The sequence below is a fragment of the Equus quagga genome, chromosome 14 (genome assembly GCF_021613505.1).
Source record: "Equus quagga isolate Etosha38 chromosome 14, UCLA_HA_Equagga_1.0, whole genome shotgun sequence".
In the NCBI taxonomy this organism is placed as follows: Eukaryota; Metazoa; Chordata; class Mammalia; order Perissodactyla; family Equidae; genus Equus; species Equus quagga.
The window spans coordinates 86,298,239-86,370,327 of NC_060280.1; the positions used below are offsets into that span (position 1 = coordinate 86,298,239).

Genomic DNA, 72,089 nt, shown 5'->3' on the forward strand with positions numbered 1-72,089 from the left:
ATCTGCAGCTCTTAACCTACCCCTCAAGGGGAGCAAAGCTCAGGGTACACTGTTAGCATTTGACCAGAACGAGCTCTTATGGCACATTATCTCACACTGTGTTCTAAATTTGGTGAGAAGTAGCTTTGAGGCCCATACGTATAGTGATCTTATGGTCTAAGTTTTCATGGCTTCTTCCTTGTGCCTGAGCTCTCAGTTCATAATAATTCCAGCCCCATCAAATCTTCCAGAGTGAGAAAGGTAGAACTGAGTCTATGATAGATATTACACAAGTTAAAAGCACTCTTTCACCACAAGAATATTTACATTCAGCCAGCTGCATCTGATTACCTGTAATGGCCTGGAGTAGTTTAGGACAATGTGGGCAGCTGGGCTTGGTCAAAGTGTGATTTCACAGGCCTCATGGACTCTAAGTTTGGTGATGGGACCAGAACAAAAAGCTTCCAGTTATTCACTATGTTTTGTTTTGTTTTGCTTTGTTTTGTTTTTTTGAAGATTAGCCCTGAGCTAACTACTGCCAGTCCTCCTCTTTTTGCTGAGGAAGCCTGGCCCTGAGCTAACATCCATGCCCATCTTCCTCTACTTTATATGTGGGACGCCTACCACAGCATGGCATGCCAAGCAGTGCCATGTCTGCACCCGGGATCCGAACCAGCGAACACCAGGCCGCCGAGAAGCAGAACATGCAAACTTAACCGCTGCGCCACTAGGCCAGCCCCATTCACTATGTTTTTATTCACTGAAACGTCCCATAGATTTCACCCTCTGCGTCAGGGAGTGCTGTAACCAGTGGGTAATGTGGAAGAAGATGAAAGAACTTTTCTTACGAAGAATCATGGGTCCACAATTGATGTTTGTTTCGTTTGTATAGCATTTCTGTCATTTCCCAACATGTTCTGGAACTTGTTCTTAGAGAGAAATTGGATGGAATGTGATCACAGTAAAAATGTGTATTTCCATGTGTTCACAATATTGTTAAATTGATGAGCATTGTGTACAGAAAAAAGGGAGTTTGTGATGATCACACATAGAATGAATGTTTGGAGATAACAGAATCCCATGTAACCTTCCTAGAATTGGAGTCTAGATCCCCAGTGCTGTCAGGCTCACGTATCCTACTCTACACACTTTTGTGGTGTTTTAGGACTCGGTGGCCATTGAGGACGTGAGTGTGAACTTCACCCCAGAGGAGTGGGCTTTACTGGATCCTTCACAAAAGAAACTCTACAGAGATGTTATGTGGGAAACCTTGAGGCACCTGGCCTCAGTAGGTAAGAACGAGGACATTCCTCACGTCATCAATGAAAGAACAAGTGGTTCTTGCCCATCATCAGTGTTCTAAGATGTAGAATGTGGAAAGGGGAGGTTGTTAGTAAATAAAGTAGAAATGGCCATAGATTATCGTATACTTAGAATCTAGAAATTTTTGTCTAATTTCTAATATTTGGAATAAACTTTGTGGGTCTGCATCTCAGGAATAACATGGGAAGATTGTGACGTTGAAGATCAGTACAAAGGCCAGGGGAGAAAAGTAAGGTGAGTCACACAATAGAAAGCTCTGTCTCATGTGAGAATCCTTGTAGGTTAAGAAATTGTTTTAAAAAAGAACAAACAAAACAAATAAGCCTTGCTTCAAATTTAGCTATTCTTAGAAAATTTTCACCAAATATACTTTCTGAAATGTGATGTAGAGGTTCACTTTTTGCAGAATATTTCACTTAGAAATAATATTAGTGAACCTTATCTGTGAATATCACTGTTTGGATAATAACAAGGGTGAAGTCCTCTTTCAGAAAATTCAGTATATTTCAGAGAATTCACAGAAGGGAGAAAACATAAACATTTCCTATCAATCATAATAAACATAAGAAATATTGGGGCCGGCTCCGTGGCCGAGTGGTTAAATTCGTTTGTTCCACTGTGGTGGCCCAGGGTTCGGGTCCTGGGTGCAGACATGGCACCGCTTGTCAGGCCACGTTGAGGTGGCGTCGCACATCCCACAACTAGAAGCACATGCAACTAGGATGTGCAACTGTGTACAGGGGGGGTTTGGGGAGATAAAGCAGAAAAAAAAGGGGGGATTGGCAACAGTTGTTAGCCCAGGTGCCAATCTTAAAAAAAAAAAAAAGAAATATAAAATCATTAATAGAGAAATCATTAACAATATGCTTCTCATTTTTACAGAAAGCGTAGGGTAGGGAGAGTCTGTGAAAGTGAAGAAGATAGTCAGTTTGGAGAAAACTTCAGCCTTCTTCCAAATCTCAGTCTGAACAAGAAAACTACAGGAGCTAAACCATGGGGATGCAGTGCATGTGGAAGAGTCTTCACGCATCATTCATCCCTTAAAATGCACATTAGATGTCACACTGAACATAAAACATATGACTATCAAAAATATGGAGAGAAGCCATATAAATGTAAGGAATGTGGGAAAGCCTTCACTTATCTCACTTTACTTCGAGCACATGAAAGAACTCATACTGGGGAGAAGCCCTATGAATGTGAAAAATGCAGTAAAGCATTCACTTGTTCCAGTCATCTTCTAAAACATGAAAGAATTCATACTGGAGAGAAACTCTATGAATGTAAAACATGCAGTAAAGCATTCACTTGTTCCAGTTCTCTTCAACTTCATGAAAGAATTCATACTGGAGAGAAACCATATGAATGTAAAAAATGCAGTAAAGCATTCACTTGTTCCAGTCATCTTCTAAAACATGAAAGAATTCATACTGGAGAGAAACCCTATGAATGTAAAACATGCAGTAAAGCATTCACTTCTTCCAGTAATCTTCAACTTCATGAAAGAATTCATACTGGAGAGAAACCCTATGAATGTAAAACATGCAGTAAAGCATTCACTTGTTCCAGTCATCTTCTAAAACATGAAAGAATCCATACTGGAGAGAAACCATATGAATGTAAGAAATGCAGTAAAGCATTCACTTGTTCCAGTCATCTTCGAAATCATGAAAGAATTCATACTGGAGAGAAACCCTATGAATGTGAAAAATGCAGTAAAGCATTCGCATGTTCCAGTTATCTTCAAGTTCATGAAAGAACTCATACTGGAGAGAAACCCTATGAATGTAAAAAATGCAGTAAAGCATTCACTTGTTCCAGTCATCTTCGAAATCATGAAAGAATTCATACTGGAGAGAAACTCTATGAATGTAAAACATGCAGTAAAGCATTCACTTCTTCCAGTAATCTTCAAAGACATGAAAGAATTCATACTGGAGAAAAACCCTATGAATGTAAAACATGCAGTAAAGCATTCACTTGTTCCAGTTCTCTTCAACTTCATGAAAGGATTCATACTGGAGGGAAACCCTATGAATGTAAAAAATGCAGTAAAGCATTCAAACCTTCCAGTTCTCTTTGTGTTGATCAAAGAAGTCACACTGGACAAAATCCCTTTGAATGTAAAATATGTGTTAAAGCCATCAGTTCTACCAAGTCTCTTTCAAGACATGAAACAATGCACACAGGAGGAAAACCTTACAAATGTGAAAAATGCAGTAAAGCATTTGCTTCCTCCAGATCTCTTGAAATACATGGAAGAATTCATACTGGAGAGAAACCCTTTGAATGTAAAACATGCAGTAAAGCATTCACTTCTTTCCGTTATCTTCGAGTCCATGAAAAAAGTCACACTAGAGAAAAACCCTTTGAATGTAAGATATGTGGTAGAGCCTTCTGTACTACTACTTATCTTTCAAAACATGAAACAACGCACACAGGAGGGAAGCCCTATGAATGTAAAAACTGCAGTAAAGCATTCGCTTCTTCCCATTCTCTTCAAATACATGGAAGAATTCACACTGCAGAGAAACCCTTTGAATGTAAAATATGTGGTAAAGCCTTCAGTTATACCAGTTCTCTTTCAACACATAAAAGAACTCATACAGGAGAGAAACCCTATGAATGTGAGAACTGCAGTAAAGCATTCACTTGTAACAGTTCTCTTCGAAGACATGAAAGAACTCACAGTGCAGAGAAATCCTATGAATGTAAAGAATGCAATAAAGCCTTCACTGCTTCCAAATTTCTTCGAGTCCATTTAAGAAGTCACACTGGAGAGAAAGCCTATGAATGTGAGGAAAGTCAGAAAGGCTTTAGTTCTCATGCAAACTTTTGAGGATATGCATGAATGCACACTAGAGGTAAAAGCAGGTAGATAGAAACAATTTGGGATTGTGGTGATTGCACTTCTTTCTTGAAGGCATGAAAGGACTCACTGGATAAAAACGTCTTGAATGTTCAGAGCAAGAGAAAGAGTTCAGTTGGCCTACACCCTTCTATGTGAAACTCCCACCAAAAAGAAATGTAAATGTAAGTCATATGAGAAAGCTTCATGGAAATTAATTTGTACATGAGGTTCTAGAAAACTTTCAACAGGAAAGAGTCGTTATAAAAGTGGTAAATATATTGTATTTATCAAGCCTTTCTTAAAGTGCAACATTAGACTGTGGATTTCTATAAATTACTTCAGAAACGAATATTGAGGTGAGATGATTCTGCTGGTCCTTCAGAAGTAGTAAATAAGACTCAGGTAGTGCATTTCCCCTAAATCAGTTTTTTTTTTTAAATAATGTTTTAATTGTTCTGTGTTAAAGGGCTATTGAAAAATGACAGTTTGTATTTGTTGTGATTTTCTTACTGGCCTTGTATTTACAGTTCCTGGATATGCCTCATCCATTGTACATATTGTACATGTTTTAGAGAAAGCGCCTTTTTGGGGGTGGTGGGTGGAGGAGCCTGTTTTTATTTTCTGTACTATTAAACAGTTGGAAAAAATTATGTATGGCAAGTTTATCCAAGAGTGTACTTCCTGTGAATTCTTATTTTCCCATTTGGGCCTTTGCTGTTTGTCCTTCCTTCTGACTGGTATTTGGTGAATAGACTGAATTAAGTAGAGGCCTGTGGCAGGCAACAAAATCTAGAGCTGGACACATCACCCCTGTACTGCGTTATGTCAGTGAGAGTAATCTGAACAGCGAGATCTTTAAGAATCCGTCCCCTTTATGGTGCCGTGTTTGGAATTCCCCAGTGGCCTCACTTGCATGAGATTTGGAAGGCAGAAGCACACAAGGCCTTAGGCCGATTTTCGAGCCACCACACAGGGATGGAGACAGTTCCATAGGGGCTTCAAGGACACCATCTTCCATCCCTTTTTCTGGATTCTTTGCCCTTCTTGTCAAGAGTATCTTGAAAACCACCAAGAATTAGTTGATTTCCGTATTGTTAGAGATGCACTTTCCACTAGTTTCACATCAAAGATCCATTCGAGTTAGGGTCTTTCTGTAAGGCCTTTTGTGTCCACGAGGAATCTAATTCAGACCTTCGTGGTTGGGAGTATTCTCTGATTCCCCTTTTCTCTAGATGATAATTGACTAAAGTCTAAGCTGTATAGGAAACACTTTTGCTGTTCATAGTACTCATGAGCACATTTTCCTGATTCACCATGGCATCTACAATGGGACATGAAAAGAACCTGCAAGTTTGTTTCTCTGCTGCCTTGTGCAGCAGCTGCCTCGACCCAGTTGTTCCATGTGAGAACAATCACCTTTCTCATGTTGGGAAGACTGTGTGTGTTTCTTGTTACGTGTAGCTTGAATGTATTCCCTCGATGTGTTTTCAGTGACCTTTGAGTGTATGTCAATAAATGTCCATCTGTTTGGGAAATGAACACTTCTCTAGTTGTTTCACTGATACATTTTATCAACTGTTCCAGTCCATCATATGTTAATAAATATTATAGTGGATTTCATTTTTACAGACTATTAATATCCATTTTTGCTTATGGATTTTCAGATATACTTTGCAATGTTCTTCATTTAGTCATTATACATTTGGAGTCAATTTTATCATGTGCGGTCCAATTCAGGTGTTTCTTCATCAGGCAAACTAGTTCTTATTCTTTTACAGTGTAACTTTTGTCATGAAAATAATTTCTCATTCATTTTTAACCCCAAAATTAACCACCATGTTTTTCCTCAGTGCCCTCTTCCAGTGACCTGCAGGATTGCACCTGCAGTCAGAGAGGGGTGTAAGGAATTCTAGTAAGAATGACCACAGACCTAAAGGACGTTGAGGTGTAGCGGTAACAGTGCTCAAAGGACTTCTTACAAGATTTTAGCCTGTGTTTGTGGACTTGACTGCTATTCAAGGAGGCAGGTTATTTTCTGTATTCAATGATGTGAGGAGGTAAACTTAATCCTAACTTTTGTAAACTTTTTTTTTTTGTGAACCAAGTCATTGTTTTCTAGAAGGCAAAAGAATGTAATGAGTGTAAGTTAATTTTTAAGAAGTTCCAGTCGTTTTAGCAAGAAGAAGGGAAACAGCCATTTTTATGATGTGGACTTTTATCCTTCATCATTTTTACCTCATAGGGTCACAAAATACTGTTAGTTTTGTCTTGGAAACTGTGTACTTTTAATGAACAAGCTGTCGGACACTTTTCTCTTCAGCAGGGTAAGACTTGGCCTTGCAGTTGATGCAGCCAGCTCCTGGTCCTCTGGAACAGCTTTGCCTTTCCTACAGTCAAAACACCGATGTATTTCCTGTGGTGAATTAGACACTGTTTACTGTGAAGTACCTCATTGAAATACATAACTTCTCTTCTTAGCATCCTACATAACATTTTCAATATCTGCTTTAGACTCAGCTGAGGCCTTTGAGTTTAGGTAAATTGTGAGACAGTGCAAACCCAGGCAAGGAAATAGGACCCCTGTGCCAATCTGACACCTTTCCTTCTCCGGGACTGTGCTCTTGCTGGTACCGTTTCAGCGTCCCTCACAAGCCATGCAGTGTGGAGTCAGTGTACTCACTGTAGCAGAGCTGAGACGCAGTAAGATCTGGATACAGAGCATGAAACAGACAAGTCCTGGCAGTCCTGGTGCTTCCATGTTTGTGGAAAAGCAGAAGTGATGGACACAGTGAAGCTTTGTTTTATAGAATAGAAGGAAGGCCTTTGAAGAAAAGTAAAAAATAGCATTGAGCTAATAGGCTGAGGTGTGTTTATATGTTTTCTTTTAGGGTAGAAGAGTGAGGATGTCATTATTATCTGGGACTTGAGACTTCCTATTGATCTAAGCCACAGATATTTGTATTGTCTTTTGTTTTTAATGTCATTTGAGAGGATTTTTATATTACCATCAAATATTTAAAATGTTATTTTTGGCATTTTCATTTTGCTGCTCTGCAGACTGGAGTGTGCAACATACACCCCAGTAAACCATGGAGTTCCTCCCACTTAGAGAGACAGTTGCCTTCACCTGCACTGTTCTAGCTCATCCTGAGTGAGTTCTATGAGTAGAGTGACATCTATGTGAGTCCGCTGTGATCTCCCCATGGAAACACCACAAAGAGTTCTGGGTCGTTAGAGGCAGTCTTCAAAGGAGCATTTGAGGTGAGCTGAAGAGAGAGGGTGTAATTTTTAGTAACATCCTAATTGAGTGTAAGAGGAGAAATGGGAAATTTTCACCATCTTTTCATCACGGGTGGCGGGAAGTCTTTAATTTCAATGATCCAGAAAGCCCCGGAGCCCAGGTAGCTGATCACAGGTTTCATTTCCGTATGCTTAGACGTCCAGCACATGGTGTGGAAAACTGGGGAAGAGCAATAACAGCTTCAAGGTTTAAAACAGCAAAGGGAAGGGAATGTTTTCCTTTCTTTTTTTTTTTTTTTTTTTTTTAGTGTGAACTTATGAATTGGAGGGGTTTCATTCAAATGGACAGCACAGTATTGTTCTTTTCAGGTGATGGGATGTTTTTTACCTCTTGATGGCAGTATTCCTAACATTTCTGAAAACTCATGAAAGCACTTAAGCATTTTATATACGTGTTATATATGTACTTATTAGCAAGTGAATAGTATAATTCCTTTCATATGCTAGAAGAATGTCAAGGTCTCCTGAACCTGGATTTTTATGTGGTCAAATCTTTCCACCACTGTGGGATCCTTCTTAGGCCCGTTGAAGACTGAGTCCTCAGTCTTCAACGGGCCTTTCTTGCAACCCTGGCTTATTTGAGAAAACACCCCCTAGGGTTGCACCTGCCCTCAGCTCGTGCTCATAACAGGAGTGAAGTGAGAGGGCTCCCAGACTCTGTCTTTGAGTTTAAATCAGGTTCGTGGACAGGTCTTTGGAAATTCTGTGGTTAGAAACATAAAAGTGTATCCCAAGCAGAATCTGCCTGGGGGCATCCTCATCCATGGATCCTCATCCATGTGGGGACATTTTAAATATTTGATGGTAATATAAAAATCCTCTCAAATGACATTAAAAATAAAAGACAATACAAATATATGTCCTTTTCAGTGCCGTCCATAGACCATTTGCAGCTCTTCACTTCCCAACTCAAGCCTACTCTATGCTTACTTGGGAAAACCTTTGAAATCCACATGTCTCAGTCTATATTTTTTCTGAGGCAACAGGAGGGGGCTGTGAACTGAGACGGTGACAAAAGCAGTGGTAGAAACCATGTCCTGGGCATATTCTGTCAGCCACAGTGACACAGCCATCTCAAATTTATCAGATCTGCTTGCTTACTTCACACAACACTTAGAAATTGACTTACATTGAATTGGGAACAGAAGGCTCTGGAATGTTTGAAATAACATTCCATTCGTGTCCCCCTCCCCGCAGTCCTTCTCAAAGATGCCTTAGCCGCCTCTCATTGAGCATCCAAGCGTCTCTAAACCCCCATGCTGGACATAAATTACCTAAGGCATTCTTGTTCCAGAACTATTCTCTTCATTGGGTGCTGCAGACAATTAGTGAAGCCACTGTGGCAACTGACAGAGTCTTTACGTAAATGGAGTGCCTTCCAGCGCCTGAATGGATGATCCTCCAAGCCAGCTTCCCATTTTGCCTTGGGTCCTGAATGCAGGCCCTCCCAGGCTTTCTAATCAAAAGCCTCCTCATTGAAGAGATGGGTATTTACAGCATGGAGCCAACATTGCTCCTCTGGAGTATCCCATGAACAGTCGAAAGTGCTTTGTTCTTCTCTGATGTTATCCATTCTGAGGAGATCATTTCCATTTTAGACACACTGGCCACTTGGAGAGTCACTTAGGAGCACATGGGTAACCCGGGTGTTCGTAAACTTTATGGACAGTGTGAACCATCACAGCCAACGGAGTCCACTGCAGAGATGGTGCCTTCTGTCGCTACATCAGACAGGCCATCCTTGATCAGAGAATGGACTGAAGCATCAGACTGATCAAACAACAGTTATGTTAGGAATAGAAACTTTCTTAGCCCAGAATCCAACCCGTCTGTACATTTTTACAGATCCTGGGCCATTACCCATCATCCAGCTGTGCAGTCCCACGAATAACACCAACCCATTATCCAAGGTTGCCCACTATGTCTTAAAGAATTGTGGGACTATCTTGCCTGTCAAATACCCAACTACAAATCTGGCCTCTCCTTACCCTGCCCATATGAAACGTCAAACTGCAGAGGGTGATTTTTATTGCTCAGGGTGATCAATTGACTTGAATTTCTGAGGCACATGTCAACACCTCAGACCTGATGGTGTTAACCTTGGCCTTACAGTCCCACATAATGTGAAACCACTTACAGACCTCTAACTTAAGACTCTAGGCAAAATTCAAGTGATTTCCCTCCTCTGCCGTGGTTAACCCAGTGATGGACCAGTGAACCTGATGTGAAAAAGCAAGTCACTGGTAATATCATCAATGGACACAACTTCCACGATGAGGAAGTTGTCCCTACAGCTGATGGCAAGTAGATTTGGTAGGCCCATCACCACCTCCCCTGGGCTCCTTGCTGTGCTCAGACCATGGTAGAACTTGAAATGACAAATTACTCATGCCATCATACATTACCCTGCTGAAGCCAAAATGCAAGGACTCGCCAAGATGCTCTAAATTTATTGATATTATCAGCTCAATTCTGAAAAGGGGAAACACTGGGCTCTCAAATCAGTTGTTCAGTGGACATTTTCCCTCTTTTACCACCGCAGGCTACCCACCTCCTAGGATGGTCTAATGGCCTCCTCAGGCCAGTTTGCTTTTTTCTCGATAGGTCTTCCTGCTCGTGGAGGCATGGATTAGACTCACTCCCAGTCTTTGGGGCTCATTGCTTTGTTGTCATTGTCAGGCTCACTGGCACCTGATAGATAGAAGCCTTTCCCTGCTGGACATTCATGCCAGAACGGTCACACCTACAGGTCTCTGGTTTATTGTAACAGTGCACCCTGGCCACCACTGTCATATCCCACTGCCAAGTCTTCCCCTCACATCGCCTGTAGTTTGTGTGCCCTGCATGTCGATACTTCATTTGAGGCACCTTCAAAACCCCTCTGGCTCATCACATACAGATGTGCTGTTTTCCTACCATTTGCCCTCACATGCTCATACTCATGGGAGTCACTGGTACTGACCCGGTAACACATGAAATCATTCAACAAACATCATTCCTGCCAATCAAGAAATGCCCTAAACACTCAAAATTCGTGTAGCAGACAGCTAGTGTTTGAGATGTTTTCCCTGAAGGAAAACCCCCTGGCAGCCGTGGTAGCTGCAGAGCAGTTGGCTTTAAAGTATTTATTACCCATCCGGGGAGAGCTCTCATCCTCTAAGAGGGCTGCCTGTGGTATGTAGGTAGGAAGGTGCCACCAATAACACAACAAATGAGACAACAGATTAAAATAATATCACTTAAATATTTGAACAATTGTGGAATCATACTTACACTTTTCTGGATCCCTCCACACATTTGGATGATGATTCAAATTTTTTTGAGCCTTTGTCATCTTAAATATATGTTGTTTGCACTTTGCACATGAATGTCTAATTAATATTCAAATCAAATGTATTTGAATTAATAGTGGTATCATTTAGTCAACCAACCTCAGGACTGAACACTAATAAGACACTGACCCCAGGTTTGATATTTGACTCTCATTCAGCTGTAGACACCTGCTCACCCTGTCAGGCCCAGAATGTTAAACAAGTTATGAAGGTTGACACGTGGCCCTGTGCTTTTTATGTCCGAAGATAGGAAGCTGAGACCTTTAAAATGTGAAGCCTCTAAACCTACACACCTTAAATGGCCAGCCTATGGTCCTTTGCACAAGCCACATGAAGAAGCTTTCTCTCACCCTACTCTCTTTAGAAAGCATTTTGGAGTAATAAACTTTTGTATTAACTTAATGCATGTGGTGACATAGTCCTGATGTCTGGTCTCACAAAGGTAGAGTATTAATCCTGTCCCCAAAAGGGCAATGATAAAACAGAAGGCAACTCATCGAAAATGTCTCTCATAAAGCACAGGAGCCCAGTGTTGGGAATTCTTAGAAGATGAGAATAAGAAATCCAAGAGCAGATTTACTATGAAGGAGTGATGTCAGCGACATGGCGGGGTGAGCTCACCCGGGACTCTCTCCCCTCCAAATTACAACAAAAAGGAGCAACTGCTTTCCAACCAAAACATCCTAATAACACAGAGATCGTCAGAGACCCACAGCAGCCAAATGATGGAGGGTGGAGAGGCATGAGCGCCCCTTGGAGGAGCTTGAGCAGGGTAAAAATGAACTTTGCTCCCTCCCCTAGAGACTGGGATCGCTTCCACAGGTGAGGGAAGGATGGGGGAGGGGTCGTGCATCCAGGGCATCGTCCAGGACTCCCACAGACCTGTCTAGTGGAAACCCTCTAATGGGGGAAAGCTTTAGTGGGGCGGGGGGGCCATAAAGCCAGGGCCCCATGAAAGCAGAGAGTGAGAACTGATCAGAATCCAGGTCTGCAGGCAAGAGAAGGTGCCCCTCCTCCCTGAACCCGTGCTGTGTGCTGCCATCATGGCTGAAGGCGGAGGGCTCAGAACGCACTGCTCTTGACCCCTGTCTAGTGATGACATGCTCTAACTGCAACCGAATAATAGCATTATGTGCAAAAACTGCTGCTCTTCCATGCAGCAATTTATAAAAGCTCCAGACCAAAAGGAAAACAATAAACACACAGAATTATGTCCGGAGGACTTGGAAATGTGTAAACTAAGTGAAAATGCATTCAGAATAGGTATCGTCAAAAAAACTCAATGAGGTAAAGGGAAATATAGAGAAACAAGTCAATGAGTTCTGGAGTTACTTCACAAAAGAGATTGGAACTATAAAGAAGAATCAATCAGAAATACTAGAGATTAAAAATGCAATGGATCACATAAAGCAGAATACCGATTCCCTGAATGCCCGTGTAGACACCATAGAGGAGCAAATTAGCATAATCGAAGATAGACAAGTTCAATGGCTGCAGACAGAGGAAGACAGAGAACTAAGAATTAAAATAACTGAAGAAAATCTCCCAGAAATAGCAGACTCAATCAGAAAATGCAACTTAAGAATCATTGGAATTCCTGAGGGCATGGGAAAGGAAAATTCAGCCAAAAGTGTGCTCAACGACATAATAGCAGAGAACTTCACAATCTAGAGATTGAGAGAAATGTGTGTGGAGGAAGCTTTCAGATCTCCTAGATTTGTCAATGTAAAAAGACCTACTGCAAGGCATATAGTAGTAAAAACGGCAAAAATGAATGACAAAGTAAGAATAATCAGGGCAGCAAGGCAGAAGAAAATAACCTACAAAGGAACCCCTCACAGACTTTCAGTGGATTTCTCTACAGAAACCTTACAAGTTAGGAGAGATTGGAATGACATACTCAAAACCTTAAAGGATAAAAATCTTCATCCAAGAATACGCTATCCAGCAAAAATATCCTTCAGATATGAGGGAGAAATTAAGTCTTTTCCAGACAAACAAAAGCTAAGGGAATTCGCAGCCACAAGACCTCCACCAGCAGAGATCCTCAAGAAGGTCCTCATACCTGAATGAAGAACAAAAGGGAGAAAGGGGTCACAAAACACAGAGTAGGGAGACAAATAGATGGAATCAGAATAGGATAGCAAATATTCAAGTATAGCATACAATAAAGGGAAGGAAACCACCAGATCAAAGACAATCCTATCACTCTTACCACAAACTCACAACACAAGTTGGAATAAGAGATGAAAATAATAATTTAGGAGGGGAGGAGGAAATGGACTGAAATAGTCTAGGCTAAGGAAGTAAGAGACCTCCAGAAAGTGGACTATGTTATGCACGACATTCTGAATACAAACTTCAGGGTAGCCACTAAACTAAAAAACAGAACAGAGACACAAAACATAAATAAGGAAAAATCTAAGAAACCCAGCATAAGAAATTGCAGAAGTCAATGGGTAGGCTAAAACACACAGGACGAGAAACAAAGGAAAGGCGGGAAAACCAGAAAACAAGCGACAGAATGACAGCATTAAGCCCTCATGCATCAATACTCACCCTCATTGTAAACGGATTGAACTCTCCAATAAAAAGACACAGAGTGGCAAAATGTATTAAAGAACAAGATCCAACAATTTGTTGCCTCCAGGAAACACACCTCACCTCCAAGGACAAACACAGGCTCAGAGTGAAGGGGTGGAAGACAACATTCCAAGCTAATAGGAAACAAAAGAAAGCAGGTGTCGCAATACTTAACATCAGACAAAACAGATTTCAAGTTAAGGCAGGTAAAGAGAGACATAGAGGGCCAATATATATTGATCAAAGGGACACTTCATCAAGAAGAAATAACGCTTATAAATATCTACGCCCTCAACACAGGAGCACCGAAGTTCATAAAGCAATTATTAAGAAACCTAAAAGAAGGTATCAAAAATAACACAATAATAGTAGGGTACCTCAACACTCCACTCACATCAATGGACAGATCATCCAGACAGAAAGTCAACAAGGAAACAGTGGAGCTAAACGAAAAGCTAAAACAGTTGGACTTAATAGACATATGTAGAACACTCCCTCCAAAAACAGCAGAATACACATTCTTCTCAAGTGCACATGGAACATTCTCAAGGATAGACCATATGTTGGGAAACAAGGCAAGCCTCTACAAATTTAAAAAAACTTGAAATAATAACAAGCATCTTCAATCATAATGCTATGAAGGTAGAAATTAATTACAAGAAAAAAGCTGAAAAAGGCATAAAGATGTGGAGACGAAACAATATGCTATTGAACAAGCCAAGGATCACTGAAGAAATTAAAGAAGAAATCAAAAAATACCTGGAGACAGATGAAAATGATAATATGCCATACCAACTCGTATGGGATACAGCAAAAGCTGTATTAAGAGGAAAATTCATCACAATACAGGCACATCTTAACAAACAAGAAAAATCCCAAATAAGCAATCTTAAACTACACCTAACTGAATTACAGAAAGAAGAAGAAACAAAGCCCAAAGTCAGCAGAAGGAGAGAAATTATAAAAATCCGAGCAGAAATAAATGCTATTGAAACAAAAAAGGCAGTAGGAAGGACCAATGAAACAAAGAGCTGGTTTTTTGAGAAGATAAATAAAATTGACAAACCCCTAGCCAGACTTACAAAGAATAAAAGAGGGAAAGTTCAAATAAAGAAAATCAGAAATGAAAGAGGAGAAATAACAACAGACTCTGCAGAAATACAAGGGATTATAAGGGAATAGTATGAAAAACTATATATACGACAAAAAAAATGGATAACCTAGAGAAAATGGATAAATTCTTGGACTCCTACAATCTCCCAAAGCTTAGTCAACAAGAAGCCGACAATTTGAACAGACTAATCACAAGGAAAGAGGTCGAAGCAGCAAACAAAAGCATCCCAAAGAATAAAACCTCAGGACCAGATGGCTTTCCTCGGGAATTCTACCAAACTTTTCAGCGAGGATTTAATACCTATCCTTTTCAAGCTATTCCAAAAAATTAGGGAGGATGGAACACTTCCTAACGCATTCTATGAGGCCAACATGACACTGATACCAAAGCCTGACAAGGACAACACAACAAAGGAGAACTACAGGCCAATATCGCTGATGAACATAGATGCAAAAATTCTCAACAAAATTTTGGCAACCCGAATTCAGCAATACATCAAAATGATCCTACATCATGTCAAGTGGTATTCATACACAGGGATGGTTCAACATCCGCAAATCAATAATGTGATACACCACGTTAACAAAATGAGGAATAAAAACCACCCAATCATCTCAATAGATGCAGAGAAAGCATCCAACAGCCATTTGTGATAAAAACTCTGAACAAAATGGGGATGGAAGGGAACTACCTCAACATAATAAAGGCCATATATGACAAACTCACAGCTGACATCATACTCAATGGGCAAAAACTGAGGGCCATCCCTCTGCAAACAGGAAGGAGACAAGGATGCCCTCTATCACCACTCTTATTTAACATAGTACTGGAGGTTTTGGCCAGAGCAATTAGGCAAGAAAAAGGAATAAAAGGAATCCAAATAGGGAGGGAAGAAGTGAAACTCTCGCTGTTTGCAGACGACATGATCTTAGATAGAGAAAACCCGAAAGAATCCATTAGAAAACTTTTAGAAGTAATCAACAACTACAGCAAAGTTGCAGGGTATAAAATCAATTTACATAAATCAGTTGCATTTCTTTGCTCTAATAACAAACTAACAGAAAAAGAACTCAAGAACACAATACCATATATAATCGCAACAAAAAGAATAAAATACCTCGGGGTGAATTTAACTAAGGAAGTGAAAGATCTATACAATGAAAATTACAAGGCTTTTCTGAAAGAAATGGATGATGACAGAAAGAGATGGAAAGACATTCCATGTACATGGATTGGAAGAATACACATAGTTAAAACGTCCGTTCTACCTAAAGCAATCTACAGATTCAACACCATCCCAACCAGAATCCCAATGACATTCTTTACAGAAATAGAACAAAGAATCCTAAAATTCATATGGGGCAACAAAAGACCCCGAATTGCTAAAGCAATCCTGAGAAAAAAGAACAAAGCTGGAGGCATCACCATCCATGACCTCAAAACATACTACAAAGCTACAGTAATCAAAACAGTATGGTACTGGTACAAAAACAGGTGCACAGATCAATGGAACAGAATTGAAAGCCCGGAAATAAAACCACACACCTATGGACACCTAATCTTCGACAAAGCAGCTGAGGGCATACAATGAAGAAAAGAAAGTCTTTTCAACAAATGGTGCTGAGAAAACTGGAAAGCCACATGTAAAAGAATGAAAATTGACCATTCTTTTTCACCATTCCCCAAAATAAACTCAAAATGGATCAAACACCTAAAGCTGAGACCTGAAACCATAAGGCTTCTAGAAGAAAATGTAGGCAGTACACTCTTTGACGTCAGTATTAAAAGGATCTTTTCGGATACCATGCCTTCTCAGAGAAGGGAAACAATAGAAAGAATAAACAAATGGGACTTCATCAGACTAAAGAGCTTCTTCAAGGCAAAGGAAAACAGGATTGAAACAAAAAAAGAACCCTCTAACTGGGAAAAAATATTTGCAAGAAATACATCCAACAAAGGCTTAATATCCATAATCTATAAAGAACTCACACAACTTAACAACAAAAAATCAAACAACCCGATCAAAAAATGGGCAGGAGACATGAACAGACATTTCTCCAAAGCAGATATACGGATGGCCAATAGGCACATGAAAAGATGTTCATCATCGCTGTGCATCAGGGAAATGCAAAATCAAAACTACACTAAGATATCACCTTACACCTATTAGAATGACAAAAATAACTAAAACAAATAGTAACAAATGTTGGAGAGGTTGTGGAGAAAAAGGATCCCTCATACACTGCTGGTGGGAATGCAAACTGGTGCAGCCACTATGGAAAACAGTATGGAGATTCCTCAAAAAATTAAAAATAGAACTACCATACGATCCAGCTATCCCACTACTGGGTATCTGTCCGAAAAGCTTGAAGTCAGCAATTCCAAAATCCCATGCACCCCAATGTTCATTGCAGCATTATTTACAATGGCCAAGATGTGGAAGCAACCTAAGTTCCCATCGACTGATGATTGGACAAAGAAGATGTGGTATATATATACAGTGGAATAGTACTCAGTTGTAAAAAAGAACAAAATCGTCCCATTTGCAACAACATGGATGGACCTTGAGGGAATTATGTTAATTGAAATAAGCCAGATAGAAAAGGACAATCTCTGTATGACTCCACTCATATGAGGAATTTAAAAATGTAGACAAGAGAACAGATTAGTGGCTACCAGGGGAAAGGTGGGGTGGGGGGTGGGCACAAAGGGTGAAGGGGTGCACCCACAACATGACTGACAGACAATAATGTACAACTGAAATTTCAAAAGATTGTAACCTATCATTAATTCAATAAAAGGTAAAAAAAAAAAAAAGGAAAGAAATCCAAGTGCAGAGACATTGTATGATAATGTTTCTAGGTGCACTAGTCAGAATAGAAAAACTTTGAAACAACCCACATGGCTTTAGCAGTAGAATCAGTAAGTGAAAGTGGTGTAGTCTCCCAAGGGAAAATACAGAGCAACAGAAGTGAGTGGATGATTTGTGTTCTGATATAAAGAGTTAGAGTGATCATTCTCATCTTCACAAGAAAAAACTGAACAACCTGAAAGCAGCACCTCTTCCTAGATCCATCAGTGACTTGAGATGACATGGCAACCAGTGCCCCCAAAATGAGAGACAGGTGAATATAGAGAATTACCATCTACTGTGAGTAGAGATGACTAGAGCCAGCCACCTCTAGGAACACTTAAACTGTTAGAGATGAATTTGCCAACGTGTGGACTAGTCTGAGAGTTAAAAACTTTCAGGATTCCAGTCTTAGGAACCTCCCCAAATTCATGATTTTTTCCTACAAGAGGCCAAGGAGGTTCTCACTGTGGAGAGTGGAAACAAAGGTCTCGTTCTCCATGCAGGAAGTCGGGGAAACATTTTGATATACACACAGAGCATCCTCTCTGTAACTTCGGCCATCCCTCAAAGAAAACTAATTTGTCAAAACCATCTCTGATTGGGGAAAGAGCAGTCCAACAGCTTCCAGACTCTTTAGTTTTCCTCTCTGACAAAAGTGCAGGAATATGGGGGCCGGCCTCATGGCACAGTGGTTAAGTGCGCACATCCCACTTCTGGCGTCCCGGGGTTCACTGGCTTGGGTCCTGGGTGTGGACATGGCACCGCTTGGCACACCATGCTGTGGTAGGTGTCCCACATATAAAGTAGAGGAAGAAGGACATGGATGTTAGCTGAGGGCCAGCCTTCCTCAGCAAAAAGAGGAGGATTGGCAGCAGTTAGCTCAGGACTAATCTTCCTCAAAAAAAGAAAAAAATGGCAGCAATACATGCTAAGAACCTGTTCCGAAGTTTACAGTCCAGGAATTCTGTCCCACCAAAACATTACACGCTGCATCATAACAGGAGATTTTCCCACCCTAATACCTTCTCACAATATCAACAGGGATCCAGTTCAGAAACAGTGGATTAAAATGGGGTTGCAAGTCACAAACTCTATGTAAGATCGAGTTTCTAGGTATCCTCAAACACACAAGGGAAGAAAATATGAGGACACTAGAAGATATTGAAGCCCTGACACCTACAGCTAAAGTGAACATTGACAGTCAAAGGTGTGTTCAAGAAATCATACCACCTCATACTAAAAGACAATTTACCTCTTATCTTATTGTGAAAGTTCACAAATATGTGGAAATTAAAAAAACACTCTTGGACAATCGCTAGGTCAAAGAGGAAATTAAGGGAATTTTTTAAAAATCTCAAGACAAAAATGAAAACAACATAGAAAAACTTGTGAGATGCAGCATAAGTAGTAAATAAAAGGGAAGTTTATACCCATCAACAACTATATTAAGAAAGAAATATATCAAAATAACCAAAAATTACACCTCAAGGAACTAAAATAAGAACAACAAACTAAACCTTAAATTAGCAGAGTTAGGAAGTAATAAACATTAGAGCAGAAATGAATAGAATATAGGAAAACAGAAAAATTTAAAAACTGTCAGATCTTTGAAGTGATAAACACAATGGACACACTCTTAACTGACTATGAAAAGAAGAGAGAAGACTCAAGTACACAAAATCAGAAGTGAAAGATGGCATATTAAAATGGATGCCTCAAGATAAAAAGAACCAAAAGCGACAATTATGAACCTTTATATGTGAACAAATTGGATAATCTAAAAGAAATGGATAAATTCCTAGCAACATACAGCCTACCAAGGAAGAATTACAAAATAGGAGCCTCAATAGACCAATAACAAATCCAAGGAATTAATACCAATCCTTAAACTCTTCCAAAAACTAGAAGGAATGCTTCCAAACTCATTTTTTGAGGCCAGCGTTTCCCTGATACCAAAATCAGACAGGGACATCCCATGAAAAGAAAACTACAAGCTAATATCTCCGTTTCAACTTGACTTGGCCATAGCGCCCAAATATTTAGTCAAACATTCTACTGGATAGTTTTGTGTGGAGTATTTCTCATGAGATCACATTTCAAGGGGTGGAGTTTAAGTAAATGAGATTACCTCCAAAATGTGAGTGCGCCTCATCCAATGAATTGTAGTTCTTTGTAAACAAATATTGACCTTCGCAGAACAAGAAGGATTATGCCACTAGAGTGTCTTTTGACATGAACTACAGTTCCTCCTTAGAGTTTCCAGCTGGCCCATCTAGATTGCAGATTTTCAATTTACCCAATCTCCATAATCACATGAGCCACTTCTTTAAAGAATAAGAGTGATGGCAGCATTATGGCAGTGTGAGATTCTCCCTTTGTCTCTCCCTTTCAACCTGTAGCTAGTCAGACATTCATAACTCAACAAAGGTCCCTCTGCATTACACACAGGGATGCCAGAGAGATGCAGACATCTGCACATTTGAAGGTGGGTCAGTTAGAACACAGAGGAAGCAGAACTGGGGTAACAGTGGAGACAATGCCCACAACCCCAGTCCCCTGGGCACAGCAGCTGAGCCCACAGCCCCAGCAAACCTGGTAGCAGTGGCAGAAGCATGGCCCGTGATCCTGGCCCGCCCAGGGCTGTGGTAGGTCCACACCCTCCCCCACCACCCCCCGAGAACCTTGTAGCAGCAGTGCAGGTGGTGCATGTGATTTCGGCCCCCTGGCTGCTGCAGCACCCATGGCCACAGAGAATTGAGTAGTGGTGGCCTTGGGCCTGCAACCTCAGCCCCCTACCTGCAGCCATGGTGCCTGCAAACCTGACAGCCCTGGATGTGGTGGAGGTGCCTTTGACCCTGGCCTCCCACTGACCTTCCCTCTCCCCACCAGCAGCAGCAGTGCCTGTGACCCAGGCATTCCTGGACACAGTGGAGGCATCTGCAATCCCAGTCACCCTGGGGGTGACCCCTGTGACCACAGTGACACAGGTAGCAACAAGGCACAAGCGAACTTGGAGGCAAAAGCAGCTACAACAAGGGCACTGGCAACACGTCTGTCAGAGGCAGTGGAAGGTTGAAAGTGCTGGCTTGTACATACAGGCAGAGGCAGCTCAGGTAATGGGACCCAAAACTTGTGCTATAGTGACACCTACTGGAAAAGAAAGAAAGGCCTCTAAATACCCTTTTGTTGAACTGTGAGTATCAAAATAAACAAGGCTTTACGTAAAGAAGAAAGGTGTTCACCTCAAATGTGCTGTCAGAGGAGCGACTCATAAAGAATCATGAAAAATCATAACATGGTATCACAAAAGGAAAATGACAATTCTCCAGAAACTAAACAAATTCTCAGAAGGTTGTGGTCTATCTGATAGAGAATTCACAATAGCTGTCATGAGGAAACTCAATGAGCTACAAGAAAACTCAGAAAGACAGTTCAATGAGTTGAGGAATATAATTAATGATCAGAAGTACTTTACGAAAGAGTTTGAAACTCTAAAAAAAGAATCAAACAGAAATTCTGGAGCTAAAGAACTCAACAAATGACATGAAGAATGCAAGAAAAACCATTGGAAATACAGTAGACCATATGGAAGAGAGAATCAGAAAGCTCAAAGGTAGAAATCTAAAAATGATTCACATGGAACAGAGAGAGAACTAAGATTTTTTAAAATGAAGAAACTCTATTTGAACTGACTCCATTAGAAAAGGCAACATAAGGGTAATGGGAATCCCAGAAGGAGAAGAGGGGGAGAAGGGAGCAGAGAGCTTATTTAAGGAAAGAATAGCCGAGAACTTCCCAAATCTGGGAAATGAAATAGATATATAAGTCCACAAAGCTAAGAGAATCCCTAATTATCTCAATGCGAAAAGACCTGCACCAAGACGCATTCTATTAAAAATGTCAAAAGTCAGTGATAAAGAATTTAAAATGCAGCCAAGGAAAAAAGCCAGTAACCTACAAAGGTATCCCAATTAGACCATCAGAAGATTTCTCAGCAGAAACTCTGCAGGCCAGGAGAGAGTGGAATGGCATATTCAAATATTGAAAGATAAAAACTTCCAGCCAAGAATACTCTGTCCAGCCAAGTTATCCTTCAGTTATGAGGGAGAAATAAAGGCTTTCCCAGATGGACAAAACATACGGGAGTCCACCACCTCTAGACCTGCCTTACAAGAAATGTTGAAGGGATCTCTTCCACCTGAAGTGAAAAAGCAAAATCACTCAAGACTTTGAGTAAGGTGATAAATAGACAGAAGCAGAAAATTGCACGGGTATTTCAGAATAGGGTGTTAAACACTTAATTATAGCATAAAGATTAAAGGATAAAAAATAATTAAAAATGACTATAGCTACTTCAATTTGGTAATGAACTCACAGCATATATTGGGATAATTTGTGACAACACAAGGTAAAAGGGGAGGAGGAAAAGCATGGAAGCAGTACAGGCAAATGAAGATAAGAAACTATCAGCAGAAAAAGGACTATTTTGTCTATGAGATGTTTTATGCAAATCTCTCGGTTACCACAAAACAAAAATTTAGAGCAGAGGAGCAAAACATAAAAAAAGAGGAAACTAAAAAAAACGGGCCAGCCCCGAGGCTGAGTGGTTAAGTTTGCGCGCTCTGCTTCGATGGCCCGGGCGCAGACATGGCACCGCTCATCAGGCCATGTTGAGACGGCATCCCACATGCCACAAGTAGAAGGACCCACAGCTAAAAAGTACACAACTATGTACCAGGGGACTTTGGGGAGGAAAAGGAAAAATAAAATCTTTAAAAAAAATACAAACAAAAAACATGCTGCTGAACAACTACTGAGTCAGTGTTGTCACAGATGAAATCTTGCCATTTGTGACACGGTGCATGGATCTTGAGGGTGTTATGCTCAGTGAAATAAGTCCGAAGGAGAAAGAAAAATGCCGTATGTTTTCCTCATGTGGAATATAAAATAAAAACAAACTCAAGCCCTGTCACCCCAGCTGCCACTCCGAGGCCTTTCTTCCTGGGAAGAAGAGGACTTCAAATTGTCAAAGTCTGCCCCCGCGGCCTGTTGCTGAGGGTGAACAAGTGCGGGGCGAGTTGCCTTGAAAAGTTGGGACACCGTTGTTTCACTCCCTCCACATGGAACCAAGGCGACATCTGTGGGGTGGTGAAGTGACAATCCTGGGGCACTGGTCACCCTGTCCCAGCTGCTGAGGTGGCTGGAACATAAGTCATCCATGAGGTGCCTGGAGACACAATGAAGACGACCTCTGGCCGCTGTCTCTCCCCTCCCCTGAGCACTCAACTCCTGAAGTGGGATTGTCACTCAGAAAGAGGCTTCCCGTTGTCCCGCAGACAACTCCAGGGTCCCGGCACAGAGATTTTTCCTGAATGTGGAGGTAAAGCAAGCCATAAAACACATAGCTCTTCATACCTTTCCAAAGAATGAAGGTGGCTGGCAAGAGATCATGAGAAGTGCAAGTCAAAGGACGCTCTCAAAGAAGTGGAGAATGAGGTGAAAGGCGATTAACAGTAGATTTGAGTATTTCATAAAGATACAGCTTAGACTGTGGGCTGACTGGTTTTCTGGAAAGAACCAGAGAATTAGACTGCTGAGAGGCTTCCAAGGGTCACAACTAGAAGAACCCACAACTAAAAATATACAAATATGTACTGGGGGGCTTTAGGAGGAAAAGGAAAAATAAAATCTTTAAAAGCTGAAAAAAAATGGAAAAGAGAAATCATTTATTTTGCTCTTTATTAAACCTCATAGCTCTTACTGTTGTTTCTGACTTTCCCACAATATAGCTTGACATCTAAACTTACGGAAATGAAACCAGTGAACAGCAAAACGGATTATAGGGCTTTGTGGATCATTGAAACTAAAGACTTCCAGCTGCTCCTGCTAAAAAAGACGGTAATTAATTCCCATTTCTCCTTTCATACTCAATTAAGATGTTACTCAAAATGATAACCTCTCTCTGCAGCTCACCTCAATCATTCCTTGGATGGTTGCCTCTCAACACCCAGAGCTCTGTGCTGTTTCCACTGGGAGATCACAGTGGACTCACAGAGATGTCACTGTACTCATAGAATTCACTCAGGATGAGCTAGAACAGGGCAGATGAAGGCAACTGTCTCTCTAAGTGGCAGGAACTCCATGGTTTAATGGGGTGTATGTTGCACACAGTCTATACAGCAGGAAAATGAAAATGCTAAAGACCATAATATTTTAAATATTTAAAGGTAAATCATCAAATGACATTAAAAACAAAATGACACCACAAATATCTGTGGCTTAAAACAGTTGGAAGTCTCAAGTCTCTGATAACAATAATAATGACACCTTCATTATTGAGGCTCCTACTCTCATAGAAAAGATACATATACACCTCAGCCTCCCTATTAGCTCAATCTTATTTTTTTTTACTTCAAAGCCCTTATTTCCCTCTTATAAGACAACAGTTTACCCCTTATTAATCATCTCTCTTTCTCCACAAACATAGAAGCACCATGACTGCAAGAACTTGTTTGTTTCATGCCAAAATATCCAAATCCTATTGGGCCCTATTTCTGCTACAGCAGGTACATTGCCTCTGAAGTGCATGGCAGGTGAGGGATGCTGAAACATTAGCGCCAAGAGCATAGTCTCTGAGGAAGACAGACTTGACTGGCACAGTGGTTCTGTCTCTCTCCCTTGCTGGGTTTGCACTGTCTCACAATTTTCCTAAACTCAAAGGCCTCAATTGAGTCATAAAGGAGACATTAAAATTATGAATGTATATATTTTAACTGAGATACTTTATGGCCAACAGTGTCTAATACAACTTAGGAAATAGACGAGTGTTTTGATAAGTAGGAAAGGCAAAGGCTGTTCCAGAGGACCAGGAGCTGGCTGCATCCACTGCCAGTCAAAGCCATCCTGCTGAAGAGAAAACTGTCACACACTTCCTTCATTAAATGAACACAGTTACCAAGAAAAAACTAAGGGTATTTTATAACCATACCAGTAAAAATGGTAAAGATAAAATTCCAAATCATAAAAATACTTAATATTCCCTTCTTCTTACTAAAATGACTAATTGGAACTTTTTCCAAATAAACTTTAACTCCACTGCATTGTTTTTGCCCTCTAGAAAACAGTGATTATGGTTACCAAAGATAAAATATTTACCAAAGATAGAATTAAGTTTGCCTCCTCACAGCATTCAGTACAGAAAATGACCTGCTTCCTTGAACAGCAATCTCATCACTTAACATATGGCAGAATCTTGTAAGCAGTCCTTTGAGCACCCTGTTACTGTTATAGCTCACCGTCCTCTATGGTCTGTGGTCCTTCTTCCCAGAATTCATTACAAGCCTCTTTTTGACCACAGGTGCAATCCTGCAGGTCACTGACCAGAAGGCACTGAAAAAGACATGATTTTTAAGTTCTGGGTGAAGAATGAATGAGAAGTTAGTTTTTTGAGAAAAACTGTAACTACAGAAGACTAAAAAATATAGTTTTCTTGAGGAAAAAATACCTGAATTTGTATGCACATGATAAAACTGACTCATAATATATAAGGATTAAAGGAAGAAAAATGCGAAGTGTATATCAAAATCTATAATAAAAATGGATTTTAATATATTCTCTGAGGAAAACCAGAAAAATATTCATTAGCATTCAGTGCCTCAGAAAACAGTTGATAAAATATATCAATGAAACAACTACAGAAGAGTTCATTTCACAAGGAAATGCACATTGTTTTCATGACATGCAGTCAACCACTATTGAAAACATATTGAGGGAATGTGTTCAGCTACCAGTAACAGGAAACACAGTCTTCCTGGCATGAGCAAGGTGACTGCTCTCACATGGAAGAACTGGGTCAAGGCAGCCGCTGCACAATGCAGCAGAGAAAGTCCCACATCCTTCTTTTTATGCCCCATTATAGAGGCCACGGTGACCAGGAAAACATCCTCAATGGCACAATTAACAGGATAAGGTGTTTCCTGTCCAAATTAAACCTCATACAGATATGATCTAGAGAAAAGGGTAATCAGAGAATACTCCCAACCACAAAGGTCTGAAGTAGCTCCCTGGTGGACACAAGGAAACTGTAGGGCATGTATTGCAAGCCTTACTGAAAAATCCCAATTCTAATGGATCTTTGACATGAATCTTGTGGAAACATCAGTGGAAAATACACCTGTAAGAAAATGGAAAATAAAGAGATGGTGGTGGTTTTCAAGATACTCCTCTCTAGAAGGGCAAAGAATCCAGAAAAAGGGATGGAAGATGCTGTCTTTGAAGCTCCCATGTAACTGTCTCCCTCCCTGTGTGGTGGCTCCAAACTCTGCCTAAGGCCTTGTTTGCTTCTGCCTTCTGTTGGTGAATTCCAACAAGGAACCATAAAGAGGATGGATTCTTAGAGATCCAGTTCTCAATATTACCTCACTGATATAATGCAATACAGGGTGATGTGTCCAGCTCTAGATTTTGTGGCCCCATCACAGGCTTCTACTTAATTCAAAATGTATTCACCAAACACCTGCCAGAAAGAAGGACACAGAGAAGGCTCTAATATGAAAATAAGGATTCACATGAAAGAATACTACTAAATTTGCCATACACAAAAATTTATTCCAACTGTTTAATAGTATGGAAAATAAAAACAGGCTCCTAAACCCACTACCTGAACAAAGGAGCTTTCTCTAAGAAAGGAACAATATATACAACAGATGAGGCATATCCAGAAACTGCAATATAAGGCCAGGAAGAAAACCCCAAAAAATACAAACTATCATTTTTCAATGGCCCCTTAACATAGAATGATTAAAACATTATTTAAAACTTAAAGTGAAAATATTATTAACATTTGAGGAAAAGCAGTAGCTAGTAATCTTATGCAGTACTGATGAAGAATGACTTACAGAATTATCTCACCTCAATATTCATTTCTGAGTCATTAATAGAAATCCAGAATACAATGTTGCACTCAAGAAAGAGGCTTGCTAAACACAATATATTTACAACTTTTATAACAACTCTTTCATGTTGAAAGTTTTATAGAACATTATACACAAGTTAATTTCCATCAAGCTTTTTCTTATTACTTAGATTTCAAATTCTTTTTGGTGGGAGTTTCACATATAATGACATAGGCCAATTGAAGTCTTTCCCACAGTTTACTTTCAAGAGGTTTTTATCAAGTGACTCCTTTTATAACTTCAGAAAGAACTCAGATGACAAAAGGCTTTCATACACTCATTACATTTGTTTTCTCCTCTACAGTGTGTTCTCGTGTATCCTCAAAAGTTTTCACGAGAAATAAAGGCCTTCCCACTTTCTTGATATTCATAGGTTTTCTCACCAGTATGAGTTCTTTCATGCTTTCGAAGAGAACTGCTATAACCGAAGGCTTTACTGCAATTTTTACATTCATATGGTTTCTCTCCAGTATGAGTTCTTTCATGCCTTTGAAGAGAACTGGCAACATGAAATGCTTTACTGCATTTTTTACATTCATAGGGTTTCTCTCCAGTATGAGTTCTTTCATGTATTCGAAGATAACTGGAAGAAGTGAATGCTTTACTGCATTCTTTACATTCATAGGGTTTCTCTCCAGTGTGACTCCTTCCATGTCTCCGAAGTGAACTGGGAGAAATGAATGCTTTCTCACATTCCTTACATTTATAAGGTCCATCTCCAGTGTGACGCATCACATGTGATTGAAGGCTTCTGAGAGCAATAAAGGCTTTCCCACACTCCTTACATTTATAGGGTTTCTCTCCAGTATGAGTCCTTTCATGGACTAGAAGAGAACTGGAAGAAGTGAATACTTTATTGCATCTTTTACATTCATAGGGTTTCTCTCCAGTGTGACTCCTTTCATGTCTTTGAAGTGAACTGGGAGAAATGAATAGTTTCTCACATTCCTTACATTTATAAGGTCCGTCTCTAGTGTGAAGCATCATGTGTGATCGAAGGCTTGAGCGAGCTCTGAAGGCTTGCCCACATTCCTTACATTCATAGGGTTTCTCTCTAGTATGAGTTCTTTCATGGGCTCCAAGAGAACTGGAACAAGCGAATACTTTATCGCATTTTTTACATTCATATGGTTTCTCTCCAGTGTGACTCCTTTCATGTGTTTGTAGTGAACTGGGATAAATGAATGCTTTCCCACATTCCTTACATTTATAAGGTCCATCTCCAGTGTGAGTAACCATGTGTACTCGAAGGCTTGTGAGAGCAATACAGGCTTTCCCACATTCCTTACATTTATAAGGTCCACGTGCAGTGTGAAGCATCATGTGCGATCGAAGGCTTGAGCAAGCTCTGAAGGCTTGCCCACATTCCTTACATTCATAGGGTTTCTCTCTAGTATGAGTTCTTTCATGGACACCAAGAGAACTGGAACAAGCGAAGACTTTATTGCATTTTTTACATTCATATGGTTTCTCTCCAGTGTGACTCCTTTCATGTATTTGAAGCGAACTGGGATAAATGAATGCTTTCCCACATTCCTTACATTTATAAGGTCCATCTCCAGTGTGAGTGACCATGTGTGCACGAAGGTTTTTGAGGGCAATAAAGGCTTTCCCACATTCCTTACATTGATAGGGTTTTTCTCCAGTATGAGTTCTTTCATGGATTTCAAGAACACTGGGAAGACTAAATGCTTTACTACAATGTTTACATTCATATGGTTTCTCTCCAGTGTGTCTTCTTCCATGTATTTGAAGTGAACTGGGAGTAATGAATGCTTTCTCACATGCCTTACATTTATAAGGTCCATCTCCAGTGTGAGAGATCATATGTGATCGAAGGCTTGATGGAGCTGTAAAGGCTTTCCCACATTCCTCACATTCATAGGGTTTCTCTCCTGTATGAGTTCTTTCATGGGCTCGAAGAGAACTGGGAAAAAGGAAGGCTTTCTCACATTCCTTACATACATACGGCTTCTCTGCATATTTTTGATAATCATCTTGTTTGTGTTCAGTGTGACATCTAACTTGCCTTTTAATGGATGAATGATGCCTGAAGACTTTTCCACAGTCACTGCATTCACATGGTTCTCCTCCTGTAGTTTTCTTGTTCACACTGAGATTTGGAATAAGGCTGACATTTTCTCCACATTGACTCCCCTCTTCACTTTCAGAAAGTCTCCCTACCAGAGGACTTCTGTAAAAAATGACAAGTACATTATTAATGATTTCTTTATTTTATGATTTTATATTTGTTATAATTGTTAAAATTTATAGGAAAAGTTTACGTTTTCTGCCTTGTCTGAATTCTCAGAAATTGAATATACTAAATGCTCTGGGAGAGGACTTCACCCTTGCTGTTATCCAAACAGTCATATTCATATATAGGGTTTATTAATACCTTTTCCAAGTGAACTATTTCGCAAAAGCTGACATTTACCTCATTTCTCAAAAAGTATATTTGGTGAAAATTTTCTAAGAATAGCTAAATTTAAAGTAAATGTTCTTTCTTTTGTTTCTTTTTAAAATTTCATAAGATACCATGATTGTCACATGAGATCCTGCTTTTATTGTTGAGTGTGACTCACCTTTGCTTTCTCCCCCAGTTTTTGTGCTGATCTTCAATGTCATGATCTTCCCATGTTTTTCCTGAAATGCAGACCCAGAAAGTTGATTCCCAAGTATCAGAAATTCTAGAAACATTTTTAGATTCTAAGACCATGAGGAGCTATGCCAATTTCTACTTTATATACCAACATCTCCCCTTTCCATATTCTCCATCTTGGAACAGTGTTGATGGGCAAGAAACACATTCTCTAATTGATGAAGTGATGGAATGTCCTCACTCTTACCTACTGAGGCCAGGTGTCTGAAGGTTTCCTGCATCACATCTCTGTAGAGTTTCTTCTGTGAAGGATCCAGTAAAGCCCACTCCTCTGGGGTAAATTTCACAGCCACATCCTCAATGGCCACTGAGTCCTGAAACATCACAAATATGTGTAGAGTAGGAAACACAAGACAGACAGCCCTGGACATCCATCCTCCCTTTGTAGGAAGGTTACATATTATTCTGCCATCTCCAAACATTTACTCTGATGTGATCATCAAAAAACTGTTTGGGGGCTGGAATAGTGCTTAACACACTCTGCTTGAGCGGCCCAGGGTGTGCGGGTTTGGATCCTAGGTGCAGACCAACAGAACACTTGTCAAGCTATGCTGTGGCAGCGTACCACATACAAAATAGAAGAAGATTGGCATGGATGTTAGCTCAGGGCCAATCTTCCTCACCAAAAAATTAGTAATAAAAAAGAAGAAAAACCTCACTGCTTTTTTTTTTTAAAAAGATTTTATTTTTTTCCTTTTTCTCCCCAAAGCCCCCTGGTACATAGTTGCATATTCTTCGTTGTGGGTCCTTCTAGTTGTGGCATGTGGGACGTTGCCTCAGCGTGGTTTGATGAGCAGTGCCATATCCACGCCCAGGACCCGAACCAACGAAACACTGGGCCGCCTGCAGCGGAGCGCGTGAACTTAACCACTCAGCCACGGGGCCAGCCCCAAAACCTCACTGTTTTTATGTACACATTTCCTCATCAATTTAACAGCATCATGAACACATGAAAATGATTTACACCTTTTTACTGTGATCACATTTCATCGTATTTCTCTGTAAAGGCAGGATCCAGAGAATGTTGGGTAAAAATAGATATGCTACACAATGAAGCAAATGTCATTATCCGACAAAAATATCCACACAATATCCATGAAGCCTAGGCCAACCCTCTATTACAGAAGGTTTAAAATATATATAATGGGAATACTTGAAGGAAAAGACAAAGAAACAAGTGAAGAAATAATCGCCAAAATATTCTAAAATTAATGACAGCCAGCAAAGTGTTCATCCAGGAAGCTCAGAGAACACTAAATACGATAAACTACAAAAGTGCACACCCAAGTATATCATATTCAAGCTAGAGAAAGATGTCATATTCAAAGTAGAGAAAAATCAAGGACAGAGAAAATATATAAAAATGCCAGAGAAGAAATACACCCTAGGTAGAAAGAAACAAAGATGTGAATTAAGTTGGACTTATTTTCAAGAACCACACAAGCAAGAACAGAGGCAAGTGAAATATTTAAAGTGCTGAAGGGGGTTGGCTCCTTGGTTGAGTGGTTAAGTTCGCGCACTCCGCTGTGGCGGCCCAGGGTTCGGATCCTGGGCACGGACATGGCACCGCTCGTCAGGCCACATTGAGGCGGCGTCCAACATCCCACAACTAGAAGGACATGCAACTCAGATATACAACCGTGTACAGGGGGTGGTTTGGGGAGATAAAACAGAAAAAAAAAAAAGATTGGCAACAGTTGTTAGCCCAGGTGCCAATCTTTAAAAAAAAAAAAAAAGTGCTGAAAATAAAAAAAAACTCTCCTAGAATTCTCTGTAGAGCAAAATTATCTTTCAAAAATAAAGGAAAATAAGAACTTTCTGAGACAAAAATTGAGGAAATTTGTCATGAGCACACCTACTTTGACGAAGTGCTCAAAAATGTATCAGAAAGAATGTAAATGATAAAGATGGAGTATTAGAACAGAAAAATGAAGGTAAAATAAATTTTACCCTTCTTATAATTAATATAACAGATGACAGTTTGTTTAAAAATCATATTAGCGGGGTTGGCCCAGTGATGCAGTGGTTAAGTTCACATGCTCCGCTTCGGCAGTCTGGCATTTGCTGGTTCAAATCCTGGGTGTGGACCTACACACTGTATCAAGCCATGCTATGGCTGGAGTCCCACATATAAAGTAAAGGAAGACGGGCACAGATATCAGCTCAGGGCTAATCTTCCTCAAAAATAATAATATGGGGCCAGCCAGGTGGCTCAGCGGTTAAGTTCGCACGTTCCACTTTCGTGGCCTGGGGCTCACCAGTTCAGATCCCAGGTATGGAACTACCCACCGCTTGTCAAGCCATGCTGTGGCAGGCATCCCACATGTAAAGCAGAGGAAGATGGGCACAGATGTTAGCTCAGGGCCAGTCTTCCTCAGCAAAAAGAGGAGGATTGGAGGCAGATGTTAGTTCAGGGTTAATCTTCCTCAAAAAATAAACTAACTAACTAACTAACTAAATAATATTAGCAACAATCTCTTGGTAATGAAAACTTTATGGACAAGTGATATAAATCACAGCCATGTGACAAGCCACAGGGAGGGGAAATTGCGAATACTGTGTTAAGAGGTACTTGCACACAGTGAAGTGGCATAGTGTTATTTGTCAGAGGAGGTGGGTTAGTTGTAAATGTATGCTGAAAACTCAACCGCAACCACTAAAAGGCTGTTTTTAAAAATGTGTAATTGATATGCTAAGAGAGGAGAAAAAAGAATCGGCTAAAATGTTCAATTTTAGCCAGAGACGGTGGAAAAAAGTGGAAGACAGAAACAAACAAGGACAAGGTACAAAAAACAGTAAAAGAAGTGGTAAATATTAATCCAGCTATATCAATAACCACTTTAATCCTCAATGGTCTCAATACAATTGAAAGATATGGTAATATCAGATTTTTGAAAAACAAACTGTGTTATATACTGTCTACAAGAATCCCACTTTCAATATAAAGACACACATAGATGAAGGGTAAAGGGACGGAGAAAAACAAACCATGCCAACACTAATCAAAAGAAAGCTGCCAAAGGTATATGAATTATAGACAATACAGATTTCAAACCAAGAAAAATTCAGAGATAGAGAGGGGCAGTAGAGCCTGATAATGGGGTCTATACTCCCAGAAAGTACAGCAATGCTTCTTTTGTACCTGCATAACAACAGAGGGGCAAAGTATATGAGGTAAGAACTGATAGAATGCGAGGAGAAACAGAGGAATCCAGTAAAACAGTTGTAGAATTCAACACCCCTTTATCACAAATTATAAATTCCATCTGGGACAAACTAAGGAAGGACAGAGGTGAACTGAACAGCACCATGAAGCAACCGGACTTCGTTGTAATCTATGGAATACTTCATACAACAATAGCAGAATATACATTCTTCTCAGTTCACATGGAACCTTCACCAAAACAAACCACATTCTAGGACACAGAGCAGCACACTTTAACAAATTACAAAGAAGAGAAATCACAAAAAGATGCTCCCGCACCACCTAGGCATTCATCCAGAAGTCAATAAGAGCAAGAGAGTGGGAAACCCCAAATATGTGGAGATTCAACAACACACTACTAAATAATACATAAGATCAAAGAAGAAGTCCTGGGCTGGCCCAGTGGCATAGTGGTTAAGTTTGTGTGCTCTGCTTCAGTGGCCTTGCGTTCACAGGTTCAGATCCTGGGTGCAGTCCTAGCACTGCTTATCAAGCGACACTGTGGTAGCATCCCACACAAAGTAGAGGAAGACTGTCACAGATGTTACCACAGCAACAATCTTCCCCAAGCAAAAAGAAGAAGATTGGCAACAGACATTAGCTCAGGGTCAATCTTTCTCACATACACAAAAAAGAAGTCTCAAGAGAAATGAGAAAATAGTGTGAACCAAATGAAATGAAAACACAACATACCAAAGGTTCTTGGAGGCAGCTAAAGCAGTGCCTGGAGGGAAATTTATGCCACTGAACAAATACACTGGAAAAAACAAAGATCTATAATCAATGATGTAAGCATCTACCTTAGGAAACAATAAAAAGAACAAATTAAACCCAACGTAAGCATAATCAAAGAAATCACAAAACTTAGACAATACATCAATTCATTATGGGAAATCAATGGGTAAAAATTAAAACAAAAACTGCTGGTTGCTTGACAAGACTAACTGATAAACATCTGGTCAAGATAAAGACAAGAGGCAAGACAGAAATTACTAATATCAGAAAAGAAAGGAGGGGGAAACGAAAATAAAAAAGGCCTTTATAAAATCCAACATCCATTTACCATGAACTAGTAATAGAGGGAAACTCCCACTTCTTGAGAAGGAACATCTTTATGAATCCTGTACCTAAGTTTATAACATTTATTTCATACAGCATGTTTGTCTCTGTGAAACATCTGAAAGAATTCACAATAGAAATAACTCCTGGAATTAATAAGAGAGTATAGCAAGGTTGAAGGGTACATGAGTCAATGCTTTCCTTATAGACCCACACAAATTCAGTCAAATGATGTTTGACAAAGAAGGAAAGGCAACACAAATGAAAAGGAAAGTTTAAACAAATAGGAGTGGAAATATTGGATATCCACATGCAAACACACATATATACATGCACCCCCAGCTTTCCACGGCTCTGCAGCTCCTCTCAGGATAAAGGCTCCTTCCATGGGGGTGTGAGGAGTAGGATACCTGCAGGGTGAGGCTCCGCAGGAAGGACAATGGGCCTGCAAGGCCTTCCTTCTGCAGGCTCAAGGGGGCCTTAGGTTGAGCCTTTGACCACAGGCGTCTGCTCCCCACTGGAGATGCCTTGGAACATCATTGTTAGTTCAAATAACACAAACCCAGTGTTTGAATAATCCAGCAAAATCACTTAAACCCAGCCTTTCCATGGAAAATAGGGAAGAAAATTATAAGGCATTTTTAGTAACTCAACTGGAAAACCCCAAAGGGCTATTCCTTTCAGACAAAAAAAAAAGTCAGTTAATTATTATTTCCATGGCAAGAAATCACACTTGAACACTTGTGGTCTGCATGCCTAAGCCATGGAATTTCATTTGAAAACATCCAAATGTAAACAACAGAACTCAAAAACTTACCACACATGTTCCGTGAAAGTATAAAACAAGTATTCTTTTTTTTTTTCTGCTTTTTTTCTCCCCCAATCCCCCCAAGTACGTAGTTGTTTATTTTAGTTGTGGGTCCTTCTAGTTGTGGCATGTGGGACGCCGCCTCAACATGGCCTGATGAGCAGTGCCGTGTGCACGCCCAGGATCCGAACCCTGGGCTGCCAAAGCGGAGCGTGCAGACTTAACCACTCAGCCACAGGGCTGGTCCCAAAATAAGTATTCTTAATAAATGGAATGCAATACAGGAATGTTTTATTTTTTCTGAAATTCACCTCTTTGTTGCCTGTTTTGAACTATTTTATATTGCCTTTCAAGCTCTATTGATTAAATATATTTACCCTTGTTGAAAAATGGAGACTTAAAAAAGTGAATAAACCTTTTGTTATGTCACAAATCTAGGGAGGGGCTATGTCAACAGGACGGATCACCCAGGAAAGTTTCTGGAGAGGAAGCTCCAACTAAAGGACTTCCCATAGGATGTCTGTACCCAGAAAGATCCCGGTGGGGGGAGGCACAGGCATTTCATGCAACGTAGGTTCCAGGTGGTTATTCTGTTTTCCTCTCATGTAAAATATCCACAGACAAATATAATCTTTAAAAAGATCAATCCATGGCTCTGGGGGATAATGATAAAGGGAAAATATTGGGTCTGTTTGATGCACCACGGAGGACGAATAGTTGATAAAGATGCTGTGAATCAGAGAGGGGCAGGTGGCTTTGGGGTTCCAAGGGGGGATCTGGAAATTCAGAGACTTACTGGCAGTCCTAGGAAGAGCTGGGCTGGGGGACAGGGTCATGGATTTGAGACCCTGCTCCCCACATATTTTGAAAACTCAGGACAAAATGAGTGCCCCCTGGGGAGCCCCTTGGAGAAAAAGGAGCTACTGAAGACCCCACAGACACAGCTCCTCCCACACGTGAACCCCAAAGACCGAGTCACAATTGTCCTTGATGACCCTCCCCGTGGTCACCACACAGTCTGGGAAGATTCGGGGCAGCACATGCAGAGCTGCCCAGAGAGGCTCCAGGCTGAAGTCACCACATGCAGCGATGAGAGGACACCCCAGGGTCCTGGCTGCCAGCCCAGCCCCTACACTGCAGGCCAGAGGGAACTGAGGTCCAAGCGGCACCACCAGGGACTCGGGTCCACAGACTCTAGAGGTGACCGTGGGAAGGCCGGGTTCCACCATGGCCAGTTCCAACCAGTCCCTCCTCCCCATCTGCTCACCCCGGGGCCAAACACTCACCATTTCTAGGTCTCCTGGGTCCCCTGAGTCCTTCCTATGACTCCCACAGCCAGTGCAGATCACAGCATGGCAGAGCCACCAGGGACCCCTAATGGCAGGAGAAAATGGATCCCACACCTGGCACTTGGCTGTTAATATATTTTCTCCGTTTTTGTTTATTTGGCAAAGTATTTTATCTTCATCTTTTACCAGGCAGTTTTGGTGAATATAAGGTTGACAAGTTCTTTTCTCTGTGTACTTGGCCTATTTTGTCCCTCTGCCTTAGTCTAACCTCCATTTTCTCTACTCACACACCTGTTAATTTTACTGGGGTTTCCTGTAAGACTTGGGTAATTTTTTTAATTGCTGTTTTTTCCCACTGTATACTTCCTACTTTCCTGTATCTTTGCATGTCTCATATTTTTTATGTAAACCAGACATTTTAGGCAATATACTGTAGCAACTCTGGGTACTGGTCCCCTTCTTACCAGGGCTTTTTATTGTTATTAGCTTATTTACCTTTCCAGTGACTTGATGGATTGTTTTAGCCAAGTCTGTCTCCTCAAAAGAGAGTGAAAATTCTTTTTCCTTTTTTAGTATTTTTTTAAGGTATGCTTTTTGGTGAGGAAGATTGGCCCATAGTTAACATCTGTGGCCAATCTTCCGCTTCTTCCTTCTTTCTCCCCAAAGCCCCGGTACATACTCGTATATCCTGGTTGTACATTGTTCTACTTCTTCTATGTGGGATGCTGCCTCAGCATGGCCTGATGAGCACAGCTAGGTCTGTGCCCAGGATCCAAACCAGGGAACCCTGGGACACAGAAGTGGAACATGTGAACGAACTTAACCACCATGCCACCAGGCCGGCCCCTGAAAATTATGATATAGCCCAAGAATAACTCCTAGAATCGGGCATAGCTTTGGGTACATAAACTGTCATGAGACAGTAATAATGACAAGGCTGTCTTCCTCTTTCATGGACACACCCCGTAGTTAAACTAGATTAAATGCTGGCTGATTGCTCTAGTGTTTTCACCAATGTCCTGGGGGCATAACCTGCTCTACCAAATACTGCAGTGAAATTCTGGCTCCTGTGTAGAAATGCTTTCTGAAGTCCCTGTTTGATATTTGTTCTCACCCTTGGAAGCCTCCTCCCAGGAGTCAACTCCCTGGTCCTTTCCAGAACACTAGTCATCCTACATCCAAGCAGTATCTTCATTAAACACACAAAGCTACTAATTGCCTTCCACCTCATTCTCTACTTTCTGAGACTGTCATCTGTCTTGAACCTTCCATGATCTTTTGCTGGCCAACTTAATTCCTTTGAAAAGGAATTAAGAGCTGTGTTTTATAGCTGGCTTTTCCCCATGTTTGGGTAAAATCTGTGTGCCAGGACTCTGGAGCTGTGGTGGGGACAATAGGAAGTCTCTCTCTGGGTGACAATCCCATTCTAGGGGCTGAGTGATCAGTGCAGTGGAGAGACAGCAGCCAGAGTCCTCTTGATTGTCTCATGTTACAGCCACCTCATGAGCTGGGGAAAGAGTGGTCAGTGCCCAGCATTCTCAGCACAGCATGAGCACAGCAGAGCCTCTGCACCATGAGGAGGGGCTGGGGCAAGAAGGGGTCCCCACATTTCACAGGAACCAACAAGGGACTGAAATTCAGCAACAGGTAGCTGCGGGCAGGATGGGTAATGTTGAAGTCCTGCTCCTCCTGGGAAAAAGTCCCCCTTCTGGAAGCTTAGGGAGGGAGAACCTTGTCTTCTGGTTGGGGGCAGGGGGCAGCGCTGTGGAGAGGAGGGCTCACTTGCTGAGCTGAGAGCAAGGAGGGAGAGGACATGGTTCAAATCCCACACTCCCCTTCTCGCTGAATTTCCATTGGTTTTCTTGAGTAGATGTTCCTCATTTGCTGTTTGCCTTTAGGACAATTTCCAGAGGCTTCACAGGGTTATTTTAAAATAATTCCCACCAGTTTCACTGGGGAGTGGGTCAGTGGAGCTCCTCATATTGTTCTTATACCCCCTAGAGCATTCACTACAATGCCCATATCAGCAAACCCTCTCCAGACTGATAGACAATGGCACCACAGGCTGTAATATCCCTTGTCATTGTACAGAGAAACAGAATGGAGGAAATTAATTTTTATGGTTTGTAAAACGTACTGCACACTTCAAAAAAGTATTGTTTAGAGAATTAACACAAACAGCTGTGGCTTCCTTTTAAAAATACTTTACTTATCTGATTATAAACTATTGTTAAAAAAAAAATCACAGGCCCCAAATGGGGTCACTTTGCTGGGCGCATGTCTCCAAACTGGTGCTCAATACCTAGCCTGCCTGCAGCTTCCACCTTCGCCAGGGAAGCAGTCATAACTGGTCAGTCTAGGATTCTCTGGTCAGCACCAATGAGGTAATCTGCCACATGGGCCTCTCCATCTCCCAAAGATGAGGTCATCCACCTAATAAGACCCTTTTGTCCCCAAAGGGAGGTAACCTTTCTAAAGTAATCCTTTATTTTGTTTATGACTTCCTGTTTCCTGCCTTTAAAATCCTTTCCCTTTCTGTAGCCCTTTGGAGCTCCTCTCTACTTGCTAGATGGGATGCTGCTCAACTGACAAATTGTTTCATAAAGCCAATTAGATCTTTAAATTTACTTGGTTGACTTTTTGTTATTTAACAGATTTGGTGGCAGTAACATGATCTAAAGCAAACTTCTGACAGCTTTTGGGGACGATGAGAAACACACGCATGGTACCCAGGAACTTCTTTTGACTTCTGCCTTTCTCACCCTTTCCAAGGGTGGGGGATAAGTTCCCTCTCATTCTGAGCACCACTGTCTTTGCAGAAAGCTCCCAACCTAATTGGCTTTCCAGTCAGTTCCCCATTTATCTGGAAACACTAGTGCCACATTGGGAATGGCTGCTAGCTCTGACCACAACTCCTCATTTGATTGGAAGCCCCAGCTCTTGGTTATGTCCCCAGATCCCATGTTGGGAACTGCCAGTGGCAGCTGGAGTTTCCCATCTGTCTGGCATCAGTCTGCAGTCCCTATGTGTTGAGGTCTGCTGGTTCACCACTTTCCCCACTCCCAGGTTCCACATTGGGAATCGATGGTGTGCATCAGACGTTTTTCTTTGCCAGTCACAGGAACATCTTTTGGTTACTTCTGGTGTGTTAAGGTGCACGTTTGTTTTTCTTGTTTTATGTAAATAAAGGCTATTGCTAAAGAGGATCTCAGAGACCAAAAAGCTGCAAAAACTCGTGGGCAATGGGTGGGGCACTTAAACACTGTTGGAGTGCTCACCACCTAACTCAAAGGCTCCCATGTTAGGATACGTTTACAAGGAATAGGTTAGACAGATGCTAGGTCACCAGCCAAGATCAAGAAAATCTCCACGTAACGAGGTACACTCTGAAACATCACACAATCTCCAACCCAGTGGTACAAACATTTCAGGTATCAGTTTGTCTCTGAGAGGCCCAAAGTAACAGAATCCTTAAAAGTAACAGAATCTTTAAGATCTAGATAATAAAGTGCACCACCTTTGGGCACACCTGCATGTTTCTAGAAATCATAAAAAGTATAATATGTCTGCCAATCCACCAAATGATAATGTAAAAGACAGTTCATAATTGCTTTCTTCTTCACTTTCACTATAAGTTGAAGATTTCTAAGGGTTAAACATTCTAATATCAGTAATTAAAACTACTAAAAGTAATAAGGAAAAGAAATTTTGTGTGTGGTCAGGGCTGGCTTAGATTGGAACAAATTTAATGAAGTAAAAGAGTTGTAATATCGAAAGTAAGCTGCTGCAAAATTACTATTTGGTTTTCTCTCTGTTTAAAGGACAAAGGTTTCCTGAACTATTGGTCTGCTCTTGATAATCACAGATTATAAAATGTTTCTTTCGTTACCTTTTTAAGTAATCTTCCTAGAGGAAAAAAAAAAAACAAAGACCTTGTGTCTTCTCAAAATAATCACAGATATAACTGTGGTCTTCATCTGGTCTTGGATTACTTAAAGCCAAAAGCTCTCAATATTAAAAGAGCTAAACTGTGTTCATGAATATGTAAACTGCTGTATTTGCCCTTAAAATCTTTTATTGTCACTTTGGTCAAATAATTAATTAAAACAATTAAGTAATTGTTTCATAATGATCTGTGATCCTATTTGGCAAGTATCTAAAACCTTTTGATATTTTTGCCAAACTTCCCCAAAATCCAATACTAAATGAACTCTTTCTTACTTTGAACTAACTTTGGGTTTTTCCAGAGGGCCCCTAGAACATCTCAAAGGATTTGTTCTCTCTCCTTATAAAAAAAAAAAAAGGAGACATTAAACTAATCAGGTGTATTTGATATGTTAAATTACATGGATAAATAAACGTAACAAGAAATAATACTAAGCTTTATGTTGTGCCTATATAGGTAAATGTTCTAAGTGTTCCAGAAATTCTGTGAAATTTCTGGTAATCTGATATGTCCTGATATTATGTTATCAGTCAAAATTCCAGTTATCTTAAAATGTTGCATATTACAAAACTAACCAATTTTCCTTGTCATATCCATTATAATGAACTCTCATCAGATCTTTAACCAAGGGCAATTTTAAGTCTTTTGTCATTTACAGAGAGTCATTGTTTTACTCTGATGCTTTTAAAAAAGTGTTCCTGCAAAAGTGCTTCATCTTCAAGGAGATTCAAGAAAGGACTTTTTGATAAGCACAAATTTCTAGTAACTAAGTTCATAAAAATGAACTGGTAAGAATGAAGACTACTCTTAAATCTCCCTGGAAGAAACTGTACCAGGTCCTCCTCACTACCCAGATGACAGCCAAACTTCAGGAACCTGAACCTTGGATATACCTCTCAAAGCCGAAGTAGTCCACCTGACATCTGGCCCTGTGCAGATGCTGGAGACCTCCAAGTGAAATTGACGAGGAAGAGAAGCAGCTGACATGGGTGTAAAGTGCTTCCTCCTAAGATGCCAGATCAGCACTCCCTAATTTAGCTAAACCTAAAACACTTACTTCTTTTCTTTATTTCTTTAGTCTGGCAGGGGCCTGGAAAGATGTCACCATCATTTGTATATCCCAGGTCATTTCTAAGAAGGGTAACCTATGGAATTTAGACAAACATTTTATTTCAAGCTAGGAGGAAATCTAACTGACCCCTGGATTGAAGAGGCAAAACCAAAATCCTCACAAATATATTCATTAACAATGCCAGCTTAGTGAGAGTGGTTTGGGTCCTTACAGGATTTATCTTTGTCTGTAGTGGTGATCCTTCTCCTTGGGCCTACGAATGCCTGGATGGCTGGTGCATAAGTGAGCAATGGCTCTCACATTATCTACCTGAGCCCCTAACTTTTCACAAGTGAACTCAGACATCTCACTGGTTGACTCCCCTGAATTTACATCAATGAGTTAGAAACTACTCACTAGGAGGCATTCAGGCCTCAGGATTCACTTCCTTTGACAGGGCCATACTTCCCCGATTAGGAGTAAATGTAAATGAGAATATAATCAGAAAACCTCTCCTTAGCTCTTCAAGATATTGCAGAATCCATAGCTAAGACAAGAGCTGCCCAACAAAGATCCTTAGACTCTCTGGCCAAAGTTGTTCTTGGCACCAGGACAGCCCTTGATTCTCTTTTAGCTGAGCAGGGAGGTGTCTGTGCTGTGGCCACCACCACCTGCTGCTCCTGAATGAACACTTCTGGGGGAGTTGAAACTCAGTTACATAAGATCACTGAACAAGCTATTAAAAGGTGACTTCTTCGATGTGGTCTTTCTTTGACTCATTTGATGGTGATTGGTTTGGGTCTTGGGGAACCATGGCTCCAAAGTGCAGGCCCAGATATTGAGAACTGTCCTCTTATTACAGTCATAAGAAGCTCTCTGGTGCACTGTGTTCTCTCAAAAGCTTTAAGAGTATGTTTGCAGCTGCTAATCACCAAGCAGTGATCTAAGACTGAAACCTCAGAAAAGGAATGAAGAGATGACCGACTGGAAGACAGTAAACCTGCAGCCTTGACCTGCGAATGTCACAGGGGTTAAGGAAAAACATCATGACCTCTGGATACCATTCAAAGAAAATACAAAAACAGAAAATTTCACAGCGGTGGCTGAGACTGGTGCTAATGTATTAAATTTTAATCATGTCTCTCAGTTAAGCTGTGAGTTGGATGAAAACAGGGGAAATTGTGAAAAAGAAAACCACAGGCCCAAATGGAGTCACTTTTGCTAGGCCCATGGAACCAAACCAGGGCTTAATACCTAACCTGACTGCAGCTTCAAGCTTCCCCAGGAATGTAGTCTAAGCAGTTGGTCTAGGTTTTTCTGGTCAGCACCAATGAGGCAATCTGCCCCATGGGCCTCTCCATCGCCCAAAGGAAGGTGAGATAACGCACCCAATAAGATCCTTTTGTCCCCAAGGAAGGTAAGTTTGCCTGAAAGAATCCTTTTTTTTTCTTTATGATTTCCTTGTCCTGGCTTTGAAAGCTTTCCCTTTCTGTAGCCCTTTGGAGCTCCTCTCTACTTTCTAGATGGGATGCTGCCCAATTGAGGAATTGCTCAATAAAGCCAATTAGATCTAGAAAATTTACTTAGTTGAATTTTTGTTATTTCAAAACTAATAAAAATAAAATATGGTTCGGGCTGGCCCAGTGGTGCAGTGGTTAAGTTCACAGGTTCCGCTTTGGCGGCCTGGGGTTCACCTGTTCGGATCCCAGGTGCAGACATGGCACCACTTGGCAAGCCATGCTGTGGTAGGCGTCCCACAAATAAAGTAGAGGAAGATGGGCACGGATGTTAGCTCAGGACCAGTCTTCCTCAGCAAAAAGAGAAGGATTGGCAGCAGATGTTAGCTCAGGGCTAATCTTCCTCAAAAAAGATAAAAAATAAAAAAATAAAATAAAATATGGTTCATACACTTTTTTTTGTTTATCATGAGTGTTTATGGTGAATATCAAGTTTTAACAACTCAGCCTGAGGCACCAGCCCCAGTGGCATAGTAGCTAAGTTTGGCATGCTCTGCTTTGGTGGCCTGATTTTGGTTCCTGGGCAGGAACTCATATCACTCATTTGTCAAGTGGCCATGCTGCGATGGGGTCTTACCTAAAAAAAAGAGGAAGATTGGCAACTGACGTTATGTCAGAACAAATCTTCCTCAGCAAAAACAAAATCTTCCTCAGCAAAAGAAAAAACTTAAAACCTCTGCCTGAGATTGAAAGCATGCCTAAAGTCTCACTCCTAGCATGAATTCTAGCACTGGCATCTAGGTTCCCCATGTTCATGTAGATAACAATGTAATTCATTTCTGATAACTCTTTTGATCACTTATCTAAAAATAAGCAAGTCAAAGTATGTATTTTTTCTTCCCTTTCATAGGCAAATGTCAAGTGGTTTACACTGTGAAATGTGCTTTGCTTTCTAGTTCATGTAAAAATAAATCCTGCAACTAATTTCATATCAATGGTGGTGTGTCACCAGCACGTGTGATGGAGAACACTGGACAGCTGCTGCTGCTGTCCCTAACCAGGCCGTCCCTGATCAAAGACAGGCAATCATGCTAGAAGATGAGCTGGATGAACAGTCCACCTCATCTTCACAGTTTTACAGACTTTTAGCTCATTGCTGATGGTCTAGCTGCCTGGCAACAAGAACAACATGAGCTCCTTATCCAAGGTCACCTTTGGGAGAAAGCGCTTTGGGAGAATCTTGCTCATAATCACTCAAATGCATAAGAAGCTCACATGTCTCTGCACATACTAAATATCAAACCACAGAGCCTCACCTCAACTTTCAGGCTGATAAATTAGTTATGATTTCTGAGAATATGACATCTCAGTTGTACTCAGAAGCAGAAAAAGCAAACGGGGGTGTGGGAGGCAGGCTTTGGAGTATTGAGACAGTGGGTGCCCCTAAGTTCCCATGGGAGGAAGTCAACGGCTTATTTGAATAATTCTGTGGACAGACATGGTAATGAGACCCACTATGCTAGAGACCAAGACTGTAATACTATCTGTAAAAGTATAACTGCACCAGACACTACAAACTTATACATATGTTAATTATATATTTGACTTACATATAATATAAACTAATTATGTATAATACTGAACTATATGCTACCTATCCTATAAACAGGTAATACACTAAATATACGATAAATATATATATATACCGTATTCTAAATTCTGTCTATATATATATATATATATATACACACACACAGATATACAATATATGCAGCATTAATTTTATAGTATATACTACATAGTAATACAGCGACAAATACCTATTTTCTTTTTCTTTTTTTTTAATTTTTTTTTCTTTTTTTCCCTTTTCTCCCCAAAGCCCCCCGGTACATAGTTGTATATTCTTAGTTGTGGGTCCTTCTAGTTGTGACATATGGGATGCTGCCTCAGCGTGGTTTGATGAGCAGTGCCGTGTCCGCACCCAGGATTCGAACCAACGAAACACTGGGCCGCCTGCAGCGGAGTGCACGAACCTAACCACTTGGCCACGGGGCCAGCCCCCCTATTTTCAATATAGATGGAAAAGGCCTACACAAAATACTAGAACACTGAATCTAGCAATATACAAAATGACCTAAACACCATGACCACATGGGATTTAACCTGGGAAGGAAATACTGGATTTCAATCTGAAAATCAATTAACATAAGAAATAATTAATAGAATCATCTCAACAGGTACAAACAAGCATTAGACCAAGTTCAACAGCCCTTCACAAGGAAAACACTCAGGCAACTAGGAGAAACTCCCTCAGTCAACTCCCTCACCCTGAAATAAAGCATCAGTGAGGAACCCACAGCTGACGTCACTCTTGATGGTGAAGGACTGTGGGCTTTCTCTCTCAGATCAGAGAGAAGACACAGATGTCTGCTCTCACCAGCTCCACCCACCGTGGTGAGAAAGGAGCTACCAGGGCAGTTAGGCAAGAACATGGGAAAACCAACCACTCCAGAATTCAAAGGACAGACACACATAGCTCCACAGACAGACTTACAAAATCACACAGGCTTTGTCACAGCACATATAGGAGGACACATGCAGACGCAGACACACAAACTCACAAACCCTCAGAGTTAATGGCTCAGAGACACACAGCTGTTCCCATAGACACACAGGCCCAGGCCCTCTGCACTCCTCCCCAGTTTTCTTCACTGTTTAGGGCCCATCATCAGACACATGGTATAATTTTACTTATATGTTTTCTTTTTCTCTCCTAAAATGTCAGCTTTAGAGCAAACAGGGATATGTGCTCTGCTCTGTTCACCAAAACACCTACCAAAAGCCCTGTCACACCAGTACTTCCTGCATATCAGGGCTCACAAAGACACACACAAACACACACTCACATGGAAGCTTTACACAAACCTCATCACAGGCCCAGATCTTCACAAAGTGCGTTCTTCTCACTCCCATCCCACCTGGTACAGGGGTGTCTCCTGGCTCCCAAACCAATCCCCAAAGAGGGGGTCTCAGCCCCTCCAGATGGGGAAGGGATTTCACACCTCCTGACACCACACAGTACAAATGGGACATCTCTACAAAAAACACAACATGGGAGACTGGATGGCAGTCAGGGCCCAAAATGGCTGGAGTCATAACGTTCTAGCCCCTCTCACTGCTACAAATGCATCCAGAAACCCCCTCATCATGAACTGTCCCTTTGTCACTTTGCTTTTCTATCGTGGGCTCAGTGAGGGGACCAAAGGTGAGCCTCTCCTCGCTCAGCCCCCATGTCCCCTGCTGCAGGCTCCTTGGGAAACATCAGCTCTGCTGTGGACTCACATTCCCACAGACCTCACTCCGTCCTCCCACGGTGGCGCCACCATCTTCACTCAACACTTTCTCTTCAGGATTAGTGTCCAATTTGTGCCCTTGAGATTTTAATTTACAGAGGTGACTAAGTAACAACATGGACAGGCCAATGTCATTTAAAGAAGTTTATTACTTATATTTCCCAAGATTAGTGCACGCCATGCCAGGCAGGGTCACAGGGGCTGCATCAGGGTTGCTCAGGAGGCAGAATCAGGAGGGGGACACAAACCTAGGCCACAGCCTTCATTTGGGGCCACAGGAAATGTGAGTCAGGGCAGAGTGAGCAGCTCAGGACTGGCTGCTTTGAACAATCCCAGCAGCCTCTGGGGCCTAGGGACGGCCCTCAGTCATCTGGTTCCTGGCCGTGGGTGGGTTTAGGGCAGGGAATACTGTCTGGCGTGTGAGAGGCAGATAAGGAGGTCTGTAGGGACAGGGCACTGGATCGGGCGGTATGCACGTGAGACACCTGCTCCAGACAAGCTGTCCACCGCCAACGTGGAATGAGGTGCCCCTGGGAGGGGCAGGGTCTCCCTATGTCTGAGAGGACCCCCAAGATGTCAAAACATCTTAAGAAGCACCGAAGAAAAGCAAGTGACTAATACAATCAGAAAGAAGACAAGGATTTGTCTGCTCACACCAGTTCAATTCAACATGGTGAGGGAGGTGCTACCAGGGCAGTTAGGCACCAAATGACATAACAGCATTCCAGATTTTAAGAACATACACACACAGCCCCCCAGACAGACAAAATCACACAGGCTTCCTCACTGGACACACATGTGCACACATGCACACACAGACACACAAAATCACAGACCCTCAGAGGTAATGGCCCAGAGACCCAGCGCCCAGGCCCTCACACTCCTCTGCGGCTTCCTCTCCCTCCTCAGGACTAGGCCCCATCTGACACAGTGCATGTCTTACTGTATCGCTTGTTTCTTGTCTCCTAGAATGTCAGCTCCAAGGGGTCAGGGGTATTTGTTCCCTCGGTTCACTGCAGCACCTACCAGAAGGCCTGGTACACAGGAGGAGACCACACTTACTGAATCACGGCCTCACAGACACACCCACAAACACACGCCCCAGGCTTTACACAAACCTCCTCAGCCCACATGCACTCAATCATAACAGAGTGAACAGTTCTCAGCTAATCTCGTGTGACAGAGGGGTGACCCCTGACTCACAAACCAATCTCCACAGGAGGGTCCATCTGCCCCTCCTGATGGTGAAGGGCCTTCACACTTCCTGAGCCCACACAGTACAGCAAGGTCATCTCTGTAAGAGTCACAGCTCAGGCCCTGAAGAGGGGAGAGTCAGGGCCCACAATGGCTGCAGTGATCACCGTGTCCCAGCCCCTCACGCTGCTGTGATCACTTCCAGAAACGCGCCCCTCACCACGTGCCCCTTCCTCACTTTGCTCTCCCACTGGAAGCTCAGTGCGGACAACAAAGGTCTGTGCGTCCTCACCCAGCTGCCGTGTCCTCTGCTGCAGTCTCCATGGTCTGGGATCCAGCACACCTGAGGCCTCGCCAGCATGCAGACCTCAGGTGTGTCAGCCCCATGGGCCACCCACACTGAGGCCTTGATCGCCACCATGCCCTGGAACAGAGCTGATGGGGGTGGAAGCCTGGGGACGTGAGACCCCAGGTCTCGCAGCCACAGAAACATCAACTTGGAGACCCAGGAAAGCACTAGAAGTTGTTGCAAGGGCAGGTAGGGATGTGGATTGACCCATTTCTGTCTCTTTCTTTCAAGAAACAGGGACATGGCTTCCAACAAAGGAGGGGGCATACCTGTGCCCAGGCAATTCAGGAAAGGGGCAATCCCCGCCATTTCTGGCCACTTCCTTTGACATAGTGCCACTTTGCATTCTGAGAGACTTGTAAAGCTAGAGGGCCCCATGACTCAGGAAGGTCTAGCTGAGACTAACATTTCCCACAGGCCTTGGGGCTGGACTTCTGCAGGGTGAGTCTTGTTCCAGAAAAAGTAAAAGCACCTGCCTTGGTGGGTGGGCTCCAAACTCACTCCAGAGGCGGGTTCTGAGGTGAGGGAGCCAGGCGTGGTCAGCACATGAGCCACTGAATCCACAGGGTGGAATGTGCCAGAGCTCTCAGGAGAGTGCTTTAGGCACAGCCAGGCACCTGAGGTACTCCCAGAGCTAGGACAAGACAGGGCATCTCTTTTTGACATTATTGGTGATAATGAGACTATTGAGAAACTGTGCTTGCTGGTGCAGGGGGGGTGTTTATGCAACAGGAGAGATTATTATGTTTCAGGGTCATGTGCCTCATGACGTGGGGTCTGGGTTCTGCCACTGCCTCAACTCACAGTCACCTGGGGTTCTAAATGTGAAAACAAACACAGGCAATCTCATGTAAAATGGAGGCAGGAAGCCCTGGAAGGGGAGCTCTCATGCACTACTGCTCACCATACCTTACAAAGCCCAAACAGGGAGAAGTGTCCCTCCCATTCCCCATCAGGAAGAAGCTTACTTTACAGACCCCAGGAGGAAAAAGGAAGAACTTCTCCTTGCCCAGCAACAGCCCAGGGCCAGGAGCCATGCTACCAACGCCTATACAGCCGTCTGACAGGGTCCGGGCTGAGAAGGGCCGAGGGGCGCAAGGACGCCCCTCGGTGAAGAATGGCTGGCCGACATCCTTGATATTTTCTGAAATGTATGCATACTTTCTATCAAGGTTATGGCTATACTTTTTTCTGCTTTTTATTCTTGAAGATATATAGTTTAGCTTAGCTTTTCAGCCCTTTACCTTACTAACAAAATGATATTTTCTCCGGGCAGTGTGCTCAAGGGACTGTTAGCCCTGCCTCCTAAAAGACAAAGGAATGCTTTCACCCCCTAAGGGGCGCGGGAATGTAAAGATGTTTAACTGCCCACTGAGAACGAACATAGCCCTGGGGATAAGACACCCTGGAGTCGCCTTTTGTTCCCATTAACCATCTACACTAATGGCGTAAATGATTGAGGGAGGCAGGGGTGGCTCCCCCAGGATGTAACCAGAGGGAATGCTGTCCTGTCCGGAGGTCTGGACCTTCTCTCTCTGATTTAACTTTACCATGAATTACAACAGATGCCTAGGTACCTATCTCTTTTAGCTTAGAGACAACAAACAATAGGTAATTGTGGAGAAGATGATCATTAACCTTATGCTCTATAGAATAGAATGCTAATAAATATTCTTGTGCTCGTTTTTTTTTAAATTTTTTTTTAAAGATTTTATTTTTTTCCTTTTTCTCCCCAAATCCCCTCAGTACATAGTTGTATATTCTTCGTTGTGGGTCCTTCTAGTTGTGGCATGTGAGACGCTGCCTCAGCATGGTCTGATGAGCAGTGCCATGTCCGCGCCCAGGATTCGAACCAACGAAACACTGGGCCACCTGCAGCGGAGTGCACGAACTTAACCACTCGGCCACGGGGCCAGCCCTTCTTGTGCTCGTTTTTTACTTCCTTATCTCTCTGAGAATATTTGTAGAGCTATTTCTGTACTAATCCTGAAAAATATAAAAACGACACTTGTACACAGTAAAGTTGGACTTGATAACACCAACCCAAGTCTCACGTCTCTTCCCTCACTGCGCCGACTCCGTCCATCCCTCAGGAACATGGACTCAGCTGGAGCAGGACTCCGGCAGCCCAGCCAATGAGAAGCCACCACACTCAACCACTGTCACCACCCTAAACTCTCATTTTTCAATGGACTGCTGTTCCATTCAGGCTCTCCTAGCTTCCTCCTGTCCTCTGTAAAAGCAAGCCTGTCTGTTCTGTTCTCCCTACCTGCCTATGGTTCACCATAGCTTGCATGTCCTGAATTGCACTTTCTCTGCCATTCCCAAATAAACTCATTTTACTGGCAAAATAATTGTCTGTTTTTATTTTAAGATTGACACACAGAAAATTTCCAGAGTGGGACAGGTGTTGCAGTTAAACACGTTTCCCAACAAGGAGGTACAAAGTAGGTTTGAGACGGGAAACTCAAGAGCTGGAAACGGCCTCAAGACCTGCTCTGGGAAGACAGGACATTGATGCCCAAGGATTACATGAGGATGTACTCGGACAGTTTCCACTTGAAGAGATGTGTCAGATGCACCTTTAGGTTTCAGGATGTGACCCAGGAAACCTGGCGTCAACTCAAAGATGAATGCCAGGAGCCACATCACTTTCTCACCAGTAATGTGAATGGCATGTGGGCAGGTGTAGCCCTAGAGGGAGTTTTCTAATTCAGACTGGGTACCAAGAAAAGTCTATAGTGGTCTTTATTCTTCTTCCCCAGTCCTGCCACTTTTTCCTAAGAAGGAACTCAAGGTGGTACAAGGAAGTGTTGCACACGTAGTAATCAAACTTCAGGAGAGCTTAATATTCTCCTAGCATATGAAAACATTTTTCTTGTTTTCTATTAATTGTTTTTAGTATATTCACATACTATTTTAAGAGCAACTGTGAGTTTTCACAAATGTATAGTTACCACCATCAGGATGGAGAACACTCCATCACCCCAAAGGAACCCTCTCATGGTGGCCATTTGTACTGAACCCTCCCACCCTAAAGAACTGATGTGTTTTAGGCTCCTACTTTGCCTTTCCCAGAATGTCATATAAGTGGAACACCATGCTGCCTATGGGTCCTGTTTGGAAACTTTGATGCCTCATTTGTGAAAGCGAATAATTATACAAATCTTGCAGCATTCTTGTGAGTTCAAAATTTTTGACATTGCCCACTATGCCTTCAAAACTAAGACTCCTCTGTTATGAGCTCTGTGAATTTGGGTAAGACCCCATGCTTAACTTTCTGTATTTGCATCATGGGAGGAAGGAATGCTCATGACAAGAGGTTATTCTTTTCTTTTTATTGCGTCTATATGAGAAGATGGATGTTAGCTGACCTACTGTGATAAGTATTTCACAATATGTGTAAATCAAACCATCATGTTGTACAGCTTAAATTTATACAGTCGTGTATGTCAATTTTTTCTGAGTGAAACTGAGAAAAAAGCAGTCAGAGACTTCTGGTCCTGGCCTGTCATGTAGGGAGCTTCAAGCTCAACTCCAGTCTTCAGAAAAAAAAAGCCAAGAAACTTGAAATCGACAACTCTTCCATCAGAGAATTGAGGTCACAGGGTAAACCACTGTCTCCACAATTAGAGAGAGACACACAAAAAAGTAGCCATTTGAAAATATACCCAAAAGGTTCTATTCTGATAAAGCATGCCCTAAAACCAATCTACTTAATAAGAGCATAAATGACTGCGAGTTTCGAAAAGCTAAATGGAAACAAGCAAACAAGCAACAAGGGACCGGGGCAAGGGAAACAGCCAACTTGAGTCTCTTCTAGCCTTTTCTTCTCTCAAAGGGGGGACAACTGTGAAGATGATGGGGTTTTCTCCCCCTCCTGACATCAGATATTTCATGTCTGTTCCAATGTCACTTTTCCAACTATCACTGAAGAAGTATCCAACAGTTTGATTCAATTCTAACACTAACTACCCAGAATTCACATCAGACTCCACAGGTTAAGAGCTCAGTCCCACAAACTGCCCCTTCTTTAGATGCCAACCACAGATGGGGCGCCCAGGCTGCCAACGTTTCCACTCAGGCATCTACAGATCCACAGATTCCCTGAACATCTAATAACATTTGGTAATTTACTGAAACAATAGTGAGACCACAGCAAACAGCTTTAATTACTGTTATTGGTTTACTATAAATGATACAACTCAGGAACAGACAAAAGGCAGAGATGCATAGGGCAAAGCAGCATCGTGGTATGTGTGAGGGGAGTGGAGGTGGAGGGGGCTGCAGAGATTCCACATCCTCTCTGGACACTCCACCCTCCCAGCACCTGCATGTGTTCACCAATGCAGACTCTCTCAGAAGGGGCCAGCCCCGTGGCCAAGTGGTTAAGTTTGCGCACTCAGCTTCTGCAGCCCAGGATCTGAACCAGGGAAATCCTGGGCTGCAACTGGATTCGTCACAAAGCAGAAAAAAAAAAATAGAATTCACAGAGATTTTCTTTTTTTTTCCCCAACATTTTTACTTTTCCTTTTTCTCCCCAACCCCCCCCCCCGATACATAGTTGTATATCTTAGTTGCAGGTCCTTCTAGTTGTGGGATGTGGGACGCCGCCTCAACGTGGCCTGACGAGCGGTGCTATGTCCGCGCCCAGGATCCGAGCCTTGGGCCGCCGCAGCAGAGCACGCGAACTTAAGCACTCAGCCACGGAGCTGGCCCCTCTGAATGCTATCTTTAAGGGGTCTGATTGAAGTTTCATTACACGGGCACAATTTATTAAATCATTGGCCATTGGCCATGGGTCAAGTCACTTTCCAGCCCCTCTACTCTACACAGAGGCTGGGAGCTGGGGCTGAAATTCCCAAACCTCTAATCAAGGCGTGCTGTTTCTAGTGTCCAATCCCCATCCTGAAGCCATCTGGGAGCTGGCCAAGAGTTGCTTCATTAAAACAAAAAACACTGTGTCACTCTTTTCATTCAAGCAATTCCAAGGACTTCAAGAGGATTTTGCTAGGAACTAAGGACAAAGAACAAATATCTTTCTTACTATATCACAGAAGGTCAAGCCCAGGGACACAGGCTCACTGAAAGACTGAGACCCAACTGCTGGACTGGAGGATGCTCGCCCTCTGCCCACACCTCCCTCTACATCAACTGGGCTCTTGTTTAATAGTAGTGGACTACACTGAAAGAACTACACGCTTTCCAGCAACATCAAAAAGAAGGCAAGTTTGTCCCTTCTTACTCATCCTCATCAACCTTGTATTGGAATTCTTAGTTAATGAAATTAGACACAAAAAGGAAATAAAATGTACATAGATTGGGAAGCAGGAAATAAAACTGTCCTGGGGCACAAGATTGTCTATAGAGAAAATCTCAGAGGATCTCCAATAACAAAGAAAACCCCTTGAACTAAGCAGAGAGTAGAGGAAGACTGAAAGAAAAATGTGTTACTATAGAAAAGTCTATTGCTTCTTATGAATCCACACATACAAAGATGAGTTGAAATCATCTTTGACAAAGGACCAAGGGCAATTCAGGGGGAAAACACAGTGTTTTCCTCAAATGATTCCAGAAAAACTGGCCACCAACATGCCCAAAAAAGGAATCTAGACACTTACTTTACATTTTTCAGAAAAATTAACTGAAAATGAATCATAGATATTAGTATAAAATGTAAAACCACCAGACTCCTAACAGACAACATAGGAGGAAATCTAGGTGACTATGGGTTTGGTGATTAATTTTTACATACAACACCAAAAGCAAGATCCAAGACAGAAAACAATCTGTTTGACTTCATTAAAATGAAAATCTTCTGATCAGCAAAACACAGTGTTGGGCGAATAAAAACATGTCACAAACTGGCAGATAATCTTTGAAAGTCACTTATCTGACAAAGGACTGGTGCCCAAACATGCGAAGAACTCCTAAAACTCAACAAAAAGAAGACAGACAGCCCAGCTATAAATGAGCAAAACATCTGAACACACACTTCAACAACGATTTACACATGGTAAATAAGCACACAAAAACAGGTCCAAAATCAAACGTCACTAGGAAATTACAAATAAAAGTAGAATGAGATATGTTCACACACTTATTACAATGGCTGGAATTAAAAACACTGAGAACAATGAACGACGATGAAGACGGACAGCACCAGGAACCCTCAGGCCTTGCTGGTGGGAATGGAAAATGGTGTGCCTACTTTTGAAGAAAGGCAGTTTCTGAAACACAGTCTACTCTTCCCATATGATACAGCTATCAGGTTCTTTGAAGTGACCCAAATGAGTTGAAAACTGATGCTCACAAAAATCCCTATGTGGGTATGTTTATAGGAGCTTTATGCCTAACTGTCAAGACCTAGATGTAACCAGGATAATTTCAATAGATGAATGGATAAACAATCATGGGTACATCCATAGGATAAAACATTCTTCAGTGATGAACACAAATGAGGTTATCAAGTAAGAAAGACATGGAGAAATTTTAAAATCATACTGCTAATGAAAGAAGCCAACAGGACAAGGCTCCACACTGTATGATTCCAAGCATGTGACATTCTGGAAAAGATCAAATATAAGACACTGAAAGATCACTGGTTACCAGGGATTTGGGGTGGGAGGGAGGGAAGAATGAATAGGGGAGCACAGGAGATTTTTAGGACAGTGCAAGTGTTCCATATGATGCAGAAATGACAGAGACATGTCATTTTCCACTAGCGAAACCCCAGAGATTGTATAAGACAGAGTCAACACTAATGTAAACTATGAACTTTCATGTGTCAAATTGGCTCATCAAATGTAACAAATGCACCACAGTGATACGAGATATAAAACATAGGGCAAACTGTGTGGAGGCAGAGGGGTTATGTGGGAAATCTCTGTAATTTATGATCAAGTTTTCTGTAAACCTAAAACTGATCCTAAAAACAAGTCAAGTCAACTAGGAATAAAAGATAAAGACAAACACATTAATATTCACCCCTGATGACTGACTGAGGACAGAAACAGACTATCTTTCATTCAACTAATCTGAACTTATTTCAATAGGCCATTATGCTGCTCTATGAGGTCTGCACCGCGAGGCTCGGAAGAGAGAACCTTCCATTGAATGTCTTGTTAAGAGCCCAGCACTCTATGTTCTGAGAAGTGAAGTCATGTTAAGGAGAAACAATTGTCCTCAATACTATATTCCTTAAGGCCCCAAAGATCATCAGGGGCACCCTCCTTAAATTTACCAGGATCCCAGGTATAACTGTAATTTGACACCTCGGTCGATTAACTGCTTCAAAGTTTCTGAAATTGCGCATCACATCAGAGAGCAAAGTTAATTCAGAAGCAATGTTGTAGAGGCCCAAACGCCAAGCAGTGCACCTTCATCTGTTTTATTCTGTAAATTTTCTTAGTATATTTTGGATTTCAAATTAGTTCAAACTGTAGACCTTTCAACAGTTTTCTCTTTTGCTCCCTCCCTCTTGTCCTTCCCTTTTTTTGGGTTTTTTTTGTCATTGGATATACTTTGGGGGAAAGGGCATCTTATCTACCCTAGTATTTATATATTTTTTCTTCCCAAGAACCTCTAAACAGTGTCATCAAGTTTAGGAGCCTCCCCCATGACTACTGGATGTTGTAGTGAGTTTAAGATCTCTGGACTTAAGTCAGATTTCAACTAATCCCTTTGCTGTGTCACAGCGGTGCCATGGGTGTTGTCCCCTGTAGGGGATGAGGACATTTCCTCTTCCCAAATGTGGGTTCGTCTGGCCGGAGAACGAATTAAATTCACATGAGACAGAATAGCAAGAGAAAATTAAACAAAGCTTTATGAGGAGCCATGGCCCGGGGCCTTTCTTCCCGAAGGAAGAAAGGGCACCGAAGAAGTGGGGTACACATAGTGGTTATATACCCCCAAACAGGGTGTTTCACATGTGATTGAAATGTCCTTCCCACAACAGTCACAAGATTGCCCTGTCGGCACAGCGCTTGATGGACACAGCAGGCAGTGGTCTGCTGTCTTGGTGGGCGTAGCCAGAGGCAAGTCGATTGTCTGGAGCTGGGCGGTCACAGGTGAGCTCAGCAATCAGTTCCTAGCCTAAAGAAAGATGCTTAATCCTTAAAGAAATGCCAAAGTTGGGAGGGGGAGGGAAGTCAGTTACAGGAGGTTACCAGACTAGCACAATAAAATGCAGATTTAAGTCCTTGCCTTTGGTATTGATTAAGAGTTTCTAGAGAGAAGGTCATCTCCTTTCTTCTTCCTGGTACAGAGAGGGAGGCACCTTTTACAGATAGAGATTTACCCTACAAATGTAAAGGTGTCCTAAGGAAGGGCAAGTTCCATTCCTCAGAGCCTCCTTCCCTGTCCCAGTTTATCAAAAGCAATCAGCCTCAAATAATCCTGATGCCAAAGAAACATATCTTGGGGTGGCCAATTCCAGGTCCCCACATCCCTATAACCCCAAGGGACAGGTTCTTTGTCATAGTAGAGGCAGGGGCAGCAGCAGCAACAGAGGTACTTAAGGGTCCAGGTGAGCCCTCGGGCATTAGGGTGTGGATTCAGCCTGCCATCTACGGCTGCCCTTCCCCTCTCTTCTTTTTGTCTTTTTAAATGACAGCTGTTTCAGGAGTGACCACTGATGGATCCTCCTCTTGAACAGGGTATAGTCCCCCTGTGCCACCCCCATCTCTGGGGCATCTTGGAGCGAACTCAGCCGCTGTCACAGCTTCACTCTAACTGGATAAATCCCAGCAAACACATTGAAACAGGACCACTTTAAAGACACCCCAATCCCATACTTCAGTTCCCAAATGCCTATAAATTCTTGAAATTGCCAACTCTGCTCAGCTGAACCTAGAACTGAGGCTTTGAGAGTCAACAATGCAACACGGGGCAGCACAGCTCACAGCACGAGCTCCCCCAGCAAGCAGCAGCCCGCAGCTCATGCCACCACTAGGCAGCAGAGGAGAGCAAGAGAAGACAGACCCACGGGTGGGGTCACGTCTGGACATGCTGCTCAGGGCGCCAACTGTTACGGTCACCTGCAGAGGGGTGGTTCCTTTGTTCGGACTGATGCCAGGGTGGCACACGCACGCACGCACACACACAAACACACACACATACACACACACACAGGGTAGGACAAGACTTAGGATTCACATAACAGAGGTCTGAGGGGAGGGCAGGGCCAGCCTCTCCAGCAGCTCTGACAGGGCTCAGAAAGCAAGGAATGGAGCCTGGCCTGGGGCTTCACTGGGCCTGGGGGTGGGGCCGGGGCAAGAGCTCTGCACACAGGCAGGGGCTGGGGTGGTGGGAATCTCCTGCCTGCTCTAGAGGAGAGAGCACCCAGGCTTCTCCTCAGCTTGTCCAGGTGGGGGCACAAGGGGAAGAGGGTGGGTGAGGCTTAAGCTGTGAGCAGTCACCCAACATGTGGAGTCTGACTGCTCACTACAAGGACAAACATGGGTAAAACTATATGAATTTGCAATTGCTTGTTTTTATATAAAGAAACACTAACAGGAAGCTGAAAAATTAATCAAAACTGTGTATTTGGGGGGTGACTTGAGTAACAGCACTGGAGGGGACCAGGATATGTTGGCCATGGGTCTTAATTTAGACTTTGCTTTCTTACAGATTTATTTTTTAAAAAGAGAGAATCTGATATATATTTCATTATTTAACACTTCTATTTAACTTTTGCACATAGGAAACTATTCTAGGATTTAATTCCTTTAAACACTAACAGTTACAAAAGTGACAACCACAAAATGAAAATTTTCAAATCTCTTTCTAACTAAAAGAACAAGTGGCAGCCTAGTTTGTCCCTCCCCTATAAGTCACATGGGGGTATTTTCACGAATAAGGAGTATATTTTAATGCTATAAGGGTTTGGGTTTAACCTGTTAAATGTATTGGATTTTCAAAGATTTACATAAGCTTTCAGAAGTTTTCTCACATCAATCAAAATAGAAGTTCAATCGCTTTAGCCTTTTAAATTTCTATGTTCTCTAGAGACAGGCACATAGAAAAAACTGATCTAAAAAAGGAAAATGTGCTGAAAAAGTTAATACATTTATCAAACATCTTAGGTTCTCTTGCCTAAAAGGAACAAAATTTGTATTTGGTGCCACAATTTTTTTGCTTTCCTCACATCCCATCTCTCCATCAACTTACAATCTCAGGGCCCAAGTGCTAAGGGAAACTGGAGCCAAAGGGCTGCACTAGTCCATCGATAAAGGAATCCAAGGGAAGAAACACAAACACTGGAATCAGCTCAGATGAGCAGCCTGCTTCCCACAGGACAGAAGGAAAGCCACAGTCAGAAGGTCCGGTGTTCCTGCCTCTCCTGGTGGAGACAGAGCCCTGTAGGGGGTCAGTCCCTGGAGAAGGAGGGGAGGGCACCTGAGCAGCCACAGGAAGGAGCTCTGGGAGCCCCACACACCCTCCTCTCCACAGGGAACAGTGCACATGCTCCCTCTCTCAGGCTCCATTCTCACAGTGAGGAAACTCAGCTGGATTCAGTTTAAGGTGCTGACCCAAATGAGGTCCCTAATTGACAGACCTTAATCCAGCACACAAAGCTCCTGACATTCACAGGCTTGCTCAATGTAAACAAATTACTATCTGAGTGCACCTACACTGTGGATGCAAAACTCCAAATCTAGAAGTAGGTCCAAGGAAATCAGCTACCATCTCAGAAAGGGCGTCACTCCCCACCCCATGAGCACGTGCGCCCCCAGCTTTCCAGGGCTCTGCAGCTCCTCTCAGGATGAAGGCTCCTTCCATGGGGGTGTGAGCAGTAGGACACCTGCAGGGGGAGGCTCCTCAGAAAGGACAACTGGGCCTTCAAGGCCTTCCATCTGCAGGCTCAAGGGGGCCTTAGTTTAGATTCACTTCCCTCAGCCCTCTACACCCATTGGAGATTTTCTAGACGACCAATGATGCCTTAAATGACGCAAATCCCATGTTTGAACAGTTCTACTAAAACACTCAAACCAGTCTTTACGTGGAAATCAAGGAAAAAAACTGTATCACATGTTGCTAGCTCCTACAGGAATGTACTGAAATCCAGGAAAATGTTAATTATTTCCATGAAAAGAAATGGTTTTATAAAATATTACTCATACTTGAGCACTTCAAGTCTGCCAGTTTCAGCCCTGGAAATCCATGGGAACTCACCCAAAATAAAAGAACAGACCTCAGAATATTAGTAACATGCTCGGGAAGAAAAAAAAAATCACAATTTTTAAATCATGCAAGGAACTACTGCATGTTTTTTCTGAACTTCACCCCTTTCTTTCCTCTTTGGAAAAATTTTATATTGTGTTTCAAGCTGTATTGATTAAATAAATTTCTTTTCCCTGAAAACCTGACTAAAAAAAAAAGAATGTATCTTTTAACGGTAACAAACCCAGGGAGGGGCCGTGCTGACTGGACAGATCACATGGAAAAGTTTGCCCAGAGGAACCTCCAACCAAAGGACAGAGGATTGAAGGTCCCTGCCCAGGACCCAGCCTGGGAGAAGAGGCCGAAGGAGTTCACACAACGCGCTTCCAGGTGGATTCGCTACTTTTTTCTCATGTAAAACATACACAAACAAGGAAGAAACCCATTCAAAAGGGCCGCCCATTGACTGTGGGAAAATGATAAACAAAATATCGGGTCTGTTTGTAGCTGATAATGATGCTGTGATCAGAGACCGGAAGCTGGCGTTTGGGAACGTGAGGAGGGATTTGGAAATTTAGGGCTTTATTGTCGGTCCTGGAAGAGCTGGTGGACAGGGTCAGGGATTTGAGACTCTGCTCCTCAAAAGTACGGAAAATTGAGAGGAAAACAGGTGCCCCTGGGGAGAAAGGAGGCCCTGGGGACCCACAGACCGCAGCCCCTCCGCGCACTGACCACGGAGACCGAGGCCCGACTGTTCTTCGGACCCTCCCGCGGGCCCCGCACCGTCTGGGACACGCGGGGCTGCGGGTGCACAGCGGCCCAGAGACGCTCCGGCCCAAGTCGCCGCGCGCAGGGACAACAGGACGCCCGGGGCCCGGCTGCCGGCCCCGCCCCCATGCTGCGGCCGGAGGGGCCTGAGGGCCGAGCGGCGCCACCGCGAACTCGGGGCCGCAGACCCCGGAGGGGACCGCGGGAGGCCGGGCCCGCCCCGCCGCTTCCGAGCAGCCCTTCCTCCTCCGGGGCTGAACTCTCACCATTGCTGAGGCTTGTGGGTTCCCCGGTGTCCGTACTATGACTCCGTATAGGTCACAGCGCGACAGACTCAGCCGCAGAGCACCGTGGACCCTCTGAGTGCATGTGACCCGTCACCGGAAGGACTGTGAAGCGACAGAAAGTCGCAAGTGGTTGCGGTGCGTCGCCCCGCCCACCTGCCCCAGCGACGACCCTGATTGGACAGTTCAAAAGGCCCCTCGGCCCACGGTGACAGCAGGATGGAGATTGCGTGGGAGCCAACACACAGCTGGAAGTGGTCCTCTTTAGGGACGGTTCCGCTGAAATGCAATGCTGCTTGGCCACTCAGGGATCTGTGAGCCTTCTTTGCAAGCACATTTAAAATCACCTCCCGGTATGTAATTGATGCAGGGTCCGTGAGCCAAAGAGTCGAAAGAAAGATTTCCTGGACTCTCAAGGTCTGGCAGTAGTGATCTTTTATTTAGAGAATAGTATGGAATAGCATGGGGACAGGACCCATGGGCAGTCAGAGCTGCTGCTGCTGGCATGGGGACAGGACCATGGGCAGTCAGAGCTGCTGCTGCTGGCATGGGGACAGGACCCATGGGCAGTCAGAACTGCTGCTGCTGATGCTGCAGACATGGGAACAGGACCCATGGGCAGTCACAGCTGCTGCTGCTGCTGCAGCAAACATGGGTTGAGAGTAGGGCTAAATTTAAGGCATAGGTATGTGAGTTATCTCTTTACAAGACAAAGGAAAGAATATGTAAATAAAAGTCATTAAAATGGTCTCGGTGCAGGTGGAGTCTGGTTATTGGGTGGTCCTATAACTTTTAGATAAGAATCAAACCAGATTAAGTAAATGACAGAAGCCACCACCTTAAATGTTATCTTCAGCTAAAGACAAAGGAGGATGTTGGTGGTGGGGGGAGTCAGCTACATGAGGTTACCAGACAAGCACAATAAACTAGACTTAAGTCCTTGCCGTCCCCATTAAGAGTTTCTAGAGATAAGATCATCCCCCTTTCTCCTGATGCAGAGGGGGAGACACCCCCCACAGATGGAGAATTCCTTCACAAATGCAAATATCTCTCATCAAAGGGCAAGCAAATTCCACTCCTCAGAGCCTCCTTCTCATCTGCAGTTTTTAACAGTAACCAGCCTAAAATAATCCTCATCATGAAGATTAGTCTGTCTCCACTTTGATCTTTGATCTTTTTCCCAGTGCTTCCCCACCTCCACTGATATCAATCTTTAAAAAATCCTACAGCCTCCCAAGCCCTTAGCTCTGATGGGAAGTTGGAACCCACAGCCCTAGCTGGGCTCAAGTTCTCTTCTCAGTCTAACTACATGGTGTGAGATGTGTTCATTCAATTCTCAGGTGTACATCTTACACTGGAGGGAAATTTCTTTTAGGTCTTTTTTTGAATGTATCCTGAGAGAAGTTTGAAATGTAAAAGTCTATAATATCCCCAAGGTAATTCAATTCCTATTTGGACTGATAGAACAAAGAAACAAGAAAAGACTTTGTAAATGTGGGATGTATCTGGAATATTCATATGTTTAAGAGACTGGAACACAAAACTCTTTTGCATTGCAAAACTCTTAATGCATTTATGCACTTATTTGAACAGTTGTGGGTTTTTGTGAGAAACAGTACACATACAACATAGCCCTTTAATGTCTACAACTCACTGTCTTCAGTATATTCACAGATACCGTGCAATCATCACTGCAGTCAATTTCAGAATATTTCCATCACCTAAAAAGAAACCTCTATACCCTTAACCTCTCACTGCCCTGTCTTCCCACCTAGCTCCTCTGAGCAACAGCCCTAGATGAGCACTAATCTATTTTCTGTGTCTATAAATTTCCATGTTTGTTGACTTTCATATGAGTGAAATTGAATAATGTGTGGTGTTTGTGTTGACTTCATTCATTCGGTATAATTTTTTTAGGGAATTCCATGTTGTAGCATGTATCAATACTTCATTTTTTTTAAATTGAGATATAATTGACAAGTGATCTTATATTTATTTCAGGTCTACCACAATAAGTCCAGTCAACCCAGACATCACTACACAGAGTTATAATTTTTTTTCTTGTGTTGAGAACTTTTAAAATCTACTCTCTTTGCAAATGTTAAATATACAATTCAGTATTATCAACTATAGTCACTATGCTGTACATTACATCCCCATGGCTTATTTATTTGATAACACAAAGTGTGTACCTTTTGATTACCTTCTATATTTACTCCATCAAAGTTCCATCTTATCCATATTTAAGTGTATAGTTCAGTACTGTGAAGTACACTGACATTGTGAAACCAATCACCAATGCTTTTCATCTTGAAAAACTGCTACTTTCTGAGTATTAAACAACACTTCCCACTTGTCCCTGAGCCTCAGGTCCTGACAACCACTCTGCTGATATCTCTATGAACATGACTACTCTATGAACTTCCTATCAGTGGAATCATACAATTTTTGTCCATATTTTCACTGCTTTGTTTCACTTAGAATGATGTCCACAAGTTTCACCCATGTTGTAAAATGTGTCAGAATTTCTTTTAAAGCTGAATAATATTCTATTCTATGTATATACCACATTTTGTTGATCCATCTATCTGTTGATGAACGCTTGAGTTGCTTCCACTTTTTGGCTACTATGAATAATGCTCTTATGAACACAGGTGTGCATATACCTGTTTGAGTCCATGTTTTGACTTCTTCTGGGTATCTACTCAGAAGTGGAATTGCTGGATCATATGGTAACACTTGCTGTAATATTTGAAAAAAGTGCCATACTGTTTTCCACAGTGGCATCATGGTTTGCATTCCCACCAGAAGTGCACAAGGGTTCCCATGGCTGTTTTCACTTTCCTGATGGTGTCCTTTGAAGCAAAAAAGTGATTAATTTTGATGAAGTTCAAATTATCTATGTTTTTAGTGTTTTTACTTTTGGTATTATAGCTCATAATTCTTTGCCAAATCCAAGGTGCCATTTTTGTCTCTGTTTTTTCTGAGTACTATTGTCTTACCTCTAGTTTAGGTCTTTGATCCATTTTAGTAAATTATTGTGTGTGGTATAATGTAAGGGTCCAGCTTCATTCTTCTGCATGTTCCTATCCAACTGTCCAGCACTAACTTTTGAAAAGAATATTCTTTCCTCATTCTTGGTGCCATTTTTGAAAACCAGTTGACCATAGATGAATGGGTTTATATTTAGAATCTCAATTAAACCTATTGGCCTAGGTGTCTGTCCTTGTGTCATTACCAAATTACCTGGATTGCCGTGTGAGTAGTCAGATTTTAAATCAGGAAATGTTAGTCTTATTACTTTGTCTTACTTTTTCAAGATTGGTTTGTGTGGCCGGCCCCATGGCCGAGTGGTTGAGTTCCTATGCTCCGCTGTGGTGGCCCAGGGTTTCGCCAGTTCAAATCCTGGGCGCAGACATGGCACTGCTCATCAGGCCATGCTGAGGCAGCATCCCACATGCCACAACTAGAAGGACCCACAACTAAAAATACACAACTATGTACTGGGGGGCTTTGGGGTGAAAAAAGGAAAAAGAAAACTTTAAAAAAAATTTTTAAAAAAAGATTGGTTTGTGATTCTGGTTTGCCTGCAATTCCTATAATTTATCAAAAGCTTGCCAATTTCTATAAAGAAGTCAGGTAAGATTCTGATAGGGATTGTGTTGAAAATCCAGATCATTCTCAGAAGTATTGCCATCTCAACAGTATTAAATCTAAGGATCCATGAACATGGGCTATTTTCCCTTTTATTTATTGATTTATTTATTTTTAGGGTTCACTATTTTTTCTTGCCTCTATTTCTTACAGAGTAATAAAGAAAAAGGAAAAAGATGGCATCACTCCAAGGTCTTTGCTCATTTATTAAAGATTTGCAATGTCTGAATATCCCACCCTCTCCCAACCTCACCTGATTCGTTTTAATTTCCAAAAATGCAAATTACATTTTTGGCAATAAAAAAAAGTTTAATGGTTATTATCACTAGAAATTATTTTCAAGGAACATGTAGCTAGAAGAGGATGTTTCTCCACATACCCTCAGAATGCTTGCAGCTCTGTAACTGATATCCTTTTGCCTGTGTGTACATTCACTAATGACCATCCAATGCAGTGATGCATAGATTGTAAATTTAATATATTTGCAAGTATATAATCATTTTTCTGTCACCATGTGATTATCATAAATATGCATTTTTTGATACAGCTCCCTCTTTTTTCATTTTACCTTTTGACCCCCGTCACCAATTTCTTCTACCTCCCCACCCTGTGCCTCTGGCAACTACCACTTTCTTATCTGTACCCATGAGCTTGGTGTTTTTGTTTGCTTGTTTTAGGTTCCACATATAAGAGAGATCATACAATTATTGTCTTTATCTGATATATTTCACTTAGTGTAATGCCATCGAGATCCATCCACGTTGTCACAGATGGCAAGATTTCATTCTTTTTTATGACTGAATAATTTCCATTGTACATTTATAACACAATTTCTTTATCCATTTATTTATTGGTGGACACAGGTTATTTCCGTATCTTGACTATTGTAAATAATGGTGCAGTGAACATGGGGGTGCATATATCTTTTTTTTTTTTTAGGAAGATTAGCCATGAGCTAACAACTATTGCCAGTCTTTTTTTTTTTTCCTGCTTTTTCTCCGAAAATCCTCCCAGTACATAGTTGTATATTTTAGTTGTGGGTCCTTCTGGTTGTGGCACGTGGGATGCAGCTTCAACATGGCCTGATGAGCGGTGTCATGTCTGCGCCCAGGATCCCAACTGGGGAAACCCTGGGCTGCTGAAGTGGAGTGCGTGAACTTAACCACTTGGCCACAGGGCCGGCCCTATTTCCTTTTCTTTCTAAACAATTCTGGCTAAAATATCCAGTACATTGTCAAATAGAAGTAGCAAGAGCAGACATCGTTGTTTTCTTCCTCATTTTTGGGAAAAAATATCTGGCCTTTCACCTTCAAATACAATATTAGCTGCGGGTGTCCTATACTTGCTCATTATCAGGTCCACAAATTTCCTTCAAATCCTGGTTTGCTGAATGTTTCTATCATGAAAGGATGTTGAATTTTGTCAAGTATTTCCTCTGAGTCTATTGAGAAGATCAAGTCATTTTTGCTTTCAGTCTATTAACATGATGTCCTACATTAATGGGTTTTGAGAGGTTAACCCAGTCTTGCATCCCTGGAATTAATCCCACCTGGTCTTGGTGTATAACTCAGGTTGTTGCTGGATTAGGTATGGTATTAGTTGAGGGTTTTTTTTGACTCATACTGAAAAAGGAAATAGATCTGCAGGGTTTTTTTGGTGATACTTTCGTCTGATTTTGGAATCAGGATAACACTGGCTTCACAAATGAGTTTGAAGTGTGTTGATTCTGTTTGGGGGAGATTTTGTGAAGAATCACTGTTAAACCTTAGCTGTATGCTTTGGAGCATTCTGCTGTGAAATCCTCTGGGCCTGGGCTTTGCCTTATGGGTAGCTTTGGTTACTAATTCCACCACTTCACTTCCTATAATTCTAATCAGATTTTCTGTTTCTTCTTGAGTCACTTTTGTGTATTTCTAGGAATTTGTCCATTTCATCTAAGTTATCTAATTTGTTTGCAGGCAATTGTTCATGTAATTTCTTTATAATCCTTTTTATTTCTATAATCTCAGTAGTAATATCCCCTCTCTCATTCTGATTCTAGGAATTTGAGTTGACTCTTTCTTTAGGTCAATCTAGCTAAATTGTCTATTTGTTCTCTATTGTTAATCTTTTTGGTCTTTTCATAGAACCCACTTTTGGTTTCATTGATTTTCTTTATGGGTTTTCTATTCTCTATTTTCTTAATTTCTGCTCTATTTTTTATTATTTCCTTTTCTCCTTACTTTTGGTTTTGTTTCTCATCGTTTTGAATGTGTTAGGTAAAAGGTTAAGTTATTGATTGAGTTATTGATTGATTTCTTTGTTAGTTTATGCATTTATGGGTATAATTTTTATCCATATAGTGTTTTTGATGTAGCCCATAAACTTTGGTATATGGGGTCCTCGTTTTCATTCATGAACAATGTTTTCTAATTTCCTTAATGATTTCTTTCACCTATTGGTTATTTCAGAGTGTCTTGTTTAATTTCCTCAAATGTGAATTTGCCCAAAGTTTCCCAAGACAGTAATTTCTTTTCTTTCTTTTCTTTTTTTTTTTTTTTTTTTGAGGAAGATTAGCCCTGAGCTAACATCTGCTGCCAATCCTCCTCTTTTTGCTGAGGAAGACTGGCCCTGAGCTAACATCCGTGCCCATATTCCCCTACTTTACACATGGGACGCCTACCACAGCATGGCTTTTGCCAAGTGGTGCCATGTCTGCACCTGGGATCTGAGCCGGCAAACCCCAGGCCACCAAGAATCGGAACTTGGGAACTTAACTGCTGCGCCACCAGGCTGGCCCCACGTTTTTTTTTTAAATACTTTATTTTTCTGCTTTCTCCCCAAAGCCCCCTGTACCTAGTTGTGTATTTTGAGTTGTGGGTCCTTCTAGTTGTGGCATGTGGGACGATGCCTCAGCGTGGCTTGATGAGCAGTGCCATGTCCGCGCCCAGGATTCGAACTGGAGAAACCCTGGGCCACCACAGCGGAGCACACAAAGTCAACCACTCGGCCGTGGAACCGGCCCCAAGATAGTCATTTCTAATTTTATTCCATTGTGGTCAGACATCTTACTTTATATTTTAAATTTTAAAATTCCTAGCATTTTAAATTTGTGAGGGTTTTTTTATGGTGAGGATATGATCTAGCCTAGAGAAATGCCCATGTGTGGCTGAGAAGAATATGTGTTCTGTTGTGTAAGAAGTACACCAGACACCACACGCCTTGTTCATATGCCCCAGTAATGATTCCACATTTGGAAAGCAACTATAATAGACACCCCAACCTATTTAAGTTCACGATATTCTAAATTCACTCTCCATAGTTTTTAACAAACAAACACGCAAATTAAAGAAGAAGATGATAAAAAAAAATACCCCCATATATTTCAGGTTTTGATGAATGAACTCACCTCTCCAGTTCCTCCATGGATAAGGTGTTACTTCTGGGTTACAGTCTTTTTTGGGGAACAGATCAAGAAGCACCCACTTGGCCTTTTGCACCAGAATATGCCTCACTAAAAGTGTTAGGAAAGCAGCATATGTATTTTGCACACTAATAAGTACGTCTGTTTTCATTACGCATCTTGGGCCCAATGAGCTAGTCTATTTTCATAATTTTGTTAAACATTGATAATTTATAATTTTTGTAAGACTTGTGCATGGACTTTGAACATTGTTATTGGAACATTCATATTTTGTTTTTGATTACTGAGAGCTATTTAAACTATTGATATTATCTTTTTCTCTATATTATTCTTGAAAATGTTTTCCCAGGCAGTGTGTCTATATCTTTTCTTATTATCAATGATATCTTTACATTTTCTAGTTTATCAAATTTATTTAAGTTTTCTTTACATTTTTCTTAGAATGTCATAACTTCGACTGCCTAAGTGTGCAGAAATACTTTCTGATGTTTGCTTTCAGTATTTTCATTTTATCTTTTAAAATATTTAACTCTTTGCTCCATATGGAACTTTTCTGGATGTAGTAGATAGGAGACTTATAGATTGCCACAACTCAGCATCTATTTTGTTCCATCCTTGTGTCTGTTTATAGACCACCAAGCATTTATCTGACTAGTCCATGGTTTCTCAACATTGACACTACTGACATTTTTGACACGATAATAATCTTTGCCGAGGTGACTACTTTGGGCATCAGAGGATCCTTAGATATCTGTAGCAGTGGTCCTCACATCCCACAGTTGGGACAGCCAGAAATGCCTCCAGATGTTGCCAAATGTTCCCCAAGAGGCAAAATCACCCCTATGACAAACAGCTGGTCAGTTCTTATGGAAGCAACAGACCATTAAATTATCACAACTCATTAATTTTTCTAATTGGTGCATCTAGTGAAACTTGTTCATCATTTTTTTTTTCCTTTTTCTCCCCAAAGCCCCCCGGTACGTAGTTGTATATTCTTAGCTGTGGGTCCTTCTAGTTGTGGCATGTGGGATGCCGCCTCAGTGTGGTTTGATGAGCAGTGCCATGTCTGCGCCCAGGATTCGAACCAACGAAACACCAGGCTGCCTGCAGCGAAGCCCGCGAACTTAACCACTCGGCCACGGGGCCAGCTCCTGTTCTTCATCATTCTTTATTTGAAATCATTTCCTGAATACCCTTTGGACCTATTTTCAGAGATATGCTTTAGAATTACTGTATTAAGAGGCAGAAACAAAGATCCTGATGCAAATTTAGGGGAAATGTCTTTAAAAATGTGGCTGTGTGTAGCGAGACCTGCATCTTTGATTCAGGAGTCTTCTAAGCACCAAAGTTAATTATATATCTGTGGCATTGATGCCTCTGTCATCTCATCGGGAATCACACATGTGATTCTATGAGCACATGTGTGAAATTTGTGTGCATATCGATCTCACACATGGCATTAGGCCTAAACCTCCAAATTTATTATATATTTTGCAGGACATGTGATTTTAATTCAGTAAAATGTGTTGTTATGTATAATGTATGCATTTAAACAATATTCAGAAAATTGACCCCTTATCAGTTCCAGTAATTTTCCAGTTATTTTCTCTTTAGCTTGTCAAATAAACAATGCTATTATTTCCAATAACAATAGTACTTCTTCCATCTTATTCATCAGGTTGATCATTGTGTTTTCTGACATGAGGTTATAGATGAAAGCAATGATAAACATTTGGAGTGAAAAAAACATCTTTGATTGTTGTTTAGATTGGTTCCTCCTTTGAATGAGCGGAGTCACATACATGAGCTCCTCTTCATGCCCTGCTCCCAAACGTCTTCTATGAGTACGAGGCTGGCCCAGCAGTCATTATACCTTACAGTGACCATGAGATTTTAGCCCCCAAAAAAGACTAGAAATACTGAGACACACTGCAGATTTCAAGAAAAAGCAAAGGCAATCTATTCCATAGTGGGGATTTTAATAATGCTACTGGGGAAGAACAAAGATGTTTCTGATTCTCAGAGAGGGTCTGTCCTAGTTAATGAACCATTACTCCTAATTTCATAATAAGAGGTGAAGGGAGCTCAGTGGCAAAGCTTGGTCTGAGTCGGGCAGCCTGGTGATGAATCCGAGCCCCCTCCTGACTGCCTGTGTAAAGTCACAGCCGTCACTCAGCTCCCCTAAGTCTCGGTTTCCTCTCTTATCAAATAGGATGATGCTGGTGCTTCCCTGTTAGAAGTCTGTGCAGATGAAAAGCAATGAGCCAGTCCCCCTAAGGTGCTGAGTGCAGAGCCTCACACTCAGTAAGCCTCCCCAAAGTGCCTTATTATTAGTGTCAGCGTTCCTGTTACAATTCTCACTGTCATTCTCATCATCATCTTCATAACGACTTAGAAAGCAGAATTCTCTCAGTGGAATCTACATTTTACCCTGCAGATGACCCAATGGTTCCTTGACATGTAAGGTTGCAGTGGCCTGTAAGGTTACTGAAAACTAACGCTTTTAATAAAGTTCTGTGCTGACCACTTTGATTTCTTCTATGGGTGTGTACTTTCCCATACTTTGAAATCTTCACTGGATAAAAGCTGTGATAACCAGTTTTTGGTAATTTATGCCTTCCTCACTAGATAGAACAATTGATTCTTCCTCCCACCACTACCTCAGACACCATGTCATAGTTCAGTCAGACCAGGAAGAAAAAGTAGTTTTAAAAGTGCAAACATTCATCTTGATGTTGTGCCATTCAGAGGTACTTAATGCTTCCCAGCAAAAGAAGGATCAGTTGCTCTCTCATTTTCATTCAGAGCTAAGAGCATGTTCGTTCACAACCTTGAGAGTTTGGGTGACATCTGAAACTGGATACTGTCCACAGAGGGCATGGAGAGACTGAGGAACGAGGCAGATGACTCCAGATGGCGAGGTGGCAGTTTTAATAAGCAAGGGAGTTTATATGTGAGGCTTGTCTTAGGTAGTGCAAGATGAGTAGATTTCTGCACCCACCCATCAGAATCTTAAAATTTTATATAGAAGCTTTAATTGGGCTCAGTAACATGTACAGTCCAGATGGTCTCAACAACACATTATTCTCTCCAGGCTGCATCCTTGAAATAGCTCTTAGTTCAGGAACAGTGGGTGGAATGTATATTCCAAGGACAGGGGATGGGAAAGGAGCCTCCAATTGCCCAAGTCTAGCTGGAGGATCACCCAGTGGTCACATCCTCTCAGTGACCTCCAACAGAGCATCTTCCATTAGGGCCATTTTTCAAAGACATGGAAAACAATCTCGCTCTCCATACCTACAAATAACTTCCTCTGCTGCTGCTGCTGCTGCTACTGCTTTTTTTTAAAGATTGGCACCTGGGGCTGGCCTGGTGGCACAGTAGTTAAGTTTGCACACTCTGCTTCTGCAGCCTGGGGTTAGTCCATTCAGATCCCGGGTGCTGAACATACACACCACTTGTCAAATCATGCTGTGGCAGGCGTCCCACGTATAAAATAGAGGAAGATGGGCATGGATGTTAGCTCAGGGCCAGTCTTCCTCAGCAAAAAGTGGAGGATTGGTGGCAGATGTTAGCTCAGGGCTAATCTTCCTCAAAAAAAAAAAAAAGGAAATGTTGGCACCTGAGCTAACATCTGTTGCCAATCTTTTTTTTAAAATTTATTCTCCCCAAAGTCCCCCAGCACATAGTTGTATATCCTAGTTGTAGGTCCTTCTGGTGCTGCTATGTGGGACGCCACCCCAGCACAGCCTGATGAGTGGTGCCATGTCCGTACCCAGGATCCGAACCAGTGAAACCCTGGGCCATCAAAGCGGAGCGCACAAACTTAACCATTTGGCTACAGGCCGGTCCCTCCCTGTGCTTCTTAAGAGGAGCTCTTTGTTTGGCTTACAAGAGCTCCTTGTAGGATGCATCTTGAGTTCTCATGGGCTTCCCTCAGTGTACGTGGATGCATCAACACTCTAAGTGTATTCTAGCCCTCATGTTTGCCATGATGGAGATAAACAGGAAGCACATCCTCTTACTAAACACAACCTTAAGATATCATGTCTTAGGCCGGCTCCCTGGCCAAGTGGTTAAGTTTGTGGGCTCCGCTTGGGCAGCCCAGGGTTTGATCCGGTTCAGATCCTGGGTGCGGACACGGCACCGCTCACCAGGCCATGCTGAGGTGGCATCCCATATGCTACAACTAGAAGGACCCACAACTAAAATATACAACTATGTACTAGGGGGATTTGGGGAGAAAAAGCAGGAAAAAAAAAAAGATATGTCTATGATGCTGATCACAGTGGTTAAAGGATCTTTGAGAGCACCATGATGTGACCTCAAGACAGAGTAAGACTGTCCCTGTTACCTGTGAGAATCAGAACAATTTATCAATTCATCAGTGCAGGAAGCACAACCCTGGTTTCTGACCAGATGGGGCCACTACTGAACTGTACAATTCCCACAGATGAAAATAAAACTAGGGTTGGGAAGGGCATTGATGAAATGTAGTTTCCTCAGCACCATGTTTCTGAGAGTGAGAGCAGAGCCAGACTCATGCACCTTCCCAAGGTGAGTGCGTATCATTAGTATGGTGTGTCGTTTATTTGCGGTGGACATGAGGAGTTAGGTTATAAAATTTAAAAAACAGAGGCATTCCTGACTTAGGAAATCAAAGTGATTTCCAAGAAAACTGCTTCTAGACTGTTATTTTCCAGACAGTTCTTAATGGGAAGATGAAAAACAGATAACAAAATGGAAATATCTTCTCCATCTCTCAGTGCTTGCTGCTGAATATCCACAGAATTTTCTTCCTACACTGGATGGTGACTGATGCATGATGCTACTGCCCAGCAGCGTCCCTCTTGTATGATGAGCACTGGTTGCAAACTGGGCCCTTCTTTTCTGTTTTCATTGAGATCACTTGTGGTTCTTTAGCTCTGCCCTTCAGTTTCCATGCATCAGATGGCCTCCAGGGATCCTTCTGTCTCTGGGCATGGTGGAGTTATTGCTGAAATTCAGGTGGACTTGGGAGGGGCATTTTGACTCAAATGATATCAAAGATGAGCATTTCCTTAGGAATTGGGAGAGGAAGTTGTTAGAAGTGCTATCTTTGCAAACTATATGAAAAGGATGCCTGTCCTGGAGTGATTCTGACATCGTCAGAATGAATGTTACTCTCTAGTATCATAGACTCACCAATCAGTGAGATGATTATTTAGATGAAATTGAGTTCTTTGATAAGTCTCGTTACAGATGGATTAAATAGTGTAACCACAAGTAAGGTGTGGGTCATGACCACAGAGAATGATTTCACCACCAGTGAGAAAGAGTCCCTGATTGTATTTTCCATGGGATACAAATATATTCATGTCAGAAACATTTTCTAAAGTTAACCATTCTGAATACCTAGAAGTCACTTTTCTTCTGAAATGATGGCTTGTGTTTGCTCCCAATACTGTTATTCTGAATCTGATTGAAGTGTTGGAAGGATGCCCACCTAATGAATCCCTGATGTTGTAACTGAACTCAATGGGTTTACTTCTTGGTGATTGTGGAGCCAAACCACAACCAAGGCAGAAGTAGGTGAAGAAAGGTTTATTACTTGCACAAGCAATGAAGAACACCAGGGATCTCTCCCAAAGCAGTGCCTCCCCAAACATGGATTTGGGGGCGGGGGGCGGTGTCCTTTAATTGTTAGATCATAGTACAGTTCTCGAGTATTCAGTTAAGGAAAAGATGGGAGGTAATGGTTTATTGCCTAATGGTCATGTTTCTTTCAGTCTCATGGGTAGATGCAGACATGCTACTACATACATCGCATGACCTAGAAATGGCTGCTTGGTCCTCCCAGAGGAGGAGAATTTAAACTATTAATGAGATTTTAATGGGCATTGTTCACTTTAGGTCACTGAAGAGCAGTTTGAGGAGGCTAGAACTGGCTTCAGCTAGCTTGCTTGTGGCAACCTTCTGTGGTTAGGCTCTTCCTGAAACTTTCCATCTGCAAACACTTGTTGACAAAAATAATCCATAACCAATCTATAAATGAACATTTGGGAGAGTTTATTCTGAGCTAAAATGTGAGGACCATGGCCTGGGAGAGTCCTTCTGCAAAGGAACAGAGCACTCCAAAGAAGCGGGGGTATACACTGTGGTTATATACCTTCAA

The 72,089-nt window shown here is 41.9% G+C and overlaps 2 protein-coding genes across 3 annotated transcripts in view; one reads left to right on the top strand and one right to left on the bottom strand.

The window, feature by feature from the left end:
* The window catches only part of LOC124252545 (zinc finger protein 709-like), a 16,363-nt gene extending 10,938 nt beyond the window's left edge, over positions 1-5,425 (top strand). The window contains exons 2-6 of the mRNA XM_046686188.1: positions 1,145-1,271; positions 1,476-1,536; positions 2,185-2,465; positions 2,550-3,353; positions 3,831-5,425. Of these exons, the coding sequence (XP_046542144.1) occupies positions 1,145-1,271; positions 1,476-1,536; positions 2,185-2,465; positions 2,550-3,353; positions 3,831-4,141 (1,584 nt within the window). The 3' untranslated portion in view covers positions 4,142-5,425. The remainder of the gene's footprint in view (positions 1-1,144; positions 1,272-1,475; positions 1,537-2,184; positions 2,466-2,549; positions 3,354-3,830) is intronic.
* Positions 5,426-25,881: 20,456 nt separating this feature from the next.
* Positions 25,882-58,965, bottom strand: LOC124251848 (zinc finger protein 709-like). Of its 2 annotated transcripts, XM_046684745.1 has the most exons (5): positions 58,861-58,965; positions 32,851-32,914; positions 29,140-29,266; positions 28,876-28,936; positions 25,882-28,484 (listed from the first exon to the last, which is right to left on the bottom strand). In XM_046684745.1, exons 3-5 carry the CDS (start codon positions 29,171-29,173, stop codon positions 26,612-26,614), a joined length of 1,968 nt encoding a protein of 655 aa, XP_046540701.1. In that variant the 5' UTR covers positions 29,174-29,266; positions 32,851-32,914; positions 58,861-58,965; the 3' UTR covers positions 25,882-26,611. The 2 variants fall into 2 exon arrangements, with proteins under 2 accessions (XP_046540701.1, XP_046540700.1); XM_046684744.1 differs by lacking the exon at positions 32,851-32,914.
* Positions 58,966-72,089: the final 13,124 nt, after the last annotated feature.

Bases quoted from the DNA above. Each gene is read 5' to 3' on its own strand.
- LOC124251848 (XM_046684744.1), bottom strand. The intron at 28,937-29,139 runs GTAAGAGTGAGG...TCTGCATTTCAG, and splicing joins CAGACACCTGGCCTCAGTAG to GAAAAACATGGGAAGATCAT. The intron at 28,485-28,875 runs GTGAGTCACACT...CATTTTTTACAG, and splicing joins AACTGGGGGAGAAAGCAAAG to AAGTCCTCTGGTAGGGAGAC.